General features: G+C 42.8%; 2 protein-coding genes across 4 annotated transcripts; one reads left to right on the top strand and one right to left on the bottom strand.

The window, feature by feature from the left end:
• Positions 1–21894: 21894 nt before the first annotated feature.
• Positions 21895–27604, top strand: LOC136499669 (BTB/POZ and MATH domain-containing protein 2-like; the record flags this gene model as incomplete). Its single annotated transcript, XM_066495240.1, has 2 exons — positions 21895–21912; positions 26930–27604. Coding segments are annotated over 2 exons (693 nt in total), but the record flags the coding sequence as incomplete, so codon positions are not given.
• A 3668-nt stretch (positions 27605–31272) lies between these two features.
• Positions 31273–36525, bottom strand: LOC136501078 (BTB/POZ and MATH domain-containing protein 2-like). Of its 3 annotated transcripts, none has more exons than XR_010770163.1 (3): positions 36396–36525; positions 35089–36290; positions 31273–32104 (listed from the first exon to the last, which is right to left on the bottom strand). XR_010770163.1 is itself a non-coding variant. In XM_066496570.1 (2 exons), exon 2 carries the CDS (start codon positions 36278–36280, stop codon positions 35183–35185), a length of 1098 nt encoding a protein of 365 aa, XP_066352667.1. In that variant the 5' UTR covers positions 36281–36290; positions 36396–36525; the 3' UTR covers positions 32143–35182. The 3 variants fall into 3 exon arrangements, 1 of the variants encoding a protein (XP_066352667.1); XR_010770162.1 differs by lacking the exon at positions 31273–32104 and adding an exon at positions 32143–32579; XM_066496570.1 differs by lacking the exon at positions 31273–32104 and having other exon boundaries at positions 32143–36290.
• Positions 36526–72089: the final 35564 nt, after the last annotated feature.

Genomic DNA, 72089 nt, shown 5'->3' with positions numbered 1-72089 from the left:
TAAAATCCAGTTGCATAATTATTACTCAAGTTAGAGTTTAAACCATGAAATTCTAGTATTAGTGACATGATAAACATTGTCACTAACATGTAGATCTTGTTGTAATGAACCCAACGTAACTTGAACGGGTCAATTCAGGGATAAAACGTAGAAGATATTAATTGAACAAGATTTCATTTATTAAAATAATAGATTAAATCTAACCTCGAATTTTAAAACTTGAAAACCTACTTAATAGTATTATGAACATGTAGATTATGAAATTACGAACCTACCACAAGTTGAACGGATCAAATCAGAGTTAAAACGGAGAAGTTATGGCCTAAAGAAAATAGTGGCAAAACTGTAATTAACTGAAAACATATTTTTGAAGTCAATCGAGCAAAATACGCTTTTAAAAGAAGAAGACGTATTCTATCTAATACGTAATGGACCGCGGGCGCAAATAACTGAAAACCGAAGGGCTCTTTAGTAAGATGGCCATGCAAAGGGGTACCGGGGATTCTGGACTACTGGATCGGAGATGGACGGCTCGGATAAGATCGAGAAAGGAGAGGGAGGAGGCTGTCAGCCTAAACAGTAGCCGGCGTGGTGGCGCGCCATAGCCAGCGACGGAGCTCGGTGGCAAAACTTGAAAACGGCCTTAGGGGCCACGGTTTTCGACGGAGAAGACACGGGAGAAGAGAGGAGGTGGAGGCGAGCTCACCTAGGGGGATTTCGGCAGCGCAGAGCAAGTGGAGGTGTCCTGGTGGCGTCGAGCTTTACACGGTGGATCTGAGGCTGCAGACCTAGAGCACAGGGCGGCGCTAGAGCTCGGTTCTAGGGTTTGGCGATGGCGGCACGAGCTTAGGCTCGGTATTTATGGGCTGGAGTGGCTTGGGGCTCACACCATCGGGTGGGACGTGGACGGGGTGGACACGGACGCGACCGAAGAGCACGCGTCGCGTATGACTGGAGGTAGGGGGCGATGCTAACAGGTGGGCCTAGACGATCGGCGACAGAGGAAGGGGAGGCGCGCTGGCGGCTGCTGCTGTGTGGCTGGGCCATGGATTGGGCCGCTCAGGCTGAAAGGGAGGGAGAGTTGGTTGGGCCGGCGCGCTGGGCCGAGAGCGACGACGCAGTGCTAGGCTACGGAAGGGAGGGGGAAGTGTGGGCCTGCACAGGAAGAGCTGAAGAAGAGGAGGAGAGAGCGGGCCACAGGAGAGAAGCAAGCCAGGCCTAAGGGGAGAAGGACGGCGTGTGTTTTTTGCATTTCTTTTTTCAAATCCTTTTCTATTTTCTATTTCAAAACCAATTTCAATTAGGTATCAAATCAAGTTCAATTATTATTTCCAATATACTTCTCAATTCAAAGAAGAATGAGAAATTTTGGTAAGTTTTCAAAAATAAATTTTCACAACTTTTTAAATGCTCTTATTTTTCTGTTTTTCTTTTCTTTTATTTCAGAGCCATTTTTAATTTCTTTCCAAAAGCAATTCAAATCATTTTTTTGAATTTTTAAATCAAAACCACTCCACCAAATAAATCAAATGCATCAGCATGTATGCACATCCATGTTGCTAGCTTATGATGAATTTTAATTTAATGAAAAAAATTATTTTCCTATATTTCATGAGCACAAAATTTAGAAATAAATCATTTTTAACCTTTTTTAAAGGAGACGAATTTTGGGGTTTTACAACTTTCTTTCGTAAGAGATAGTCTCATTTAGTAACCTTTAGTAGCGGCCAGTACTCTAGTCAAATCGACTTTGTCTTTACAAGGAGGGATAAACGAACATGCGTGCACTGTAAGACGATACTCGGAGATTGTGTGGTCGCTCAACACAGGCTATTGGTGGCTTACTTCCGCTTTCTGGTGCAAGCTCATAGGAACAAACAAGCTAGGATTGCTAGAACAAAGTGATGGAAATTAGAAGGGGAGACATCAAAGGTCTTTAAGGAAAAGGTCATTGAAGAGGGCCCTTGAAAGGATGAAGGCGATGCAAACAACATGTGGGAGAAGATAGCAACATGCGTTCAGAAGGTTGCTTCAGAGGTGTTTGGAGTGACCAAAGGGAGCGGATGCGACTCGAAAGACACTTGGTGGTGGAATGAAGATGTGCAAAAGTCTATTAAGAAAAAGGAGTACTATAAGCGCTTGTATCATGACAGGTGTGCAGACAGTATAGAAAAGTACAAGGTGGCAAAGAAGACTGCAAAATGAGCGGTGAGTGAGCAAAGGAGTGGGCCTATAAGGATCTTTACCAACATTTGAATAGGAAGGAAGGAGAGAAGGACATTTATAGAATGGCTAGGGCTCGCGATAGGAAGACAATGGACTTCAACCAAGTCAAGTGCATAAAGGATGAGAGGGAGCAGCTCTTGGTGAAGGAGGATGAGATCAGATAGTAGATGACAAGAGTATTTTGATAAATTGTTCAATGGTGAGAATGAGAACACCACCGTTCAGCTGGACGACTCGTTTGATGACACTAATAGGCACTTTGTGCGGAGGATTCAAGAATCGGAGGTCAGAGAAGCCTTGAAAAGGATGAAAGGGGGCAAAGCGATGGACCCTGATGGTATCCCAGTCAAGGTGTGGAGATGTCTCAGGAATATAGCTATACAATGTTTAACCAAGATGTTCAACAATATCTTTCGATTGAACAAGATGCCTGAGGAGTGGAGAAGAAGCATATTGGTACCAATCTACAAGAACAAGGGAGATATCCAAAGATATACTAATTATCGAGGAATTAAGTTGATGAGCCACACTATGAAGTTATGGGAGAGAGTCATCGAGCAGCGCCTATGAGGAATGACGCAGACATCAACAAACCAATTTGGTTTCATGCTCGGAAGGTCAACCACAGAAGCAATCTTCTTAATAAGACAAGTTTATGGAGTGGTTTATAGAGCAAAAGGACCTCCACATGTTTTTCATTGACTTGGAGAAGGCTTATGACAAGAAACCAAGAAATGTTATGTGATGGGCTTTGGACAAACATAAAATCCCATCAAAGTATGTGACCCTCATCAAGGACATGTACAACAATGTTGTGACTAGTGTTTGAACAAACGATGGTAACATAGATTACTTTCCGTTTAAAATTAGACTTTATCTAGGGTCAGCCTTAAGCCCGTATCTCTTTGCCTTGGTAATGGATGAGGTTACCAGGAACATACAAGGGGATATCCCTTGGTGTATGTTGTTCGCTGATGATGTATTGTTAGTGGATGAAAGCCAGGCGGGAGTAAATAGAAAACTAGAGTTATGACTCAAACCCTTGAGTCTAATGGTTTTAGATTGAACAGAACTAAAACTGAATACATGAGATGCGACTTTAGCGGAGCTGCACAGGAGGAGGGAGATGTGAGCTTGGAAGGTCAAGTAGTGCCTAAGAAGGATAACTTTCGGTATCAGGGATCGATGCTACAGAGGGATGGAGATATTGATGCGGACGTTAGCCATAGAATCAAAGCAGGGTGGATCAAGTGGCAACAAGCTTCTGGTATTCTTTGTGACAAGAGGGTACCACAAAAGCTAAAAGGCAAGTTTTATAGAACGGCGATTAGACCGGCTATGTTTTATGGAGCAGAATGTTGGCCTACAAAGATTCGACATGTTCAACAACTGAGTGTTGCAGAAATGCGTATGTTGCGATGAATTTGTGGTCACACAAGAATGGACCGTGTTCGAAACGATGATATACGTGATCGCTTAGGGGTAGCACTAATTAAATAAAAGCTTGTCCAACATCGGTTGAGGTGGTTTGGCCATGTCCAAAGGAGACCTCCAGAGACACCAGTGCATTGTGGAGTCCTAAGTCAAGCTAATAATATAAGGAGAGGTAGAGGAAGACCGAAATTGACATGGGGGAGACAATAAAAAGATATTTAAAAGCTTGGGATATACCTAGAGATCTATGTTTGAATATGAGTGCTTGGAAAGCAGCTATTGAAGTGCCTGAACCGTGACTTGGGCTCTTGGTGGGTTTCAACTCTAGCCTATCCCAACTTGCTTGGGACTGAAAGACTATGTTGTTGTTGTTGTTGTATACATGTTTGTATCCTGAACTAATTGTTGGGTTTTATAGACTAGAACTAGTTGTTAACCCCTGATAGTTGGGTTCTATGGACTAGTTAGATGGCCCCTGATAGTTGCCATACTGTATTTCGTTGTTCATCGACTCGCAGTGATCCGGATCGTCTATATTTCGTAGGGGTTCCTGGGGCTGGAACTCTTGTATGAATTATGATATTGAATATATATGAGCTGGTAGCATCTTTGCCTATTATTGTTTTAGGTAATGAATAAAACCAAACATAGACTTTTGTTTGGGCATATTTTCTGCTCTTTTCTAGTTCTGTGGATATGCACTGAACATTGTCAAAATATTACACTGGGTGATTGAAGAACATGCTTCAATGATTATTGATCTTGTTCATTACTTGATATATTCTGCTCTTTTCCAGGAGTGTTATAATCTTTTATGACACCATTCTTCACTTCCCAGAATTCAGAAGTCAGGTTTTGAAGTCTGACACCATTCTTCACTTCCCAGATTGTCCAAGTTCTAGAGTTCATTGGGGAGGAAGAAAACCTGCATCTTCCCACACCTCTAATTTTACCGTTATGTTAATCTTTACCTCCTGCCAACACTGACTACTGTCATATTCTTTTTTTTCTTTGGCTTTCAGAAGCACCGAGCATTGCTATATTTGTGGATGCTCTTATAGCTCAATATCATCATGGTTTTGGTACTGAACTACTGATATAATGACACTATTTCCTGAACATCTCTTTTGATGCATCGCACATGGAGTTCTATATGTAATAATTTTGGTCTATAGTTTTTATTTGTTTTAAAAAAGGGACTAAACTTGGAACTATGTGGCTTTATGTTAAGAAGAAACTAGGCACCCAAATTGAGTCCTATGAAAAGCTCAGCAATCAGTGATACGCTTAGCTCTTTTAATCCTGATGCCTTTTCACTGATTGTTCCTACTAACTGAATGTGCATGTGTGTGTGTGTGACCTTCTAACTGAATTGGGTTTATGCAGTCTGATGCTGCCTCTGACAGGGATGCATTCAGAGAGAGTGAGAACCACATACTGTTAGATGCACACCTGCCAATTGAAAATCATATAGGTACTTTATATGAAGTATCTAAAGCAGGTATCATAGGTGGTAAAATCCTGATGCCTTTTCACTGATTGTTCCTACTACGTTCGATTTTCTTTTGCTCCGTTCTTTTCCTCCATGAATTTTTCTGGTTTATCTGGTTGCACCTTCCTTTGGGATGCAGAGACAAAATAGCTTAATTTCTTCAGGATGAAAACTTAACTGCTTGGTGAGAGATCAGAGAATTGATGATCTCATTATCATTAACTGCTTGGTGAGAGACCAGAGAAAACAACTGCTTGGTGGAGCACATGCACAAGAGGGATTGTCTCCATTGTTTCCTAAACCCTTCAATTCAAGTGGTGCACAAGCACAAGGTGCATTCTGTCCATTTTTTCTGAAGCTGTACACAAGCACAGGCAGAAGTTAGCTTCACTCAAATATTGACAATAATATGCTCATATAGCTATTTCACATATGTTGAGATAATATTTCATTTTTAAAAGAACTTACTTCTTCATTTAACTTACAGGGACCGATGACCAATGACCTTCTATCTAGATTTTGGTGATATTGTTATGAAGAGTTATTAGTATTTTGAAGTATCAGAACTGTATGCAACATAGTAGATGTTCCCAGGTGGATATAGATGTTCATGTTTCTTTTGCCACAAATCAATTATCTGGTGCTAGATGCTATGCTCCCAGGTGGAAAAAATCACTTTTTTTTGCTAGTTTGCAAGTATCTTGGAAGCCAAAACTCTAGTTCCGTACATATACTTTAGCTTTCTTTTGCTGTGTTGCAAATGAGCATTCTAGTACCATTGGGACATATTCCACCGTTCAGAGTTCTCAAATGGAAACAATCATCACAACGCACTGAAGTATCAAATTCACAATAATTATACTCTCAAATTAGCAAGAATTATCCAATCATCACAAACAAGGTTGAGCCACAATCTCAACTGACATCGAGCCTGTTCGGGAGGCCGTAAACGATCGTGGACTATTTACTGCTGGCTGGTTTGGTGTGAGAGAAAAACACTGGTCCTGGCTGGAAATTTACGATCATTTACGAGCCAGCGAACAGGCTGATCAGTTACACAATTCAACACTACTAGTTGTCTACTGCTAGTCTGAACTTTGGAGTTCGGCTTCTCAATGTATGAGGACAGCTGCGCTGCACGCGGAAGACAACACGGGCATGAGCTCAGGATAGGATGGCGGAAAAGGACGATGGAGGAGAGCACTTTTCCGGTTGCCTGCTCCAGTGCCGAGGGAGGCCGCGAGCAGCAGCAGCCACCGGCCGGCGGCCATCTTCGCGGGCACTGCAACTGTGGCGAGTGCTTGGAACACTCCGTTCCTTTGCAGAGAATGAGGGCAATGGAGGAGACAACTTTCTCAGGGACCTGCTTGCGCTCCAGTGGCAAGGGAGGCCGCGAGCAGGGAGCAGCAGCAGCTAGAGGACGGACGACGAGCAGGGCGCAACGGCGGCGGCGAGTGCCTGGTGCACTCCGTATCTTTTCCGACTTTTGTTTTGCGTTTTCTAAATAGTGGCCGTGTCGAGTATATGGGCCGAGGCAAGAATCGAATGGCTTCCGTGCTTATTTCTGCTGCCCCGTCGGATGCCCAACGAACGTCATCAGGCGTAGGTACATCCCCTGTTGTAGTTCGCAGTACGTTAGACAACCGGGTTCCCTCGCTTATATTAATTTGACTCGATCTTTTTAGAAAGTTTATGCGCAGATCAATTGGATTGAAATTGATTTAAAACCAGTTAATAATCGCCCTGTTCACTTGAGCTTATTCAGAACTATTTTTCAGCCATGGAACAGTGTTTTTCTCTCACAATATTTCAACATAAGCATCAACATAAGCTAATTTTGAGCATCAGCGAACAGGGTGGATATAAGAAGTGAAATATACTTTCAAAACTATTTTGTAGAATAATAGGAATATTCCCTCCCTAGCACGAACATGTTTGGACTCTAAAATCTGTATCCCTGTATACCGTACACCTACCGGCCCCACCAGCCAATCAGGCCAACAGCATAGGAACCAGATGGTGGGGCTTGCTAGCTTTACATGTGTGTGTAGACTTGCTAGCTTTCAGGAAAGAAGCTAACAATACTAGTCTGTACATGTCAACACACGTACATGCTTGCATGGGCCACGCACAAATCGCTTCTTGAAGGCCCATAATTGAGATTAGTGGTCGCTAATGACCAGTACTAATCAGCCCAAATAATGACCGTGGACGTCTACCCTTTGTTTTTCTTAGTTTTTTTCCCCTTTTTTGACAAATTTGTATAAAAAAAAAGGTCGTACCTGGTCGCTGTGGCCGGCATCCAGCTTCGTTTAAAATGCCTGTGAGGCAGAAATCTACAGCTACCGATCCTTTCCTTTTTTATTTATTTTTAATGGAAATAATTTTATCCGCAAGTGTATCACTTGCATAGTGGATTAGGCCATCAAATCAAGTGGTTATTTATTTTATAACCGACAAAACATCACATATTCTCGTGATTACACGGTATTCAATTTATATGCCGGAGCTCATATATACATATGCCTTCCCTTATATATATGCATTTTTAGCGTACTATATATCATTTCACCTATTTCTAGACAGGGACATTCACTTTATTAACTCAGTATAAAGAATTAGAAGGTATTAAAAATAACATAACTTCTTCGTACGAAGTCGGATGACGACAAACTTTATATTAAAATTATAGCTCTCTATGCAATCTACAACTTTGTAGTTAAGAAGATTTTAATTTGAAGCTATTAAGATTCTCAAAATATTATTTTAAGTTCACATATTTTAAATTTTAAATTCTGAATTATTAAACAACCTTAGATGTTGATATGGTATATACCAAAGTTGTAGTTCTCAATAATGTCTACAACTTTGCTGTTAAAAAGATTTTTATTTTATGTTGTTTAGAGTCTCAAATATGTCTTCGAATGCAATAATTTGTTCATAGACCTATGACGAATTTATGACGAAAAATTTTTCGTCGCAGATGAGTGAATGCGGATCCCACAGGTACACGTCGGATGGAGAAAGGATTGTGTGAAGATTTATGACGAAGTGTCATTCGTTACAGATCAAAAATTGTTCGTCACAGATGTGTAATTAGTTCAATGACGAAGCCCTGATCGTCATAGTTCTAAAGAGGATCATCATAGATGAGCAGAAACAGTCGCGCGAGTGATGCATGATGAAACCCTGTGCTATTCTATGACGTTTTTATGTAATGATGTCTGATTTCGTCATAGATAAAGAGGGTTGGAGGATCGTCACCGACGATCTATGACGAAACGAAAATATTTGTCATAAAGAGCGATCTTCTATGATAGTTTCGGATTTGTCATTAAGATTTTCATCATAAAAATGGATATTTCTAGTAGTGATATGTCATTAGAGGCTAGCTTCCGACACAAAATATCAGGCTCGTCTCCCACCATAAGAGGAAACTGCAAAAGTACCTACAATGTTTCTTGACCAAAGAGAGCTATAATCTTATTTTCATCCCACTTTTTACAGTTTGAGAGCCAGGGGTCCGATACTTTGTATGGAATTCGGTATTTAGATTGTTCTAATTTTAAACGGTCATGCATCTATCTCCAAATAGGCCACCACGGTTGGTTCCAAATAGATGTATTGCCTTTAATAAATTGAAAGGTGATATTGTGCTCAAGATGGTGCCTAATGTTTAGCATAAAAGACCAAAAGGTAGATTTTTGACCATAAGAAGCTACAGTCCAGAGATAGGCATACGGGAATTATTTGCTTTAATGATTTTAGCAACAGTAGGATCTGAATTATGGACTAGCCTCTATGTGACTTTGAGATTGCTGAATTTTCTTGTCAGCCATTGCAAAAAAAATTGTATCCCTTGTATGCCACTTTGGACGTGTTCCGTTAGTCTTTTCATGAATAGAGGCACTGAACGAGCGTTGGAACTACATGAAATGACCTTGCTGTCCTAATTAGACTGATGAGTGGGACCCACCAAACATTATCCTTTCACCACGGCACCAAGATAGTCGTATGGTCATTGTTGGTGTTGCTTAGTGTAAGCAGAAGGAATCCATAAGCGCACGGATACACCGTTGTTGCACTTCACCCAGAAGTATTTAGGGTATCGTAATTTTCCAAAGGAGCGAATGTGTAAGTAGTCCCTTAACTAGTTTATCTAACAAGAAAAGAAAAAAGGATAACTTGGGTAGTGAGGTTCTTCTAAGGACTGATATCCTAAGTCGAAGATATCCTTGCCACTATAGAATTGATTCGGGCACTGGGTTGCATCCGGTCTCCAAGAACACAGCGTGTCTTGTTTCTACAAACTTTGTATGTCTGTCAAGATAGTAGAAACGATAACATTTTGACTTGTCTAGATAGCCAATGAAATTGCAACTGACTATCTTAGAGTCTAGCTTCCCAATGTTTGGGTAAAAAACTTTAGTCTCAGCTGGACAGCCCCACACACGTAAGTGGTTAAGTGAGGGTTTCCTTCATGTCCATAACTCATATGGTGTTTTGGGCACCGACTTGCTTGGTACTCGATTGAGAATATGAATGGCAGTTTTTAATGCCTCCATCCATAAACTTATTGGTAAAGTAGAGTAACTTATCATACTTCTCACCATATCCATTAAGGTACGATTGTATCTTTCAGCTACTCCATTCTACTGAGGCTCACTCGGTGTAAAGTACTGGGTAACTATGCCATTTTCCTATAAGAACTTTGCAAAAGGTCCAGAAACTTAGCCATATAGGGTATGTCGACCGTAGTACTCCCCCCCATGGTCGGATCTTACTATCTTAATCTTTAAATTGTGCTGATTTTTTACTTCAGCCTTAAATATCTTAAATTTATTCAATGCTTCTGATCTTTCCTTAATTAGATAAATATAGCCATAATGAGAATAATCATCTGTGAATGTTATAAATTAATCATAACTGTTGATGCGGGACCCACAGGATACCCCGCAAGGGAGAGAGAAGATCTAGTCCAACTAGGATTCTTCCCATGTAATCTTAGTAGTAGAACTATTAAGTAATCCTACTAGGAAATCTCATTGTAAACCGATTAGGACTCTGGCCTCCTGACTATATAAAGGAGGGCATGGCTCCTGAGAGAAGAGGACGACAATTGTACAACACAACATATCACAATCAATCCAACGCAAAGGTTAACGCCGACTGGACGTAAGGCTATTACTCGATCTACGATCGAGGGCCTGAACCAGAATAAATCGACTGTCTCTTGCGTTTACCGTCGAGTTCTGCATACGCCGAAGCCCGAACATACTGCCCCGGGTACCCCCGTGGCAGGCTATCGGTGGTGAAACATCGACAGCTGACGCGCTAGGTAGGGGCTTTCGGCGACTTTGCATCCGAGAGCTCGATGGACCTCGACAACATAATCTTCCCGACGGGATCAACTTTCATCTTCGGCTCATGGATCTGCGAGGCAGACAACAACGGCAAGCTTCAGGGCCATCTCTTCAAAGATCTAGATCATCATAAAGAATTTCCTATTTCAACAACTACGACGGATTAGCTCACCAGAAGATTCGTACAGCTCATAGTATCCGATTCAAATCAGATTTCACGGCCGCGCGTATCCGATTCGAATTCAAGTTCCAAGGCGAAGTTTTATCCGAGTGCTTTCAAGAAACCAAGTTCTTTTTTGGCAAGATTCCAGAGCACAACCCAAAACAACTCAGATTACCCTCAGAGTTCTTTCAAGAAGTCGAGTCCTTTTCCATTTGGGCTCGACAACATGGCAAGATCCTATCAGGGACAGTTCGAAATATCCTTTAATCCAATGTTTGGGATACCACTGACAGGAGCCTAGGAGGGTCTCATGCTAACGATAACATCGCAAGACTGTATCATCCACTGGCCAGGTTCCATTCCTGAAGATAGTGGAACCCAACTAGTCGGCACAACAACAACAGCTATTCTACCTTACCAAGAAGGAGACTCGATCTACGACATCGAGGCATCTACTAAAGTTATCAGTGACTCCGACAGCATGAAAACTAACGCCAATAACAGAACGGCTCACACACGAGAAGTGCTCATGGTTCGATGTCCTCGGTCACCATTAAATCCCTCGGAAGCACCTGATGTCAGGTCATCAGATGAATCAGAATCCAACATATTACCCTTTGCCCAGGGCTACGATGGAGAAACCGAGAGTCAGAAACAAGCTAGAGAAAGAAAAACAAGTTGAAGCAAGGGCGCCAACACCGTGCTAGGCAGCGCAGGGAAGCTTGGATCAGATATGAGTCAGAGTTGGCTGAGTATGACAAAAGAAAATCGCAACGAGAAGTCGAAGGAAGATGCACGGCAAATACGCCTTATGATAAGATTCGAGAAGCATTAGAAGAACTCGGAGCAACTTCACATCCCAGTGAGAAGTATGAACAGCTCCAGGACTTGCTCCGATCGACGATCTCGAGAACGCATGAAGAGAGAGCTCGATCAAGACTACCCGCCAGATCAACAACCCACCGGCAAGAAGATCAAAATCAAAGGAAATCTGCTTTCGAAAGACTTGGGCCGGGTGGAAGCCATGATGGAGGAAGTAGGAAGGAACATAATCAAGGCCACCGATTTGAACAACCAAGGAAGACCAGGAGTAGGGTGCCTACCTAGACAACCTCGCAAGATTATTCCCACCAAAACGATAGTTGGCCAGAAGAAGGTGCCAAATCCGAATTCAAAGAAACCAGGACACACGACAGATTCCCCTGTTTCGCGAACAGGCTTGCATTGGTACGATTACCTCACAAATTCAAACCGTCTAACTACGCCAAGTATGATGGCAAAACTGAACCAAGGCAATGGCTCAGAATATATTCACAATCAATTGAACTAGCCAGAGGAGACGATGATATCAAAACCTTGTTCTTTCCCATGGCACTGGAAGCCATGCCCCTCCAATGGTTCGACAAACTGAATCCAGGATCTATCAAAAATTGGGAGGATTTGCAAAGAGCTTTTTGTGAGAATTTCGCAGGAATCATTACACACCTAATCACTCATGCAGAACTAAAAGGACTCAAGCAAAAGGGAGGTGAAAGTCTCAGAAATTACTATCGACGATTCGGCGAACTATGAGCTCAAGTGCATGACATAACCGAACGAGAAGTAATTGAAGCTTTCTCTCACGGAATCATGGCTAGGTGGCAATTTCAAGACTTCTGCAAAGAAAATCTGAGAAACAATGAAGAATTTAGATGAATAGTAGAAAAGATGATTACTGCAGAAGAAAAAACACGAGAGAGGTTCCCGGACAGAAGCAACCAGGACAACTCGGACAAGCAAAATCACCGAAATAGCAGACATCAAGAAAGAAAACGTAGACCAGACAATACTATGGCAATGGCCGACAAATCAAAGAAGTTTTCCAAACCCAGAAGATATGATGACATTGAAAACATACGTTGCCCATTGCACCCTAATAGGAGGCACACCATCGGAAATTGCTACACTTTCAATGATCGATACACAAGAAAAAATAGTAAAGAAAACACCAAAGAGGACAATCAGAAAAGAGATGAAGACAACCACGAGGACAAAGAATTTCAAAAACCTAGGGGAATGGTAGCAGTGATCTTCTTAGGGGCTCTGGATTGCAGAAGCAAACATCAAGAAAAACTAGCACTACGGACCATTATGATAGCAGAACCAGCTACACCAAGATATCTCAATTGGTCACAGTATCCTATCCAATTTACCAGAGAAGACCAATGGACTAGCGTGGGAAACGCAGACCATTATCCACTGGTTCTAGATCCAACTATTGCTGGTATGACCGTCACCAAAGTACTAATCGATGGGGGAGCTGGACTCAACATCATCTTTTCAGAAACTCTAAGGAAAATGGGACTACAACTCGCCGGGATGATCACGCCAACAAGCACACCTTTTTATGGAATAGTACCCGGCAAAGCAGCCATGCCACTCGGACAAATTACTTTACCCGTTACTTTTGGAACTCCTTCAAACTACCGAACAGAGTTTATCAAATTTGAGGTCGCTGACTTCGATTCGTCATATCATGTAATCCTCGGACGTCCAGCACTGGCCAAATTCATGGCAATACCACATTATCCGTACTTATTGCTTAAGATGCCAGGACCCAACGGTATCCTTTCTCTTCAAAGCGATTTGAAGCGTGCTTTTGACTACGACGTTCAGGCGATCCAAATTGCAGCTAAAGCACAAGCCGACAATAGAAGAAAAGAAATAGCCGCAATCGCTGCAGAGACAAGCCAAGAAGAATGAAGAATTAGAAATACCGGCTAAAAAGCCCAGCATCATCGTACCACTAAAAGAAGCCGACGTCAAGCAAATCGACTTAGGCACAGGTGATACCTCCAAGACAGCAACCATCAGTGCTCACCTCTCGGCAAAATAGGAACTCGCGCTCACCAACTTTCTTTGGGACAACAACGATATCTTCGCCTAGAAGCCGGCCGACATGCCAGGAGTCCCAAGGGAGTTGGCTGAGCACAGAATTGATGTTAATGAAAGCTCCAAGCCTGTAAAGCAACGGCTACAATGATTCTCACCCGACAAAAAGGCAGCAATTAAAAAGGAAATAACAAAACTGATGGCAGCTGGATTCATTAGGGAAATCCTTCATCCAGACTGGCTAGCAAACCCGGTCCTTGTGCAGAAGAAAAACACGGACGAGTGGCGCATGTGCATCGACTACACAGATCTCAACAAACATTGCCCAAAAGATCCGTTCGGACTACCACGCATTGACCAGATAGTTGACTCAACAGCAGGATCTGCATTATTATCTTTTCTCGATTGCTATTCAGGGTATCACCAGATCGCACTAAAAGAACAAGACCAGAGCAAGACATCTTTCATCACCCCGTTTGGTGCCTACTGCTACAAGACCATATCGTTTGGACTAAAGAACGCTGGCACCATGTACCAAAGAGCTATCCAAACTTGCCTTGGGAATCAAATCGGTGAAAATGTGGAGGCATACGTGGACGATGTAGTGGTGAAGACAAAAAACCTAGACACTCTGATTGAAGATTTAAAGCAAACCTTCAAAAACTTGAAGAGATGGAGATGGAAATTGAACCCAAACAAATGTGTATTTGGAGTTCCCTCAGGACAACTACTTGGATTTTTGGTCAGTCAGCGCGGGATTGAAGCCAGCACCAAGCAAATTCGAGCTATAATAGAAATGGGCCCACCTAGAAGTATCAAAGATGTGCAGAAACTAACAGGATGCATGGTGGCCCTCAACCGTTTCATATCAAGACTCGGTGAAAAGGGGCTACCTTTCTTTAAACTACTAAAGAAGACAAACAAGTTCGAGTGGACAATAGAGGCCGACGAAGCTTTCAAAAAACTTAAAGAATACCTCACCTCGTCGCCTGTCCTGACACCTCCAAAGAAAGACAAAGATATGATGCTATATATTGCGGCGACTTCTACCGTAATCAGCACAGCAATAGTCATAGAAAGAGAAGAACAAGGGCGCATGTATAAAGTGCAACGTCCCGTATACTACATCAGCGAAGTACTGTTAGAATCCAAAATCCGGTACCCGCATGTACAAAAACTACTCTACGCTCTACTCATCACCTCACGCAAGCTTCGCCACTATTTCAAAAGCCACAAGATTACCGTGGTGATAGATTTTCCACTTGGAGACATCCTACACAATAAAGATGCCACGGGGAACATATCCAAGTGGGCAGTTGAAATTGGAGGTCTTAACATCGATTTCACCCCGCGGAAAGCAATCAAATCACAAGCCCTCGCCGATTTTGTGGCCGAATGGACAGAGATTCAACAGTCTTTATCAGATACAATCCTTGACCACTGGAAGATGTACTTTGATGGATCACTCAAACTAGGTGGGGCCGGTGCAGGCGTTCTCCTCATTTCTCCAGAAGGAAAACAACTCAAGTACGTCCTTCAGATATTATGGCAAGCTATAAATAACGAAGCAGAATATGAAGCCCTCATCCACGGGTTACGAGTGGCAATTACTCTCGGAATAAAGAGATTACTCGTATACGGCGATTCAGCAGTAGTCATCAACCAAGTCAACAAAGATTGGGATTCCACCAAAGAAAACATGAGTGCTTACTGTGCTAAAATACGGAAGCTTGAAAAACATTTTCAAGGATTAGAAATTCTACACGTCCTGCGTGATTCCAACATTGCAGCAGACGTCCTCACCAAGCTCGGATCAGATAGAGCGAAGGTTCCACCCGGCGTATTCATAGAAGAGCTATCAGTTCCCTCTATCAAACAACACGGTGAAACAACCCATGAAATTCAGACTAAAGGCATTCAGATCTTGGTAATCAACACTTCATGGAGCCAAGTTTTCATCAACTACATCAAAGAAAATAAATTGCCAGCAGATAAAGCAGAAGCCACCCAAGTTGTCCGCAGAAGCAAAAACTACGTGCTAGTAGGAGATAGACTTTACAAAAGAGCAGCATCATAAGGAGTACTCCTAAAATGTGTCTCATTTGAAGAAGGAAAAGATATCCTAGATGAAATACACTCAGGTTGCTGTGGAAATCATGCTGCTTCAAGAACACTAGTTGGCAAAGCATTTCGCACCGGATTCTACTGGCCAACCGCTTTGAAAGACGCAGAAGAGCTTGTCAAAAAATGCAAAGGTTGCCAACTGTTTGCAAGACAAGCCCATGTACCAGCTCATAATCTTATCTGCATCCCACCCGCTTGGCCTTTTTCCTGCTGGGGGCTGGATCAAGTAGGACCCCTGAAGAAAGCAAAAGGCGGCTTTGAGTACATCTTTGTAGCAATCGACAAGTTCACCAAGTGGATTGAATACAAACCACTCGCGAAATACAGCGCAACCAAAGCAGTCGAGTTCATCCAAGACATTATGCACCGCTTCGGCATGCCCAATCGAATCATCACAGATCTAGGCTCCCCCTTCATAGCTACAGAATTCAAGAGCTGGGCACAAGACTGTGGTTTCAGTATAGACTATGCGTCTGTTGCACATCCAGAAGCCAACGGACAAGTAGAAAGGGCTAATGGACTCATACTAGCCGGATTAAAACCAAGGTTATACAAAGAACTAGTGGACTATGGGTCCAAATGGATTGAAGAATTACCGAAAGTAGTATGGGGGCTATGAACTCAAATAAGCAGAGCAACAGGCTACTCACCCTTCTTCCTAGTTTATGGGTCAGAGGCCGTACTGCCCGCCGACTTGATCTAGACATCACCAAAGATAGAACAATACGATGAGGGAGAAGCAGAACACACAAGAAGATTAGAACTCGACAGCTCAGAAGAAGTCAGAGTAAACGCTACCCTCCAATCAGCCAGATACCTACAAGGTTTAAGATGGCACTACAACAAGAGTACCCATCCTCGATCACTACAAGTCGGAGACTTAGTGCTAAGAAGGATACAAAAGACTGACGGACGACATAAGCTACTCAGTCCATGGGAAGGTCCGTTCATTGTCACAAAAGTCACCGGACCAGGCACATACAAGTTAATAACCGAAGATGGAAAAGAAGTCAGCAATACATGGCACATCAGCCAGCTAAGAAGATTTTACACATAAAAACAACTCAAGAAAAAATAGATATGCAAGCCACAAGGGACCAACGTTCACAATCGACGAAGGACAATATTCTTCAACAACATATGTATTAGTTTATATTCATGATCAATAAAGATGATATTCATCCACGGCATGTCTTGTCATGACTTCCAACGAGTTGTTTTCACGAAACAAAAAGCAAAATGGCTGAAAACATGCCTGAGCATCCCGGCCAAGAGCAAAATAGCTGAAAAGACGCTTGAGCCCGTCGATGAGGGTAGCTAAAAGCTAACACCCGAAACAAAAAGCAAAATGGCTGAAAACATGCCTGAGCATCCTGGCTGAGAGCAAAATAGCTGAAAAGACGCTTGAGCCCGCCGATGAGGGTAGCTAAAAGCTAACACCCGAAACAAAAAGCAAAATGGCTGAAAACATGCCTGAGCATCCCGGCCGAGAGCAAAATAGCTGAAAAGACGCTTGAGCCCGCCGATGAGGGTAGCTAAAAGCTAACACCCGAAACAAAAAGCAAAATGGCTGAAAACATGCCTGAGCATCCCGGCCGAGAGCAAAATAGCTGAAAAGACGCTTGAGCCCGCCGATGAGGGTAGCCAAAAGCTAACACCCGAAACAAAAAGCAAAATGGCTGAAAACATGCCTGAGCATCCCGGCCAAGAGCAAAATAGCTGAAAAAAACGCTTGAGCACACCGATGAGGGTAGCTAAAAGCTAAAACTAGTCGACCAAAATTGCACTTCAAAAGACCCTCCAGCTCTTCGTTCCAAAAAGCAAGAGGCTCGGGGGCTACATCCAGATAGGAATACTTTTTCCTCAGAAAAGCACAAGCGCCACTCAAAAAGCATTCGGATGCCGAAGTTCGTCAAGGCAACATTCTATGCCGAGTCATTTTTACATAGCGTGGATGAAAGGTTATCAACACAAAGATTTACATCTAACAAGTCATAGCATGGACAAAGCACTCGACGGATCACAAAAGAGGAAGAAAAGAAAAGTACTCGACAAATCGAGGGGTCTCGTCAGGATAACGCACAGAGTTGTTTTGCAGAGCAGAGATAAAAACAGGACAAAGTACTCAGCAAATCAAGTAACTTTGACCGCACCCAGGCAAAGAATACATCAACAAAAATAAAGAATCTTCATTTAAAGAGGAGTGTAATATTACAAGGGGATGCTCAATCGGATCAGGCATTGTCATCAGAAAGGGAAATGTCAATATTTAGACTGTCTACAACCCTACTGGCTAAACCTTCGACCTCAGGCTCCATCCTCTCAATGGCGTCAAGGTATTCTTGGCTTTCAGCTTCCTCTGCTATCTTGGATAGAGGCGCCTCTGGAGCAAGGACCCGGACCTGGGCCAGCACATTCTTGGTACATACTTGAGCACACTTCTTCGTGAACTCTTGGAAACGAGTCGCAATCCGGGGAATGAACTGCGCCCAAGATTGCCCATCATCCGCTGGAGTCCGGAGAACATCGGCTACTGAATGAAAAGATTTCCATAAAATGTTCCAATTTTCAGTAGCCGTCGCCAGCTTCTCGAACAAGCTTTCAATAGTTTTTTGGGCCTGCACAAGATCTCTGTCAGCTCCGCACCTAATCAGCTTAGCAAGGGCGAGTTCTTCCTCAGCATGAGTAATTACCTCCTCAGCCTTATTATGACTGGAGCGGACAAGAGCCTTCATTTCATCAATACTCTCTGAGAGCTTCTGCTTCTCAACTCGGAGAACTAGACAAGACACCCAAGAACAAGTCAGCGGAAAAAGAAGTCAAAATACAAGAAGAAACAGGCAGAACCTGCGGCACCTTTGCATTCATTCTTTGCAAACTCCACCGCGGCATCTCTCTGTTTCTCCGTCTCCACTACCCAGGCACGAAGGGTCTTCTCCTCCTTTCGGTGCATTTGACGCTCTGTCTCCAACTCAGCCCGGAGAAGGTCGAGATCGGCTTTCAGAGCGTCCACCTCAGAAGACAACTTTCTCTCATTTTCATATGAGAAAAAGAAGCCAGAATGATCACGAGAGAAAGACTGAGCGAAAAGAGGCAAAGAGAAATAAGGCGTAAGGACAGAAGAAAAACAAGCACGCAAAAAAGAGTGGCAGTAAAACCTACCTGGAGCTTTTCACCAAAAGAAGTCGCGAGGGTCGACAAGCTCCCCCAGGCTGTGGTCAGCTCCGATAACCGATGGGTGGCATCGAACTGTTGCACCATGTCACCGGAAAAAGAGGGACCACCGGAAGCAAGAGAAGGGGAAGGAGAGGCCGGCTGGGGCGAAGAAGGAGCGACCAAAGCAACCTCCAGAGAAGTCGGAGCCAAACCCTTAGAAGGACCCGGCACGACGGCCACAGTCACCTCCGGAACGGCCAAATCCGCAACTTCGCCAGGTAGCTTCGAAGCCCCCGCAGCAACTTCATCAACAGAATGTTGTGAGTCATGAGGCTCAAAACTCGTTGGCACGGCGGGAGGCAGAGAAGAAGTCGATGAAGAAACGAGAGAAGACAAAACACTGAAAAGTGATAAAAGGAAGCACCGATAAGAACCAGAAGAAGGAAGATAGAAGCCAAAAAGATAAAAGCCAGAATTTACTCACCCGACCACTTTCTTCTTTGCGAAGCCAAAAGAAGGCCTCGCAGGGGGAACCATGACAGCAAAAACGTCCCTGCCACCCGGCGACGGGAGCGGGATAGCCGACAATGGAGCTGGGAAGAAGCCGGGGCTAGAGCCGTGGAAGAACTCCGCACTAGAGGAGCGGTAGAGCTCGGGACAGAGGCTACCAAAGAACTCAACACCGGAGCTTCAGAAGAAGTCGGCGTGGGAGCCTTAGAAGAACTCACACCCGACCTCTGATTACTTCAAAAAGTTCAAGACTAAAAGTCAAGACAAAGAAGAGAAATTCAATGCAACAGGAATATGAAAAACAACTCACCGCCGCATGATGAGGGGTACTTCATCATCCTCTTCTCCCTCAGCCAAGGAAACCAGAGCACCTGCTGAAAAAAGGATAAAAAGTACTCGGTTCAAGAGAGAAACAGGAAAATAAAGGAACAAAGAGTATTAAATGTGCTCACCTAAGAGCATGCTAGCAACAACTGGAGTACCTGAGGGAGTACTTGGTTTGCGAGGCTTCTTGGAGACAGGCAGGCCAGATGAAGACCCATCCGTTCGCCCCCTCTTCGGGACACTGCAAGGACCGTGAGGGACTAGACGAGGAACATATTCTTCATATACATCAACAAATCCGGAAGAAACCCCAGGAAGGGCTATAGAGGTTTGGGACTTACTAATTGCAGAAGTTCTAGCTAGACGATCCCCAGTCTCCGCCATGGTAGGGAGAACATCAAGGGGGATCGGGTCGACAAAGTTCCGCCCAAGCTCCTGCGAAAAAGGATAAAACACCAAGACAAAGAAAAGCTAAGCAGGAATGGATGCAGAAATAGTACATAAAGTACTCAAACAAAAAGATAGACAACTCACAGCTGGGGGCGGGTTGTTGGCTAAAAACTCGGGGACAGCAGGAGGAATGACGCTCACTCCTTTCAGCATCTTCTGGAGACGCTCGAGTACCTCCTCACCGGTCAGCTCAAGAGCTGGGACCATGCGTGAGGGATCCTCGGCCCCAGAATACTCAAAGCCAAGATGCTCCCGCTCTTTCAAAGGCTGAACCCGGCGACGAAGAAAGCTCAAGACAATTCCAAAGCCGGTCAAACCCTGCTGCTTCAGCATGCTAATTCTATCAAGGAGTGGCTAGATCACTTGAATCTCAGTAGGTGACTCAAGCTTCTTGTCCCATCGGTCATTCACCATAGGACCAGATCTAGAGTGGACGACGAGGGAAGGGATCAAATTGGCAGCGTAAAACCACTTGGCACGCTAATCTTTTACAGAATCAACCAGGTCATAGTCAAAAAACTTAATCTTGAGACCCTGGCAAAACTGAATCCCGCAACCACCAAGAACGCTGGTTTATTCACGGCGGGGTTGAAGTTTCAGACGAAAGAAAAAGCGAAAAAGAGATAGAGAAGGAGGGATCCCAAGGAAAGCTTCACAAAGATGAATGAAAACAGAAAGATGGAGAACGGCATTGGGGGTTAGATGGTTCAGACTAACCCCGAAATAACCAAGAAACTGATGAAGGAAGGCGAAAGCAGGAAGGCAAAGTCCGGCGCGGACAAAGGAAACGAAGAGGACAATCTCACTAGGACCCGGAGCTGGAACCCGATGCTCGCCCGGAACTCTCCATTCAGCGATGACTTTGCTTTGGATCAAGTCGTCGCTAACGAGCTCGCGCAGCTGGTCTTCACTTGTTGTTGGAGCCAGCCAAACCTTCTGAGCAGCCCTCATGGCCACGAACTCCTAGTTTTCGATCAAAGAAAGGGATGACTCCTCGTCCACGAAGGTCGCCTGAGACTTGCTTGCGGTTTTCTTCTTTCCCATGAATTGGCGGAAGCAAAGAAGGCAATAGGGAAGAGGAAGCTAGGATGATGGTGCTCGGGTGACAGCGACGATGACGGCGGTAGATTTATGAAAGTTAGGGTTTAAAGGCAAGAGCTATGCAGCAAGGGAAAGGAAGATAAAAGGTCTTTAAATAGATTTTTCAGTAATAAAAACGGCCCACAAGGCCCGTTAAAACACAGTGTGAGAACGCAACGGTCCATTTACCGACGTAGCTAAAACGACGGAGGGCACGAATCCACACAACGGTACAAACCAACGGGTAGATTTCAGACTTATCCGTCCAGCACCACGGCAGAGTTATCAGATCGCTACAAGAACAACTCGTCAAACCAAGAAAAAAAAGGGGCTACCTCGCAAGGAACAAAGGAACCTGGTTATTTAAGAAAGAACTTGGTAATCTCATGAACGACAGGGATCATAGTAGAAAAGTAAAAGACAACTCAGAAGACAAGATTTGTTACATTACAAGCGACTTCAAAAATAGAAGATTACAAATCTTACAAGACCCAATGAACTCGGCAACACGAAAAGCAAAGTAGCAAAGAGGAACACGAACACGGCTAGGCTCTGGAATGACTATGTGTCCCAAATTGCTACTCGGAAAGACAAACCGCCATCAGCTACACCGTTTTCTTCAAAGGACGGACGCAGTGCATCTAAGGTGGAAATCGGCAGCACGGCAGGGCAACATGGAGCAGAGAAGGCCGGTGGGCATCTGTCTACCCAAGACCGATGTGATGCTGGATATGGCGTTGATCTACACCGGACAGTCTCAAGACAGGCAACAAGAATCAACCCAGAACTACCGGATGAAGGAACGAAGCCCACATCACAAGACTTCCTCCAACTACCACCACGTACATCCTGGCACAATGCTGTCGCGGGATTAGCCTACCTCTAATCCCTATTACAAGACTTCCTCCAGCTACGACAAGACACATAGGAACTACAAAATATGCCCAGGGGCTGCTCTACTTCACAAACTACCATGTTCATAACCGCGAAGGTTTCAACAGAATGTCCAATGGATGAAAACAAGCACTCCGAGATAGTATTTATAGACCAAAGGAGCGGCGCACATGGACTAGGAGTACCAACAAAATAAGCCTAACAAAGGACACAGTGAAAAAACAGGACTCAATAATGGATGACTCAGGCGAGAGGAAATAGTACTCGAAGACAGGCATATTCGGAAGAATATACCAGCACAGTACAACCCATGAACAAAAGACATTTACACTCAACCACCACCATACAACTACATCTGACAACAGCAGACTATCAAAGAATACGCCAAGACCTCGCATCCGAGTTCTTCCTGAACAAAACAACACGGATATACGCTCGGGGGCTCGGCCAACATCATAGCTTAATCAACACTAAGCTAGGGAGCTCGGCCTTCATTTCAACTACTCCCGGAGGCTCGGAACCAAAGACAAAGGACCAAGAATACAAGAAACTCAAGACTACAATGACGACGACACATCAAGACTCTTCATCTGACTTCTTTTCTAAAGAGAAGAACTCGGAGAAAGCACGGGGCTACGGGATACATAGCCCTAGAATTTTTTGAAGACAAGAATCTGGACCCTCCAACTTTTACAAGCAAAAGCAAGAGGCTCAGGGGCTACACTCAGTGAGTGCACTTTTTCTTCGAAAAAGCGCACGTCACCAAAAGACTTCCTCAACGCAGACCACTTCAAGACATTACGACAAAAAGAACCCAGAACGAGCCATATTCGAGTTCTTTTTGATAAAACTTCAACGAACAATCAGAGCAACTTCATGACAAGATCCTCCAGCTCCTTGTTCCAAATAGCAAGAGGCTCGGGGGCTACAACCAGATGGATGTACTTTTTCTTTAAAAAGCACTCACCACTCGAAGATCCCAAGAAGCGCTACAAGGTTTCACTCCAGAAAGCACTCGGATGACAGTTTGTTCCTACTCAACAAGACTTGAAGGAGCAAAGCGAGACTTTCAGAGCTCAACCATGAAGTGCTCGAGGGCTTGTCGATGCGAGACCCACAGGATACCCCACAAGGGAGAGAGAAGATCTAGTCCAACTAGGATTCTTCCCATGTAATCTTAGTAGTAGAACTATTAAGTAATCCTACTAGGAAATCTCATTGTAAACCGATTAGGACTCTGGCCTCCTGACTATATAAAGGAGGGCAGGGCTCCTGAGAGAAGAGGATGACAATTGTACAACACAACATATCACAATCAATCCAACGCAAAGACTAACGCCGACTGGACGTAAGGCTATTACTCGATCTACGATCGAGGGCCTGAACCAGGATAAATCGACTGTCTCTTGCGTTTACCGTCAAGTTCTGCATACGCCGAAGCCCGAACATACTGCCCCGGGTACCCCCATGGCAGGCTATCGGTGGTGAAACATCGACAATAACCATCCACACTTTTCACAGAAAAAGGACCACATATATCTGTGTGAATTATTTCCAAAATTTCTGCACTTTATTTGGCGTCTTTCTTTATTTTCTTAACATACTTTCCTTTAATGCAATCAATACATTGTTCTAAATCTAAAAATTCTAATGACGGAAGAATTGATTTCTTAATCAATCGTTCTATTCTGCTTCTCAAAATATGGCCTAAACGACAGTGCCATAATTTTGATGATACATCATGAACTCTCTTCCGCTTATTTTTGCATTCATAGACGAGGAGGCATTCTCATTCTCAGTGTTCAGCATTCACATTCTCAAAAAGTGATAACAAATAAAGCTCGTCTTGTCGGAAGGCAAGACCAACACACTTATGACTAAATATTATCTTACATTTGCCATTACCAAAATGGCAATCAAATCCATCATCATCTAAACATGAAACACTTATTAAGTTTCTACGCAAAGAGGGTACATAAAGGACATCTATAAGCTTAAGTACAAAGCCATCATTTAATTCTAATGGGAGTTCTCCAATGGCTTCAACTTCAGCTTGGACTCCATTTGCCAGCTTAATGTGTCTTTCTCCTCTTTATAGGGTCCTCCTCGTATGGAATCCCTATAATAAATTTACAACATGAATAGTTGCACCTGAATCAACCCACCAAATAGATTTTGCATAACTTAAATACAAGGACTCATCTACGGATGTAATAATGTCATCACCTTTTCTCATCAGGTGCTTCAGGAAATCTAGACAATCCTTCTGATAGTGTCCAATCTTCTTGCACCATTTGCAGATGTCCTTGTCCACTTGAATATAGTTGGATTTCTAATGGTGATCTTTCTGAAAGGCCTTTCCTTGTGACTTAGAGGAGGAGCTATTGTTCCACTGAGGTTTCCTTTGTGGTTTGTCTTTCTTGTTGTAAAAGTTCTTCCTTTTGTTTTCCTTCACATGGTTAGCTGAGTCACCATGTGAGCTCTTAAGCCTCTCCTCTTCTTGCACGCATATTGCAATGAGCTTCTCAATGTCACACTTATCTGGCTGTAAGTTGTAGTTCACAACAAAAGTCTCATACTCTTTGGGCAAAGAAGCAAAAATCAAATGAATTAGGAACTCATTCTTGAGCCCCAAGTCCATTGGCTTGAGCTTAGATGTCATGTTGCTTATCTTCAATATGTGCTCTCTAATCCCTCCACCAGAGTATTTCTCATTGACAAACTTCTTAATTAGAGTGCTTGCATAAACCTTTGAAGAGCCAGTAAACTGACTCTCCACCTTCTTGAGATACTCAGTGGCAGTGGTACGTTCTGGGATAGATCCCCTTATTGGGTTCTCAATGGAGCCATTAATCACCATCAAATACTTGTGGTTTGAACTATCCCACTTTGCACGATCAAGATCGTACTTCATTCTCACTTCTACATAGTCACACTGCCAAGTAGCGAAAGCTGCATCGGTCTCATTTTCTGCCCTCACCGGGTCCACAGGTTCAGTGGGACACGGAGAGATAAGTGCTAGATCATTGTCAGAGAGCGCAAGTGCTATCTCAAGCTTCTCTCACCATGTGTTATAATTGCTCCCATTGAGAGGAAGAATGGACGAGATAAATGTCATTGGGTTGTATCCTGAAAACAACGTCAGAGAAAATGAGAAATATTTGACGTGTAATTGCATGCCGTAATTTAATGTTGGTCAAAATTAAAACATACAATGTGCTTCCACAATAACTTTATATCACCGTTGGACAGAAATAGAACTAATATATAAAACTTATAAATAAAATTTATAATATTGCTATCATCAACTTTGGTCAGAAAAATAGTAATATCATAAATACAACATTCTTCTACATTAATTCTATATCACTGTTGGACAGAAATAGAACTAATGCATGAAATTCATAAATAAACTTATAGTATTGTTATCATCGACATTGGTCAGAAAAATAACAATACTATAATTTAACTTAAACAAATATGACTGCTCCTCTAATAAAATTTTCCGTTGGATCCAATTCAATTAGAGGATAAACGTAATCATAACAGCAGAAACATGAAAAAATAATCTTAAAAATAATATTATCAGAAGCATTTCTATGGACTTAACTACTCTGAACAAATTCTCCCATTGGTTCAAATTTGAAAATAATAAAACTAAAACGAAACTTCTGTTCATTTTGGCCTGCTAGTGAAAAGCGGAACGCGGCCCACTCGTGCGCGTTGTGCTCCCCACGCCTAGGCCGCAACCTGGGCCTAGGCTAGGATTTACTTCTCCTGCCTAGGCCAAAAAGTGGCTCGGCCGATCCTGGCTGTTCAGCGGGATCGAACGGTTGTCCGTCCTCTTTGGTGGAACAAAAACCGCGGCTACGGCTGCTCTCTTTAACCCAAGTTCATTCTCTCCTCTCCCTCCGTGTTTCTCACTAATACAGCAAGCCGCCGGCGATGCCAGATGACGGGACGAGTGCACGGCGGAAGATGGTGGCGCCGCCGTGGTACCTCTCGCTGGCGCACGCGTGAAGCAAGAGCCGCGCGTGGCGCCATCGAGTGGCACTGTGGTGGTGCCCTTTGCCCGAGCCTGAGGTGTAGACCGTCAAGGCCGTGCGGTGGCGATACCTCGTAGGCTTGGGTTGACTTCGGCGTCCAGGCGACATCTGGTGGTGACGATGGGGCAAGCGGAGCCTATGTAGGAACCCCTTCCTTTCCTGCCCCTTCTTCTAGGGTTAGGGTTAGGGTTAGAACTCGATGCATCTCGATTTGTTTCAATCGATTCACCTCCTTCTGATTTCTTCCCCGATCTAGATCTACACGCTAGTGTAGGCGACTGATACCAATGTTAAAAATCCTAGGATGCTCCTAGGTGTAGATCAGTGGATGTACATGCTTCTATTTGGGACATAATACATAGATCCGTCCTAGAACATGAACTAAAGAGAGGATAGAGGATGAGAGAGGGGATGTGTTACAGACCATCAGTGGGCTTCGCGGAGGAGCTGGCCATGGTGTCGGTGAAGAAGGCATTGTCGAGTTGGGGTCGATGGAGAGGGGTGACGCAGTCCAGTGACGACGGCATCCAGGCGGCGGAGAGTCGAGGAGGACGGCGGCGGCGCTTCCCACCACTGTTGCGCTCCCATAGATCGGATTAGAGTTCTGTCGGTGGAGTACTATGGCAACCGGTGAACCTCGTACCGTGAATCACCGGCCCCACCTCTTTATATAGCGCAGTGCGACGGGGGCCCACCAACCATGTAGGGTTGGGCACCCCCGATAAGGGTACGGGATCAAGGCCCAAGTTGGCCGTTGGGCCAATCTTGGTGGAGAGATCAACCTTACAACCTCCAGGAGGAATCATCCTCTTTCCTTGTCGATGATAGCATCATGACCGAATGTGAAGTTACCCTCATGGGAGAACCGCAGCTGTCTGAAACCTGGGTGGAATCTGAAATCGAGGTGCCACCGTGTGACATGATGGCACATTTTGGCAAGCTATTGGAGCAGAAGAAGGGAGCAGATGTCTCGTTCATTGTTGGCGGTGACTTCTTTGAGGCGCACAAGATTGTCCTCGCGGCGCGGTCACCTGTCTTCATGGCTGAGTTCTATGGCCGAATGCGCTCTGTGACCGTCGAAGACATGCAACCTGATGTTTTCAGGGCGCTGCTGCACTTCATCTACACAGATTCGTTACCTGACATGGATGATCTTGACAGAGATGAATACAGTGAGATGATCCGGCATTTGCATGTGGCCTCTGATAGATATGCCATGGAAAGGCTGAAGTTGATATGCCAAAGTATCCTTAGCAAAAATCTTGACGTGGAGACGGTGGCAACTACATTGGCTTTAGCTGATCAGCAGAATTGTAACGGGCTCAAAGCTGCTTGCGTCGAATTTATCAGCTCTTCAAAGGATGTGAGTGCTTTAGCAGCAACCCAATTAGGATACTCAAGTCTCAAAAGAAGCTGCCCTTCTGTCTTGGTAGATTTATATGAGAAAACCAGTAAGCTTTTTAAAACTTAGATTAGACAAGTTGCTCATCTTGAACTGACTTTGGCTAGTTAATTAATTTTTGTCAGTAGGTCATATGAGGGACTTAATTTATAGCTACCTGTTTTGGAAGAGCAGCTCTCTAACTTTCAGTCAGTGGGTGGTTAGTTTAGTTGTTAGGTTGAGATGATCTGCCACTTCTGTGTTCCTTTTTTTTATCTTGTTGGACCTGGTACTCTGTCTGACACCAACATCTCCTGAGTTACACTATTTATATATACCTTCGAAGTCCTGGGGTCGATGAAACCCCCATAACAAGTCCAATCAAGGGCTATGCAGAATGTTTGAAGCAACTTCTGCCACCGGACGTCCTCAGCTCACTTGTGCACGCACACAGGACGTGCTTTTTGGGACCTTGTGGCAGGGATCTCTTTGCCTCTTTGTTAGACTTTTCCCAGTTGCAATTGTTTGTTTGGGTTGTTTGAGTTGTGCTTTGAAGGTGTTGTGCTGCGTGTTTCCCAGAGGTCCCAATCCTTTCTTGGAGTTGTTCTAGGTGGTTTATGTTGGTTTAGTAGTTGTTACAGGTTGTTGTCGTCGTTATGTTGTTTGTCCAGTCTGGACTTATTCCTCTTTTTAATATAATCGGCAGCTCTTCAGCCTGATTCGTTTCAAAATATTAATTATAATAAGTCTAGGTTTGAAGGCTAGCACAAAACTTCTTAAGAACTAAATTGGAACAAAGAAGCATAGATAGCAATGGACTCTTACGCCATCAATCATAATGTGAAGTGTTATCTATATTATTGTAATGCTATTTTAGTGTTAATGTTAACTATGTTACCGTTAAAATGTATAGATACATGAACAGTCTGGCAGATCACATAATTATTCAGTAGCTGTATCAGGAGAACACATCTACAAACTAAATTGTTAGTTTCCTCAGGATTCATGTCTGGGGAAGTATCTAGTAAATTTATGGAGTTCTAATATATTTATTGACCACACATATGGAATTTTGTGGTGTTCCAGCATGTTGGCGATACTTTGTTCAGCCTGTTTCAGCTTCTCATCCCGAGATCCTAAAAATATGCTTGTTTAAACTGCAGCTCCAAAAGAGTGTCACTAAATTTCTACAGATTTATACTTGTTGGAATATATGGAAATAATTTACAAGGCAGATCCTCAAAAAAAAATTATCTCAAGTTAGGTTGCTTTTCTTATATATATAATAGGGGAGGAACTATAGGATGTCACCTTTTTCTAGGTATATTTCATTTGTCTCCCTATTTCTTGTCAATATAAAGCCAGGCCGAGTTGTTCGCTAGCTCTTTGCAAGAGGAAAAAGAAAGTTAAGATGAGCGTAGCAATTGCTGTTTTTAAGATTTTCTTCACTCTATGTTTGACGTGTTTTGGATAATCTCAACCATAACAGAGGAACGCCGTTTTTTTATTAGCGCCCATGAAATTTGTATAAATCTTAGCCATGAAGCTTCTGATATGACTATGGCAAATAATCCTTCCCTACATGATGTCAACCAAGGCTTCTTTCCCGAAACAACCGAAAACTAGGGTTAAGTTATGGAGTAATGAAATATTGCTCAATTTTTTTTAGTAACCAAAAATATCTTCCCGAAACCATTGAGTTTTCCTAGTGGCTAAAAAGTACTGGGAGCATCAAAGAAAGATTTCTCCAACATTTTTCAAAAAATCACTCCTAAAAGATAGAAGGTAATTTTACATCAGGAATCCCGAACTATTTCTAAATCACCCGACCACTTTTATATTTTCTTTCTCTCTTGTACATTTATATCCGAAACCCTGTTTTACTTCTTACCATGTGTTTGGTTTGGGGACAAAGTGGGTTGGGTTGGGTCCGACTCGGTTTCTTGGGATGAGATGAACCCATCTCATATTTGGTTAAGGGGTGGCTTGAACCTAGTTTTTTGTTTCGTTGTAAGGTTGAGAGGGATGAAATGGATGCCTTGACAACGTTAAGTAGCCATTAGTGAGGTTCACCTGTCATCCTCTTTATTCTCCTTAGTCCCCTTATCTTCTTCCTCTGCTCGCCCGTACCCTAGCTCGAGTTCGTGCATAAGCCATGGCCGCCACCTCCCCACCCCGCCCCAGCGGCCAACGTCATCTTGCGTAGGCGCCATCGCGCCGCCCTGCACCGCGTTGGCGACCCGTGCCGGCCCCACCGCATTGTCCTACACCATCCATGGCCCGGCCCCGGCGGGCCTCTGCTCGCCAACGACTGCGCTGTGAGACGGAGAACGAGGCCGCATTGCGAGACGAAGACGTCTTCCAACTAGGTCAGCACGGTCCGCTTGATTTGGAGGGACGAGACCCACCTGCATCTAGGAGCATATTCCCTACTGGGTTAGACCTAGTTTCACCCAACCCGCAAACCAAACAGCCGGCTCTCTGGGTCGAACCGCCTGGATATCACAGTCCAACTCCCAATCCAAACACAAGGTTATTCTTTCCCACATCCTGCCACCTTAGATTGGAGCGGTTGATACGCGTGCATATTTATCTGCACAACGAGGTTGATTTTTGAGTGCCGAAGATTGGGAGGTGGGATTGGAAGTTGTTGGAGATGCATTTTTTTTTAATCTTGCCAAAAATCATGGATGAGAGATTATTTCGGGAACTCTTTGATATGCTCTCAATGTTTACGGATGTGAAAGAACAACTTTTATTTATAAATTGTGAACTTCCTTTACACAATTATACCTATACTATAGACCATATGCTGAAAAACGTCAGGTAGCTTGACTTGACTACACCCTGGAAAATGAGAAAGCTGGTCATATACATGTCATGTTTCTTGGATTATTTACAGGTGGTATTCAGCTCTTATTTTTACAACGTTAGCCGCAGCCTATAAAGGTGAATCCATAGAAGGTCATCATGGAATTAACTAGTTTACTAAATCGTTTATATGGGTGCAGCATAGCACGTGAGTGGGACCGCATGTACGTTAGTCAACTATTCTCTTGGCTCTAAACTACAATGGTGTTTATTATTATTGGCTTGCATACTGGATTAGTTACTGTAACCAGTGCGTCGATGGAATTGTAAAGCTAGACTTGAAGAGAACGTCCGAGGTTCATAGTGTTTTATTGTTTTTTCAAGCTGTTCCAAGTGCTAAAAACACCATGTTTTTTTTGACACATTTAAGAATCTTAAAAATCATGTTTTCTAAGACAGGGGGGGGGGGGGGGGGGGGGGGGGGGGGGGGGGGGGGGGGGGGGTCTATTTCATAAGTAACAGAGAATGGACAATGTTATGGTTTTAATTGATTTTATTTGGCTCCACCTACGTGTACACACACGTGGCTTTATTTCGAAACCGTCCCCAGAAATAGATAGGTCTCTAAGTGCAATTTTCTTAACGAAACCATCCCTAAAAATGGATTTTCAAGAGCGGCTCGTTAGCTACAGTGCTCCCTGCCACGGTTACAGACGGTTTCTTATGTGCGTCTATTAAAAATGAGTCATTTATAAAATTTATTTTTGTACTAGCGTTCTTAACCCTGCAGCTGCTTTATTTCAGCCAAGCTTCCCCGGCCAATCTACAACCACAAGCATGCTGTTTTTTCCTTAATAGATTGCCAGGATCAGCTGCAATCAGCAATATATTTTAGCAAATATTTATGAAACAAATCCATATTTGAAAAACATATTGTTGCACAACATGTTGAAGCAGCTCAGACATGCTACCAACCTGATATCTGAGCAACTAGAGAGCAACTGCAACAAGGTCACCGACCACACGGCTGATAAATCAAACTATTTAGCAGAAAAACAAACCACCAAGATTCCAAGAAGCCTCTCTGGCACATCAAGGACGACCAACGGAATTACGAACACTTAATCAAACGGACAACTCCCAGCAATTGTTGAGGCAACTCTTCAGGTAGACAATAACAGAGCGGTTTGCGAGCAGAGCAAGTGATACAACAATGCCACATGACGGACTCCTAAACCATCAACAAACCCACCAACGTTGTGTTTCTTCCAAGTGTTCTTTTGGCCTTGCTTGCCAGCCTGCTACTTTTATGTAGGCTGGCGTTAGTGCTAACCAAAACAGGTGTTGTGCAATCTTCTACAGAGATAGGTTCAACTGTCAAGGGTGTCAACGGGGTTGTCAGATGCGTGATGAATTGATCAATATTAAGGACCCTAGAGATCTTAATTGATGGTGGTGGGGGCATTGCTGATGGGGTCGACTGATCGGCTCCTAGGACAGAGTTAAGTGTCTCCTCTGTAGCGTCCCCTCCTGAGCTCGGTGGAATATCTCAGGTCCATCACATTCATTCGATCAGCCTCCTCAACCATCACAATTTCCACCTTAGGTGAGGAACACTCAGCGTCCACTACACCCTCTAGAGTAGTAGTCTAGAATCCTCCAATATCATTTCTCTAGTTTGGCCTGTTCGGTTGCTGGCTTTGGCAGCGCTGCAACTGCAAATAGTCACTGTAGCTAGTGTTTAGTGTCTTGCACCATCGACAGCGGCAGCAGCTGCTGCTGCAAAACCAAGCAGCCAAACTGTTATATATAATAACATCGGATAACCTTTTTTTCTGTCAAAACGTAGCATAAACATGGGTACTCACATACATTCAACCTTATGAATATAGGCAAGTAAACTCTACTCTTATAAGCACCTATGACAGATTGTACCGACAAATTTTAAAATTGATGAGACATTAGATGTACCTTTATCAATAAAACACATCGAAATAGTAGCACCATTAAATCCTGAAATAAATCTTGGACACCATAAACACCTAATCAACTGAGCTACTTTCAATTCACACAACTTCAAACAATGACACCTAATTAATGATCATAGAAACTATCCCAGTTTCTGGGTTGGGACTTGCGAAGAGAGGCTGGCCCAACAAAAAAAAACACAGCCCAACTAATATGTAGATATCATGATAGTGTCATTGATTCCCCAATGACTGGAGAAAAAAAACCCTGCATGGTCCATAAGAGCCTGAAGAAAACAGAAAATCAGCATAGCATCATTTTGGTCCACGAAAGCAATCATATATGACAAACTACCATTACATTTAGGATCAATCTAGAGGAAGTGTTCGGCAAATGCTTAACGCCACTTTTCGCGTGGGTTCAACAAACGAACCCATGCTAGATGACAGCAAGAGTACAAGCAGAAAAGATGCTATTCAATAAACAGAGGAATTGCTGATAGTGTGGCAGTTTATTACACAGAACAGACTACTTGCACACGATACGTGTGCTTGACCCAACTAGCAAAACTTTTGCTGGCTTTTTTTTGCAATATTACTGCACTAATAAAAATGAAGTTGGGAGTCATGAGAGTTTCTCTTTCAAATGTTTGTCATAAATTTGTCTACATAAGGAAAATTAGCTAGGAATTCAGAACTGCAGATCAAAACCTCGATCCCCCCAAAATGAAGCATTTCATCATAAACCCGTAGCTCCTATGTGTTTCAATATATAGCTTCTCAATTTTACTATATGGAAATTGGTAGCATAAGTTTTGGTATATGACTCAAACGAGTATGAACTCAGAGATTCATGAGAATCAACAGAAAACTGAACATGTGCTATGCGCCACACGTAAGGAACGCGATAGACTTTTGGAGTGCACTCTACATTGGTATGGACAATTGGACATTGCTTCCAGCTGAATATAGAAAAGACTTCTCCAATTATCTGGTCAATGAGTAGTCATACGAAAAGGAAGGGCTTTCATGAAAACGCTCTACAGCTTATAAATATCTGAGAATGCAATCTACCTGCCAGCTGAGGTAGTCAAAACAAGATGCTTCATGTTTACCACCATAGAATCTACAGGTTATACTGACGTAATTGCATCAACAGTTCTGGAATTCTAAAGAAACCCTGTTATTCTTTGACCTTTTCAGGTCATACGACAATGAGCAGGTATGGGCCCTTTCTTTGTGCTCAACCGAAGGGAACGAATAGTCAGACAAACATGCAAGATTTTCATCAAGATGCTTTCTAAAGCTTATTTGGATGTGAATTTAAAGCTCAGAAATTATCAACATATTTTGGCATGCTTTCACTTCATTCAGAGGGAAAGGCAACGTACCAATATTGACCTCTTTACTTTTTATTTGTATGAGAAGTACCTGAAGACACTTACCTTTAAACATGGTATTCACTATTGGTTGGCACCATTGGAGAGAAACGGTATTCAGCGTTGACTAAAGGAACTAAGGTAATGGAGATTGGAGAGCAGATTTAAATTACAAATATGTGTAGCTTTGAAGCTTAGTACATTATTTATTCAGGCTTATATTTATATTTTCCACATACTACAACAATTTTTAAGAGTTATATGGTGTGCTCATTAGTATAAGAGATGCGTTTGGTTGAGGTCATTGTTCTGCTATATACAAAGGGTGCAAATGTATGCTTAGATATATGAGCGTGTGGGTCTGTTTTTGTAAGGATTCTTGCCCCTTTTTCTTCTTAATATAAAGATATGCATCTCTCTTGCGTGTTCGATAATAAAAAAGTATAAGAAATACATAACTGCTATCCAGAATTACACTCAGTAGCTCACAATACAATAACAGAAAAATGCCGACTTTATCACAAAAACAACAGTAAAATAAGCATAGAAAAGCATATAACTTTCTGTTCCTTGACACAGGTGTAGAGCAATAAACGGTTTGCTTTTGGAGTTAGATTCCATATACCATTTAATTGGAATTTAACTGGTACAGTACAACACCCAAATTTCAGTAACTTTTTCAGGCCCAATTATGAATTAGCTACAAACAAAATTATCCCAGAAAAATCAAAATACTGCAATGCTGTGGTTGACTATTCAAAACAACTCATTTCTCCAATTGTGTATTCATGTTCTATAATATAAAACTGCGGTTCATAAAAAGTTTCGAAAACAATGGCCATGTTATGTCATGGCTCACCGTCATCAGTACCGGAGGAGTGAGACTGAGGCATGCCATAAAGGGCTGTGGTGATGTGGCTCAATTTCTGCCCTGTTGTGCCATTCCGACATCAGACAGTGAGGGTGCGAAACCACCTCTATGCTCACAAAGTAAAAGGGCGTACCCAGTGCAGAGAGCTCCCGCTCTGTGCGGGTTCTGGGGAAGGGTGTCAGTGGCAAACCTTACCCTCGCCTGTGCAATGCGAGGAGACCGCGACTCGAACCCGAGACCTTCCGGTCACAGGCAGTAAGACTCTACCGCTTGCACCAGGCCCACCCTTCTATCTCTATGCTCACAAAGTATTTTCCAAAAATGATAAGTAGATATGCTTGCAGCACCAAGCATTATCTACAACATTACATATGAAGATATTCTGTTTTGAATTAACCCAACTGATACTAGTTCCCTCAATGACATGCTACTGTCATGTGCTGTTTCATTACAAAAGGTGTTAGGGTAGTGTCACACATTGAGGCTGAACTATATGCGCATATAATATTTTGATAAAAGGTACAGAAATTTAAGTACTAAACTTACCAGCCATTGGCCCGAGTTAGAATGATCTTCTCTAGGAAAACCAGCATGCTATTCAGATAAATTAGGAACTAAGCTACATATTCATAGACATACTTCACTTGGGTTGGCAACCTGTCTTGCGATACTTGCTTCTCTTCTCCAGTGCATCTACTAGGATCGAAGGGCAAGTTCTTTTGAGAGTTGCATAACCCTCTGTTTCCACCAGAGCATCAATCTCATCTGAAGAGGCCATAAACTCGATGCAAACTTCTTTAAGACGGTTGCAGTTATGCTGATCAGCTAAAGCCAGTGTAGTGGCCACGTTCTCCATGTCAAGATACTCGACAAGAATGCTTGCACACAACAACTTCAACCTATCCATAGCATATCTATCTGCAGCAACAAGTAAAAGCTTGACAATCTCACAATATTCATCATCATTATCAAGATCATCCCATTCAAATGACAGTTCATCAGTACAGATAAATTTCAGCAGGGCCTTGAAAACATCAGGCTGCATGTCGTCTACAGTTATCTTCTGGGCTCTACTCTCCTTCATCTGTCCATACAGCTGCGCCTTAAAGACAGGGGACCGTGTGGCAAGCACGATCTTGTGTGCAGGGAAAGTCTCACCTCCAACACAGAATGTGACATCTGCTCCTTCCTTCTCCAACAGTAATTTTCCAAAATGTTCTGGTAAGTCCGAGTCCGGCACTTCTATCTCAAAGTCCCCTGTGGTTTCCACCCACGATTCCTTGATAACCGTGACAGTACACTCAATCTTCAGGCAATCGTCCACGATGTAGCCAGCTGACTTACACTCCAGCTTATTTTTTCTTGGTATGACGATCTTTGGGATGAAGCAATTTCCATTGCAAGAATTGAACACTCTAACGGTGGTTTCGCGACACACAGTTTCTGGCAACCCTGTAGTCTGGTTAACCAAACTCAGGTCATAGGACGCCCGCACCTCAGCGTTCTTGCTCACGAGCACAAGCGAGACGACCACAGAATCTTTGGTAGCCTCGGTAGGTCCGTCCGGGTAGAAGAGGATGGCCCAATCGTAGCCGCCGACGGTGAAGATGCCCGACCGGATGGAGTTGCCGACGCCTCTGCCCTTCTTGAGCGTGTACCCGATAATCTTGAACAAATGCGTGCCCGTCTCCTCTTCCGTGGTGTGACTCGACTCCGTCCTCTTGGGTTCGGAGCCCATCCTTCTCTCCCTGCAGATTACAAGATCCAAAAAAAAAAAGAAAATCGTTGGGAAAGGGGTTTCCTTGAAAAAGAGTCACCTTTCTTTGTGGCAAGAGCAGGCGGCGGCGGCAAACCTGGGTGGAGGTCTGGAGGATGGGGGAGGAAGCGAGCAGCAGCAGGCGGAGGCGGCGACGAGGGAGGAGGATGGCGAGGAGCCGCTCCTGGGAAAAGGGAAGTTTGCTTCGTGGAACGTGAGCGGCGAGGACTGAGTAGTGTCTGGGCGTGATCGCCAGGCTGTGTCTATAGATGGGCCAAATGGGCCGTTCGGCACCGGTCCGCTGAGGCACGGCACGTCTGACCTTCAGGCACGGGCATGGGCCTTCAAACCTGGGGCCCGTCCATCGGAACGGCGAGTACGGCATGTTCCTACAGGCTCAAGCCCAAGCGTTGGTTGAGCGATGGCTTGGGGGGGGGGGGGGGGGGGGGGGGACTTTTTATTTTTAATTAATTTTTAACTTTTATTTTAAAATAGTCTCACTTATTTTTTGTTTTTATTTTATAATCATTTTGGTCGCCTCAATACGTCTGGCGCGACAAAATCACGTTGTCATGCCATATGTGTTGACGTGGCAAAGCAAAATCTGACACGGTAAACAGTGATTTTCACATGGGAAATCTTGGCGTGCTATTGTGCGTTGGCGCGGCAGTAGTGTTTTGTCACGCCAACAGGAATGGTGTTACACGACTCAATCTTAGAAAAATCATATATTTTTCATACGATGTCAGTGAAGATGAGCTTTATAAAAGTTGTATCTCGACGAGATCTACAACTTTGTAGTTTTGAGTTCTTTCATTTAAGGCTGCTAAGATGCTTAAAAATAATAATAAAGTTTTAGCAACATAATAATCATGTACAATCGTTTGTCGTCATAGAAAAGTAATGTCTTTATTGTATGGTGTCAAAGGAATACATTGGACTAGCATTTTGTTTGGTTTGAGAATGAGAACCAATTTGTAAGTTAACTAGACAATCAAATAGTAACTGCTCGTATCTCCATTATCAAAAAACTGAGTTTATTATTTGTTTCTTGCTACAGAAACTAACATTAATCACAGGCACCCAGGACTAATCTGCTGTGCCACTTCACTCATGATACCTAAGACACTAATGGTTGTTGTAATCTTTTAAGTATCATAAGCAATATGCTGATTCATAAACATTTTAGTTATTCTTTAATTATGCTTCCTTGATAATGAAGTGTTAGTTGTAACTAAACCAAATGAAACTTTGAGGAATGGATCCTTGTAGTTCGTAAACAATTACAATCATAAGACAGTAAGGAATGGGTCTGGGATGGCCCTTCATAAAAATATCATAATTGAGCCTGAAGAGTAAATATTAGAGTTCAGGAATTTTGTTCTTTATTTAAACTGCTACCTTTCTAGTTTAAACTACACTAAGGTTGACTCTGATTTTAGTTTGATTGCCTTGAATCCACATAATCAAATGGTTGGTTGCTTGTCACCTGTTCTAACGTTATTTGAATTAATCTAGTTTTTAGAATGTTTGTGTGAAGAAGGGACCGGTCTTAATGTACCAGAAGTTATAAAGAGTCGCTCAAATTGATTGGCAGATTGATTGTGCTAGGCAATATATTTGACACTCTTTATACTGTCAGAACTCATGAAGTTACTGGGAATATTAGGTTGAATTGCGATATGCCTGAAGCGAGCCAAACAGGGCCAAAATCTTACAGCGTAAATGCATGTAGCTAGCACTGTTTCACTCAACATTTTCAATTTATACGTTATGTCCAACCCATGGAAGTGGGAGCACAAATAGGCGAGAGTGATTTTTGTTTGCTTGTATTGACATGTTCAGTTATTTGTTTTGTTTGCGGGTCAGCTCATAGCTGTCCACTTGGTTCTGAGTTGAACTAAAGCGTTAGATGGTCACCAACAATAGAAGCAGCAAAGAGAATTTTACACAAACCTTTGCTTCCATTTGGTTTTTCTCTTTTTTTTTTTGTCTCCAGTTCATTGTAAATATGTTTGTCTGCCTTTTCTTGGAATTCGCACCTCTTTAATGGTTTAATGAAGAAAATTGCCTGCTATATCGTGTGCTGTTTGAAAAATAAGTTACTAAGACCTTTAATTTCCGAGGCTGATGAAGTATATTCAAAATTGAAGGCATGCTCCTTAGGTACATGGAAGTGTGTTCTATAAACAGGGATGATCAGTAGGCCTACAAGAAACTAGACTATTTATCCGCTGTTTGGGAAATGGGAGGGATCAGGCTCGTAAGGTTCTTTTGTTGGAAATGAATTTGGAAAGCTAGGGTTTCTTGCACTGTTTTTTTTAAGAATTAGCATGGTTTTTAAGACGGCAAGGCGAACCGTGGCAAGCCACTCATTCGAGTCGCCTAGGCGAGGCAAGGCGACGCCATATGATTATTAAAAACTTCAAAGCAGGAGCATGGAGAAGGGAAAAAAAGGAAAATGAAAAAAAAAAGAAGGACAATGAAAAAAAAGGCCTAGTCCAGCAGACAGCCCATAAAAGCCCTCCACAACTATCCTGAACTATCTAGGGCTGACCCTGCTCCTCAACAGGTGCCTCTTCTTCCTCCCGATACTGCCTCTCCAACCTACAGGTGCCTCTTCTCCCTCCCGATCCTGTTCTCCATGTCCACTGCTTGAGCCGCCCCCTTCCAGATCTTCCACACTGCTGCTACCGCCCCCTTCTAGATCTCCCCTCCCCTTCCTCACTGCTGTCGCTGCTCCCCTTCTAGATCCCTATGTGAGATCCCCTGCTGCTGCCCTTCAAGAGCTAGAGCCGAAGGGGATGGAAGCAGAAATGGGTCGTTAACCTTGCCTGGCCCTCCTCCCGTTCTTCATCTCTCTCCTCCCTCCCTTGCTCTCTCATTTTGCTGATTTTTGGTCGTGGTGTCCAGGACGTCTAGGTTTTTTCAGCGCCTGGATGCCTAGGCGACGACTTAAAAACCATACGAATTAGGCAAGAGAGTTGTCAACTATATTAAAAAGAAGAAAACCCAGACGAACAATACCTCTAAAAGGGCCTGACAACAGGAAAATAATAAAGAACAGCTCCTTGCACTGTTGGCATGATGGCATCCCTCAACGGTTGTTGCCTTGTTGGACAGCAGATGACTTGTTCTGTATAGTTGTATATTTTGTTCACAAGATCAGAAATGTTGGAATACTTGATGGAAGGCTGTGTTTAGTGGGAAAAAAATCTTGTACCAGGTCCTAAGGTTGATATGTTGAGTTTGTGGAGCATTTCGAGATGCAGGTGTGATCACCTTGTCTAGAGGACTACAAATCCAAGAAATTGTTGGTTGATGTTAGTTGATTAGGTGGCTTGAGTAGCACTTCTTAGGTTATGGATTCGACTCCTCATAGGAGCGAATTTTTAGGTCAGGGTTAAAAAAATCTATTCGTGTGTCCCATACTAAAGCACAGGTTTAAAGTCTGACTCTAATTGTGGTCGTTCTCACATGGGCTACAGGTTTGAACTCATCTTGGGGTTGTCTTACATCTCTCGTAGGAACTCATCTTGGGGTTGTCTTACATCTCTCGTAGGTCAAGGTTTTTTAGGTGCAATCCTTTCTTTGTAACTCAGATCTGTCATGGACTTGTATGACTTCGAGAACTGTTTTTTCCCTGTCTTTATTTATGCAGGATGTGTAATCTTTTGCATATACTGAACACACAAGTTGCATTGTTCATATCAGTTTTGATGTTAAGAAACCAAAAAAGGAAAAACGGAACAAGTTTTTTCAAGAAACCTCACACTGTCCTTGAATTTAAGTTTTTTTACCGGGTTTCATATATTGTTAAAAATATGTTGCTATGACGACATCCGATGAAAGCTTCTCATATCGCATTGCATACCTGGATTCTAGATTCTTGTTTAGCAGTCTGACCATACTACAACTATAACATAAAATATATATCCTATAGATCAATTTTGAATACTCTTATGATAACCACTATGACAGAACCTTGGATTAGAGACGTGGGTAAACGAAAAAGCGCATCACTTATATTACGTCTCTGACATGAACACATTAGAGACGTGTGAAGTGTAGAGAATTATGGCAACTTTTTATGCAAAATTTCCTTGCAGTGGATTAGCATGTAGATTAAGGTCCTATTTAGATTCATTGGTCTAAAGATTGGTTGGCTAAGGGGGTGTTTGGGACTGCTTCATAAACTCTGCTCCACGAACTCTACCGTGGAGCAGCTCCATAAAAAACTAGAGTTCATGGAGTACCTCTTTAGGTGCTCTCACAACTTCACCATTTTTTCTCAAACTGAGTGCGTGGAAACCATTTGGCTAAAAAACATGGAGCGGAGCAGTCCCAAACGCCCCCTAAAGTTGAGGAATTTTACATCACTTTAGCTCACTTGTGTGGTCTAAAGTTTTAGTGAGTGAAAGCATCTAGGCCCCTAGTAGGGTTTCGGTGATTAATGACAATACAAGATTACTATGACTAACATGTGTTTTACAGAGGCAATTAAATTAGGCCATGGTAATGGAGATCGATTGGGCAATCAAGGTGGTCATGCCCCCTACGATGGAAATCGTTTCGGTTTTCAAAGGATGGACGACAAGGTTAAGGATGGACTAGTTCTAAGTGTCGACTGGAGTTGAAGAGACACTTAGAGTAGTTTAGGACTTTGTTTTTCCTTTGGCCGTACTATTAAGGGGGGTATGGATGGGTAGCTTGACCTAGGTGAGTCTAGTGAGTTAGGTGTGGTGCACACTTGTTAAAACTAGCACTAGGTAGCTCCAAAACAGCCCTTAGATCTAATGGAGCAAACTTCATTCACATATGATCGAGAGTTGGAAGTGAACGGAGGGTCAAATACTGACCGGACACTGGTTCCGGGTTGACCGGACGCTGGCGCAGAGTCCGATCATTTCATTTGACCAAGGTGATTGCGTTTGGCGTGACCGGACGCTGAGGTGAAGTGACCGGACGCTGAGAACCTACGTCCGGTCGACTCCAGTAAGATTCCAGAGAGGGAAAATCATGACCGGATGCGTCCAGTCAGTGTTGACCAGACGCTGGACATCGTCCGATCACACTGTAAATACTAGAGTTCGGGGTGTACTGACTGGAGCATCCGGTCAACATGATCGGAGCGTTCGGTCACCCCGCAGAGGCACATAACGGTTCGTTTTTTAGCCCATGTTATAAATACTCACTCCACTCGTGTGTGGGGGTACTTTTGCTCATTCCAACAGCTGAGAAACACGTTTGAGAGTGCCAAGAAGAGCAAGGTCCTAGTGAGGTGATTGAGATTTGAGAATCTCAAAGAGATCCCTCATTAGTGAGATCTAGAGTAGCAAAGTGTGCATCCACCCATCTCATTAGGCTTGTCGTGGTCAAGTGAGAGTTCATGCTTATTACTCTTGGTGATCGCCATCACCTAGATGGCTTGGTGGTGATTGGGAGCTTGGTGATCATCCGAAGAGCTTGTGGATGACCCAACTCAAGTTGTGAGCGGTTGTGGGTGATTCACCGCGATGGAGTATCGAAGAATCAACCCATAGAGAGCACTTGATCTTTGCGTGGATCAAGGGGGAGCTACACCCTTGCGTGGGTGCTCTAACGAGGACTAGTGGGGAGTGGCGACTCTCCGATACCTCAGCAAAATATCGCCGTGTTTTCTCTCCTCTCTATTTACTTTGAGCATTTACTTTGAGCAATTCAATTCTTGTTCTTACATTCATAGAATTGCCATACTAGAGTAGAATTGGAACTTAGGTTGCAAGTCTTTTGTGCGTTAGTTCAATAGAAACACTTTCTAGGCACAAGGGGTTAATTGGGCTAACCGTAGGACTTAATTATTGAAAGAAATTTAGAATTAGCCCAATTCACCCCCCTCTTGGGCATCTTGATCCTTTCAATTGGTATCAGAGCCTCGTGCTCATATATTTAGGCTTAACTGCCTAGTGAAAGATGTCTCACGGGGATGGTCCTCCTCCTATCTTTGAGGGGGACGATTTTCCTTATTGGAAAATTCATATGGAGGCGTACTTAGAAGCTCTAGATGTTGGAATACTTAGAGCCGCCTCGCAAGGCTTCCCAAAACCTAAGGATCTCACACACCCACAAGGCGATGAGGTGAATTACAAAAAATAGAATACAAAGGCTCGCAACACCATCTTTAGAGGCCTTTGCAAAGATGTGTTCAATCGGGTGAGGAACCACAAAGACGCCCATGCACTATGGTCGGACGTTTGTGCGCTCCATGAGGGAACAAAGAGTGAGCATGAGGAACGCTATCATCTTGTCATGAAAAAGCTCAACTCTTTTGAAATGCTTCCTAAAGAATGTGCTAATGAGATGTATTCACATTTGAATGTTCTTGTAGAGGAAGTTAATGGGCTTGGACTCACTCAAATGCAACCATCCGATGTTGTAAGAAAGATCTTGAGTGTCCTCCCCATTGACAAATATAGGCATATTGTGACTGTGCTACATCAAGGTGATCTTTCCACCGCTACACCGACACAAATCTTGGGAAAGATCAATGCTCATGAGATGTACATGCACATCACACCTCAAGATGGCTCATCCTCTACAAAGAAGAAAGAAAAAACTTAGCATTCAAAGCTAGCCAAGAGAAGGGCAAAGCAAGGCTTGAGTATGAGAGCTCAAGTGATGATGAAGTAGATGATGAAAGCCTTGCTCTCATGGTGAAGAAAACTGCCAAGATGCTAAAGAAGCTTAATAAGAGTGGCATCAAGTTTGATGGCAAGAAGAAGAAGTTCTTCATAAGCTCTAGAAGGAAGCCAATCTCTGAGATGGATTGCTACAATTATGGAGAACTTGGTCATCTAGCTCACCAATGCACAAAGCCCAAGAAAGACAAGTTCAAGAACAAGAACAAGGGCAAGAAAGATGACTCAAGCAATGAAGATGAAGATGAGAAGAAAAAGAACAAGCCATATAAGAAGAGAGATGGCAAGAAGAAGGACTTCCACAAGAAGAAGAAGAGTGGAAAGGCTTACATCGTCGATGATTGGCTCACGGACATTGATTCATCTAGTGGATCATCCGATGATGATAGTGACGATGAGAAGGTGGCCGCTATTGCTATTGATTCTTCATCATCTTCACCGCCACCACCACCATCATCCTCTACACACCTATGCCTTATGGCCAAAGGTGAATGAAAGGTATCACATGATGATGATAGTAGTGGTGATGATCATGCTCATAATGATGGTAGTGATAGTGATAGCGATGATGATGAATATGAATCACCTTCTTATGATGATCTTGCTAAATTGCTAAAGAAATACACTAAGATCATTATAAAGACTAGAGCTAAAAATGAAAAGCTTGAGATTAAGAATGATTCTCCCTTAGCTAAATGTGACTTAGCCAAAAAGTCTAGTGTTGAGCTTAGAGAAGCAAATGAAGTTATGTCATCCAAACTCAATGAGCTCAAATCTTCTAAGAAAGAGCTTAAAGATAAACATGATAAACTTGAGTGGGTGCACAAAGAGCTCATCACTAGCCACAACAAGCTAAAAGAAGAATATACCACTCATAAGATTAATCATGATAATCTTGTTATTGCTCAAGAATTTCTATCCAATGAGCCACATAATGCTACTAACCATGTTGTTAAGATTGATATAGCTACATCATGTGATGACTTGATCATTGAGAGTATTGAGAAAGGTTCTAGTAGCAAGGGCAAGCAAGTTGTTGAGGCTGATGATTATGATGAGTTTGTCAAGCTCAAGAGTGACAATGCAAAGCTCAAGAAAGATCTTGAAGAAATCAAAAGCCACAACACCATTGTGCTAGAAACTCTTGATCATGATGGTGACTTGATCCTTGAGAATGAGAAGCTCAAAGAAGAAAACAAGAAGCTCAAGGAAGAGAAGAACAATGATGCTCGTAAGAAAGAGAACAAGAAGCTCAAGTTGGAGAAAGAGCATCTCAAGATTGGATTGAGCAAGTTCACTAAAGGCAAGTATCTTCAAAGTGAGCTCCTAATGAACACCGTCATAAAGATGGATAGAAGTGGCATTGGGTACATGGCAAATCAAGAGAAGAAGAAGGCTCAAGCTCAACAACAACAATCAAAGCCAAAGCCAAAGCCAAAGAGATGCTTTGAGTGTGGACAAGAAGGTCACTTTGCTCATGAGTGCCAAACTCCACCACCACAACCCTTGCCCAAGCATGCTAGACCCTTTGCCTTCAATACTTACTACATGCTTAGAAAGGATTCTAGTGGAAAGATGAAAGTGATGTTCTTAGGACCTCCCAATAAGAATAGGCCTAAGAAAATTTAGATTGCAAAGTCACTTGTTGAGAAGGTGAAGGGCCCTCAACAAGTTTGGGTTCCTAAATCTTGATCTCTTGTGTGTAGGTGAACTACAAGACCAGTAGAAGTCATTGGGTTATTGATAGTGGTTGCACACAACATATGACCGGTGATCCTCGTATGTTCACCTCACTAGATGAAGAAGTAGATGGATAAGAAAGAATCACATTTGGGGATAATTCAAAGGGCAAGGTCAAAGGATTGGGCAAAGTGGCAATATCAAATGATCATTCAATCTCAAATGTGCTATATGTTGCTTCATTGAGCTTCAACTTGCTATCCGTTGGACAATTGTGTGATCTTGGATTTCAATGCTTGTTTACCGAGAAGGAAGTTGTTGTATCTAAGAAGGATGATGATCAAGTGATATTCAAAGGATTTAGATACAACAACCTATATCAGTGGACTTCACCTCCAAAGATGCAAACTTGAAGACTTACCTATTCATCAAAACAACACTTGGGTGGCTATAGCATAGAAGACTTGCTCATGTTGGGATGAGCTCACTCAAGAAGCTAATAATGAATGATTTGGTGAGAGGGTTGAAAGATGTGCAGTTTGAGAAGGACAAGCTTTGTAGTGCATGTCAAGCCGGCAAGCAAGTTGCAAATACTCATCCAACCAAAGCTTTCATGTCAACCACAAGAGTGCTAGAACTCCTTCACATGGATTTATTTGGACCAAAAACATACAAGAATTTGGGAGGAAATCTTTATTGTCTTGTGATTGTTGATGACTACTCAAGGTATACATGGGTATTCTTTCTTCATGACAAATCTAAAGTTGCATCTTGCTTCAAGAAGTTTGCCAAGAGAGCCCAAAATGAATTTGAAGTAAAGCTCAAGAAGATTAGAAGTGACAACGGCAAAGAATTTGACAACACAAACATAGAAGCCTATTGTGATGAAGTTGGAATCAAACATGAAGTCTCCGCAATATATACTCCTCAACAAAATGGTGTAGTTAAGAGGAAGAACCAGACATTGATCACTCTTGCAAGAACAATGCTTGATGAGTATAATACCCCCAAAGCTCTATAGGTGGAAGCTATCAACACCGCATGCTATGCACCCAACCACCTATTCCTTCAAAAGTTCCTTGGCAAGACACCTTATGAGTTGCTCAATGGCAAGAAGCCAGACGTCTCCTTCTTTAGGGTGTTTGGTTGCAAATGCTACATCTACAAGAAGCGGCAACACCTAGGGAAGTTCCAAAGACGTTGTGATATTGGTTTTCTTATTGGTTACTCATCAAACTTCAAAGCATATAGAGTATTTAATCATGCCACGGGCTTGGTTGAAGAAACATATGATGTGGAATTTGATGAATCTAACGGCTCCCAAGGAGCACATGAGAATCTTGATGATGTAGGTGATGAACCATTGAGGGAGGCCATGAAGAACATTCTAGTTGGAGACATCAAGCCTAAAGATGATGAAGATGATATACAAGTGATTGATCCACCCTCTTCATCAAATGTGCCACGAGATGGTGAAAAAGATGGGAGAGTAGAAAATAAAGACACTCATGTCTCCCATGAGCAAATGGTGGTACAAGCACAAGATGTTGATGCTCCACAACCTCCTTCTCAAGTGGTCAATAGAAGAAATACACATCTACTACAAGATCATCCACAAAATCTCATCATAGGGAGTCCATCAAAGGGTGTAATGACTCGCTCACAAAAACTTGCTTCATTTATTGCTCATCACTCTTTTGTCTCTTGCTTTGAGCCTACTAAGGTAGAAGAAGCTCTTCAAGATCTGGATTGGATAAATGCCATGCATGAAGAGTTGAACAACTTCACCCACAATGAAGTTTGGACTCTTGAAGAGCGGCCAAAAGGTGCAAGAGTCATTGGAACAAAGTGGGTGTTCCAAAACAAGCAAGATGATTAAGGTGTTGTTGTGAGGAACAAGGCAAGACTAGTTGCAAAGGGGTTCTCTCAAGTTGAAGGTTTAGATTTTGGAGAGACCTTTGCACCGATTGCAAGACTAGAAGCTATTCGTATCCTCCTTGCATATGCATCACATCATGAAATGAAACTATATCAAATGGATGTGAAAAGTACATTTTTAAATGGCTTTATTAATGAACTAGTCTATGTTGATTAACCTCCTGGGTTTGAAGACCCTAGATATCCTAATCATGTTTATAGGTTGTCCAAGGCATTATATGGGCTTAAGCAAGCCCTAAGAGCTTGGTATGAGCGCCTTCGGGACTTCCTCATTGAGAAGGGCTTCACTATTGGGAAGGTCGACACCACACTATTCACCAAGAAGCTTGATGGGGATATCTTCATTTGTCAAGTGTATGTTGATGATATCATCTTTGGGTCATAAAACTAAGATTCTTGCAAAGAATTTGGTGAATTGATGTCGAAGGAGTTCGAGATGTCAATGATTGGAGAGCTTACATTCTTTCTTGGTTTTCAAGTCAAGCAAATGAGAGAAGGGATCTTCATCTCTCAAGAGAAATATACAAAAGATCTTCTCAAGAGATTCAAAATGGATGAATGTAAGTCAATCAAGACACCAATGCCAACAAATGGACATCTCGACCTAGATGAGGGAGGTAACAAGGTTGATCAAACTCTCTACCGTTCTATGATTGGTAGCTTGTTATATTTAACCACATCTAGGCCCGACATCATGTTTAGTGTGTGTATGTGTGCTAGATTTCAAGCTAATCCTAAGAAAACTCATTTAATTGCCGTAAAAAGAATCCTTAGGTATCTTAAGCACACACTAAGCATTGGCCTTTGGTATCCTAAAGGAGCTATATTTGAATTAGTTGTCTATTCCGATTCGAATTATGCCAGATGCAAAGTTGATAGAAAAAGCACATTCGGAGAGTGCCATTTACTTGGTAGATCACTTGTGTATTGGTTCTCCAAGAAACAAAATAGTCTGGCTTTGTCCACCGCCGAAGCGGAATACATTGCCGTGGGTGCTTGTTGTGCACAAATACTTTATATGAAACAAACTTTGCTAGACTATGGTGTAGTTCTAGAAAAAGTACATCTTTTGTGCGACAATAAAAGTGCGGTAAAACTTGCAAATATCCGGTTTAACACTCTCGCACCAAGCACATAGATATCCGCCATCACTTTCTTAGAGATCATGTTGCTAAAAATGATATATCTTTAGAAGGTGTAAGGACCAAGGATCAATTGACGGATATCTTCACTAAACCGCTAGATGAGGCTACATTTTGTAGATTACGGAATGAGCTTAATGTTCTTGATTTTAGCAACTTTACTAAAAGATGAGCTTGTGTTGTCCCTTGCATTGTAAAATACAACATGTTTAAATCTTTGGTAATGCATATAGGGCTTGTCTAACATGGTTAAGATAACCGCTGAAAAGCGAGTGAAGAAGCTTAACCTTGGATCAAACTTGACAAGCAACTAAATTTACTTTCAAGTATTGCATATGCATGAATGTTGTTTTGTTGTTTATCTTAATTTGCCCTCTTATTTGCCTATTTTCTTAAAAAGAATTATAGCCTAAGGCAAAATATTTTGAAAAAACATGAGGGTTTGAGAGAGGTCACTCACATTAGTCCCAATTGGTATTTATTTGGATCTTATTTGAGTTGGGACTTGATTGGGAACAGGCAGCTCGAACAACTTTGAAGATTTGCTGGAAAAGGAGTGACCGAACGCTGCACCGGACTCTGATGTCCAACGTTCGGTCAGTTCACAGGAGGTGAACAGCTACCGAGTAGGAGTGACCGGATGCTGAAATAGTGTTTTTCCAGCGTCCGATCAGAAGGAGCTTCAGTGTCCAATCGATAATGAAGACGTCAAGGCTAGGTGACCGGACTCTGGCTGCGTTTGGTCGGTGTCCACCGGATGCGTCCGGTCATGATTCCAGAGGTTTTGGACCTTACTAGAATCGACCGGACGCTGGGTGGTAGCGTTCGGTCTCTACCACCGGAGCATCCGGTCAGTAGAAAACGTGCGGCATCAGGTTTCTTTCTCCGTTTCCTTTTCTGACTCGGGGGGTACCTTATTTAATCAAAGCACCAGTGTTTTGACCTAATCTATCCACCGACATCGCCGCCGCACCCTCATCATCCCGAGCCGCCGCATCATGCCCGCCGGATTTGCCACCGCAGCTCCTACCCGCGCTCGCCTCTATTTGCGCCGCCGTGCCATAGCCCCTGCAGCGCCCGCGCCACCGCACCAGCGCTGTCCCAAGCCTGTGCACCGCCACATCACCCGTGTGCCTCCTTGTTGCGCCACCAGCATCGTCGTGCCCTAGCAGCAACGCCGTCCACGCCCAGCGCCGGCAAGGCTTTTCCCTAGCACCGCCACAACTCGCCCGCGCACCAACAGCATCTCCAGCAGAGCCACCACTGAGCTCCACCGCCACAGCACTGCCTGTGCATTTGCCCTAGCCACCGAGCACTAGCACTACATTATCTCGGTCGCCAATTTTTGTTGAGCCGCGAACCCTAACCCTAGCCGATTCGGTGGTTCCCCGCGTGTCGCCTCTCTTCTCCTCGGATCACCAATTCGTCAGGTAGCAAGCCAGACGTTTCAATTTCATATCTAAATTGCTTGCTTCCTAGGGTTTCATATCTATTAGATATATTATATTTATTTGTATATCCTATCTATTCCATCATGCAGCTAGTCGGTGCCGTTGAGGTGTTAGTGGCAGTTGTCAGTTAACTTAGAGCCAAGCTCGCGAGTATGGATCGAGGCCAAGCCTCGGAAGCGACAGATTGACAGTTGATCTTTGTTAGTGGCAGTTTTTCTTTAGATTATCAGATGGCTCACACGAAGAATGTTGGTGGTGGTCCCGGTGATGAGGATCGGAGGCCCCCGCCTCACCAGCCTGTAGATCCTAAAGGCAAGGCGACAAAGAAGCTAGCAACCAGGAATCACAAATATCTAGATGCTGAGACAACGAGAGCAGCTGCAGTTGCAGAGGCTACAGACCATGCTGAGAGAGGAGGTGCTCATAGTGAAGTTGTTATTGCAGATCCGCTTCCACCAGGAGCGATGGAGGGAATCGAGCGTGTTGAGCGCCTTCATGGTGGTCCACCTGGGACTTTCATGATTGCAGGACAGCGTCATGCTATTAATGAGGTTCAGCCTCAAGGGGAGTCACAGCAGCAGGCACCACCAGCAGAGCAGACTCAGGAGGGTCAAGAGGGACAGTAGGTAGAGGAGACAGAGCAGGCACCCTAGCCACAGCTTCGTCGCTCTGGTCATACCCGTGCTCCAGTCATGCCAAGGGTAGATACACAGCGGAGGAGTTCTCGTCCACTGCCCAGACCACAAGGTCTACCTCTAGTGACACATCTAGACTTGAGGGCCGCCACGGCCAAGTAGGCTCGGTAGCTAAGATTTGTGGACTTTGAGGTGTGGTTCCCACCGAGGAGAGATGACAGAGCATCTGAGGGTTTCTACATGCCTCTACCGAAAGATTTCTACAATGCTTATCTCAATAGTGGGACAGTTTTTAGATCTTAGAGGGTATGCCACATTGATTCTATAGTTGCAGCAGCTAGAGAGCACATTCGCCCCTACCTTGCATATCTATCGGGGCTGATAGATTTGATTGGACGGACTGGATTATATGTTTCATCTTGGGTCCGTCAGTTCTATGCTTCTCTCTTTATTGACCCACACCATAACTTTATTCACTTTGCATTCAGAGGCAGAAATTACCGACTGACGAGCACTAGGGTCAGGGAGATACTTAGACTTTAGGAGCAGCCTATCAGACTTCATGAGGTTTGCTATGGATAGACAGCGCCTCCTAGAAGCCCACATGGTGGTAATGTGCCCCCTACTGACTTAGTTCGCCACTGCTTCACCGAGCCCTTCGGCAAAGGGTCGCGTAGGAACCCCAGTGATCTTACTCCTACTGCTCATGTACTTGAGGCTATCATGAGGAGGACATTGCTACCGAGGATAGGGTATCGCGAGGGCTTGACTCGTATACAGTTGTGGCTTATCAACTCTCTGATGCAGCAGACAGTTTTTGATATTTGGGATCTTATTCTATCAGAGATGGAGGACACTATAGCTGAGGGCTTCAGAGGTCATAGGTAGCTACCCTATGCTTACTGGATCACATTCCTTATCCACAGAGCAGTCACAGTGAGGCCGCTAGAGATGCTTGTTGAGTACAGTGGTGCCACTACAGAGTTCCCTGCCTATAACATGACTCAGATGATCAGGCATAGTACACCTACAGCACCTAGTTAGCCGTGCCAACGTCCTAAGGTGCCAGAGACTATAGCCCTGTAGGATGATATCATCAGGGGTATTGCAGCTACTAAGGAGGAGCAGCTTGAGCAGTAGGAGAGAGTGGTTGTGAGTGACCCCAGTGACAATTCTGATGATGACTACCAGCCCGTCCCTCGAATGCCTCCTCAGCGACATGATCATGAGGCTGGCAACTCTAGTTCAGCGCCACCTACCCCATAGATAGACCCCGCTCTCCTTGCTATACTTGAGTGGATGAGGCAGGACCAGGCATGCTAGGCTTAGGAGACAGCTGCTACATTTGCACAGTTCCAGACTCAGCAGGATGAGTTCCAGCAGCATCAGCAGGCGATCCAGCAGCAGCAGTTGGCTATTCAGCAGTAGACATAGGCTCTACAGCAGTAGCAGTAGGCCATGCATCAGCAATAGATCCTTATGCAGCAGCAGCTTCTTGGATTTATGCAGCATGTAGTGACAGCTATTGGGGCTCCACCGCCACAGCCTTCTCCCTAGCTTGGTCAGCATGCCACCACTTTGATGACTCTAGCATTACAGCCTAGTGGGCTTCAGAGTCAGGGACAGCCACTAGCATAGTTTGCTTCACCTACAGAGCATGTGTCCTAGTGGTTTGCTATGTTAGTGCTAGCCCCGCAGTTCACACCGTTTCGTACGGGCTTCACACCAGCTGAGACGTCCTCGCTGCTAGTACCAGAGACCTCAGTGTCTAGGAGCCTTGGTGCTTCCTTTAGTGAGTTGATAGGGCATCCTACACCACCAGACCTACATGTCCTTGTACCTAGGGATGAAAACGGATCGGATACGAACGGATATCACTCATATTATATTTGTTTTCATATTTTTGTTCGGATTCGAATTCGGACACGGATAGCGTTCGGATACATATATGAATACGGATTGACTCGGTTACGGATACGAATAATGAGTATTGAATATGGTATAAATTAGATTCGGAGAAGGTCGGATACAAATATCTATTCGGATATTGAGTAAAAGCAGCATATATATATAGAGTAAAAGCATATATATATATATATCATACATGCACAAACCATTACACCACTCTATGAGTCCATAATCCATCTAGATTAAGCCAAAAGACTAAAGAGTAAAGCAACAAATAAGATAAAGATACATATACATCAAACATCATACAAGCACCAATCTTCGCGGCATGAGTAGAAATAACTAAGCTCATGGCTTCATGGGTCTCATGGAGTCATGGTCATGGATTCAAGATCTACAATCCTTATATAGGCTATTTTTTCATTTGAGAAAGTTTGAACAAAATATAGTTTAAATTTCACAAGTGTGTGACATAGTTTTATAAAGTCTATATGAGATTTAAGAATTTGTGACTAGTGTTTGATAAAACTTTCTTAAATGGGAAAATTAGCTATATAACAATTGTAGATCTTGCTGAGATGATCAAACTTGGTATTCAGAGTTTTTTAATCTAAGGTCATTTAGTGTCTCATTTGAGCAAGTTTGACCAAGTCAAATTTGGTCAAATGAAAAAACAACACTTTGACTCTAGTATTATAAACTCTAAATGACTTCAAATTGAAACATTTTGAATACCAAGTTTGTTCAACTCATCAAGATTTACAATTGTTTTTTTGGTCAACTTTCCATTTGAGATAGTTTGGACGGTTCAAATTTGTGATTTTTAAATTTCGACGCCTACAAACTAGTTTTCGGAACCCTAGATTGTCTCAAATTGAAAAGTTTTGAATACCAAGTTTGTTCAGCTCATCAAGATCTACAATCCTTATATAGGCCATTTTTTCATTTGAGAAAGTTTGAACAAAATATAGTTCAAATTTCACAAGTGTATGACATGGTTTCAGAAAGTCTATATGAGATTCAAGAATTTGTAACTAGTGTTTGATAAAACTTTCTCAAATGGGAAAATGAGCTATGTAACAATTGTAGATCTTGCTGAGATGATCAAACTTGGTATTCAGAGTTTTTTCATCTGAGGTCATTTAGTGTCTCATTTGAGCAAGTTTGACCAAGTCAAATTTGGTCAAATGAAAAAACAACACTTTGACTCTAGTATTATGAACTCTAAATTACTTCAAATTAAAAAGTTTTGAATACCAAGTTTGTTCAACTCCTCAAGATCTACAATTGTTGTTTTGGTCAACTTTCCATTTGAGATAGTTTGGACGGTTCAAATTTATGATTTTTAAATTTTGATGCCTACAAACTAGTTTTCGGAACCCTAGATTGTCTCAAATTGAAAAGTTTTGAATACCAAGTTTGTTCAGCTCATCAAGATCTACAATCCTTATATAGGTCATTTTTGCATTTAAGAAAGTTTAAATAAAATATAGTTCAAATTTCACAAGTGTGTGACATAGTTTTAGAAAGTCTATATGAGATTCAAGAATTTATGACTAGTGTTTGATAAAACTTTCTGAAATAACAAAATGAGCTATGTAACAATTGTAGATCTTGCTGAGATGATCAAACTTGGTATTCAGAGTTTTTTCATCTGAGGTCATTTAGTGTCTCATTTGAGCAAGTTTGACCAAGTCAAATTTGGTCAAATGAAAAAATAACACTTTGACTCTAGTATTATGAACTCTAAATGACTTCAAATTGGAAAGTTTTGAATATCATGTTTATTAAACTCATCAAGATCTACAATTGTTATTTTGGTCAACTTTCCATTTGAGATAGTTTGGATGGTTCAAATTTGTGATTTTTAAATTTTGACGCCTACAAACTAGTTTTTGGAACCCTAGATTATCTCAAATTGAAAAGTTTTGAATACCAAGTTTGTTCAGCTCATCAAGATCTACAATCCTTATATAGGCCATTTTTTCATTTGAGAAAGTTTGAACAAAATGTACTTTAAATTTCATAAGTGTGTGACATGGTTTTAGAAAGTCTATATGAGATTCAAGAATTTGTGACTAGTGTTTGATAAAACTTTCTCAAATGACAAAATGAGCTATGTAACAATTATAAATCTTGCTGAGATGATCAAACTTCATATTCAGAGTTTTTTCATCTGAGGTCATTTAGTATCTCATTTGAGCAAGTTTGACCAAGTCAAATTTGGTCAAATAAAAAAATAACACTTTGACTCTAGTATTATGAACTCTAAATGGCTTCAAATGGAAAAGTTTTGAATACCAAGTTTGTTCAACTCCTCAAGCTCTACAATTGTTGTTTTGGTCAACTTTCCATTTGAGATAGTTTGGATGGTTCAAATTTGTGATTTTTAAATTTCAACGCCTACAAACTAGTTTTCGGAACCCTAGATTGTCTCAAATTGAAAAGTTTTGAATACCAAGTTTGTTCAGCTCATCAAGATCTACAATCCTTATATAGGCCATTTTTTCATTTGAGAAAGTTTGAAAAATATCCGGATAATATCCGTTTTAATAATATCCGGATATATCCGATACTTATCCGGATTATCCGATATCCGCTGGATATCGATGATATTACATTCGTATTTGATATCCACCTAAGATATCCATTTTATTATCCGTATCCGAAAAAAAATTACGGATATCCAAGTAACTATCCAGATAAGTGTTTATATTTGTTCGGTCGAACGGACGGTCGAATAAATATCTGTACCGTTTTCATCCATACTTGTACCTACCACCATTGCTCTAATGACAGGCATGACAGAGACGCTCCCTTCCTCAGTGGCATCATCAGAGCCAGCTGCTTCAGTCGTACCAGCACATCCTTCAGCAGCTCCAGTCCCTGATCTGACCTAGACTGCTTCAGCATCACTTCTAGCTTTAGAGGGTTAGACAACTCAGAGCTCAGGGTCAGATGATGATGGCACTCAGTTCTAGCTCGCTCCTCGTACCTCAGCGCCCGGCTCATCTACTGTAGCCCCACCGACCGACCCTTAGATTTTGGTATTTGACGCCAAAGGGGGAGAGGGTTCGAGTATGTTAGCCTTAGGGGGTGCGATATATTTAGGGGGAGCTTAGTTATTATATTAGCTTATCTATTACATTTGGAGTTTTTATGTGTGATACACTATTATGCATTCGATGTGTGTTTACTCTTATGCATTAAAATTATATTTATGTGATAGTGATATCTATGTGATCATGATATATGACATGTGTGCTCTCTACTTTGAATTATTTGTATGTCATATCACTTGTGCTATGCTCATTTGTCTTTGCTTCCGCGTCTTACTCCGATGCAAATGAGCTTTATTACTTGTACTCATGCTTATTTCGTATCTTTTGAGTACATCATGATGGCTTGGGTCATATAAGCTTGCTTAACCCTTTTGTTCTTATTGACAAAAGCTTATATGATCCGAGCATGTTAAAAACCTCAACTCTTTCAATACTCGAGGTGGTATTGTCATCAATCACCAAAAAGGGGGAGATTGAAAGCATCTAGGCTCCTAGTAGGGTTTCGGTGATTAATGACAATACAAGATTACTATGACTAACGTGTGTTTTGCAGAGGTAATTAAGTTAGGTCATGGTAATGGAGATCGATTGGGCAATCAAGGTGGTCATGCCCCTATGATGGAAATTGTTTCGGTTTTCAAAGGATGGACAACAAGGTTAAGGATGGACTAATTCTAAGTATCGATTGGAGTTGAAGAGACACTATGATGGAAAACTAGCACTAGGTAGCTTCAAAATAGCCTTTAGATCTAATGGAGCAAACTTCATTCACAGATGATCGAGAGTTGGAAGTGAATGGAGGGTCAAATACTGACCGGACGCTAGTTTTGGGTTGATCGGATGCTGGCGCAGAGTCCAGTCAGTTCATTTGACCAAGGTGATTGCGTCTGGCTCGACCGGACACTAAGAGGTGAAGTGACCGGACGCTGAGAACCTGCGTCCGGTCGACTCTAGTAAGGTTCCAGAGAGGGAAAACTATCAACATGACCAGAGCGTCCGGTCACCCCGTAGAGGCACATAACGGTTTGTTCTTCAGCCCATGTTATAAATACTCTATCCACTCGTGTGTGGAGGTACTTTTGCTCATTCCAACAGCTGAGAAACACGTTTGAGAGTGCCAAGAAGAGCAAGATTCTAGTGAGGTGATTGAGATTTGAGAATCCCAAAGAGAGCCCTCATTAGTGAGATCAAGAGTAGCAAAGTGTGCATCCACCCATCTTATTAGGCTTGTCGTGGTCAAGTGAGAGTTCGTGCTTGTTACTCTTGGTGATCACCATCACCTAGATGGCTTGGTAGTGATTGGGAGCTTGGTGATCATCCGGAGAGCTTATCGATGACCCAACTCAAGTTGTGAGCGGTTGTGGGTGATTCACCGCGACGGAGTGTCGAAGAATCAACCCATAGAGAGCACTTGATCCTTGCACGGATCAAGGGGAAGCTACACCCTTGCACGGGTGCTCCAATGAGGACTAGTGGGGAGTGGCGACTCTCCGATACCTCGGCAAAACATCGCTACGTTTCCTCTCCTCTCTATTTACTTTGAGCATTTACTTTGAGCAATTCAATTCTTGTTCTTACATTCATAGAATTGCCATGCTAGAGTAGGATTGGAACTTAGGTTGCAAGTCTTTTGTGCATTAGTTCAATAAAAACACTTTCTAGGCACAAGGGGTTACTGTAGGACTTAATTATTGAAAGAAATTTAGAATTAGCCCAATTCACCCCCCCCCCTCTTGGGCATCTTGATCCTTTCAGTGAGGTTAGCTAAACTTTAGACATCACTTTAGACCTCATGTTTCTCAAAAACTTAAGTGGTTGTCTCTGTCACCCCTCACCTATAAAACTAGTTATTCTACCTCTTAAACTATTGAGAATCGTTTAAATAACCCCCTTAGCATATTAAAAAGTCTACATAATCCCTAACATATCAAGAGTTGACTACATAATCCCCTCAGCTATAAGACATTATATTGTAGGCCTTAAAGTATCTAGTAATGTTCAAATGACCCAACAGATGGTCTTGTAGGGCCCTTTGGACAATGTATCATGCCACACTAGCCTAAGTACCCATGCTTGCATGCATGCTCTATTGTTGCCTCTGTAATACCCTAGGCATTAAGCATCTATTTGGCATTAGCATTGCTTGAGCACAAGCATCATTGATCATTCATGAGCATGAGCATCTCAAATTTTATCTCTATGATTGCTTATATCACATGTGTTTGTTACTAAATGCTTTACATATGCTAGGATTTATATGTGACCAATATATAAAATATTTGTGGGGCCCTAGGAGTACATTAAACATGTTTAAAATGTCACATGGAACAAATTTGGTATTCATGACTTGGACCCATTTGGCCTCTAAGTCAAGGTTACAGTGTAAGCTATCATTTTCAAGTTGCATGTTTGACCTATGTTAAACTATAGCATAGATTGTTTGCATGGCAGTGCACCCTTAAGCAAAGTTGCAGTACTTGACTAGAGTAACAACTTTTATTTTTGGGTCAAGACCTAATTGGGTGCATAGCATGCTAAAAGGATCAAGATGCCCAATAGGGGGTGAAGTGGGCTAAGTGTAGGGTTTAATTATTGCAAAGAATTTTAGAATTAGACCAATTCACCCCCCCCCCCTCTTAGGCATCTTGATCCTTTCAAAGTGGATGATGTTGCTCTCTTTATGAGGAGGTATCACAAGGGGCTAAAGAAGCAAGGCTAGAAGTTAGTGAAGAGAAGCTTCCCAAACAAGAAAAAGAGGACATGCTACAATTATGGAAGCACCGATCACTTCATTGCCAAGTGTCCATATGAGATCAAGGACAACAAACACAAGAAGGACAAGAAAGAGGAGAAGGCCGACCATAGAAAGAGTAAGAAGTACATGGGAGAGGCTCACATTGGGTATGAATGGGACTCAACTAAAGAAAGCTCATGTGAAGAAGATGAGAAAGTTGCAACCATTGTTATCTATGAGCCATCTTCTTCACCAAGACTCTTCACCAATATGTCCGATGATGACTACTACTCCCCTCATGTTTGTCTCATGGCAAAGGGTGAGAAGGTAAAATCTAAATCCAAGGCCACAGCTCCTCCACCTCCACCTCCTAGTGATATCTCTAGTAGTGATCTTAGTGATAGCTCTAGTGATGATGACTCTAGTGATGAAAAAATAAACATGATAACTAAAAGTTTAGATAGAAAGACTAAATTATTCATCACTAAGCTAATAAAGGACTTAGAGAGTGTCTAAGTTGAGCTAGAATCTAGAGAGGAAACTCTTATCCAATAAGAGGATCTCTACATTGCTAGCAAGGAAGCTCTTGCATTAGAGAGAAGTGAGGTGGAATCCTTGTGCAAGGCCTTAGCCAAAGAACAAGGGGACCATGCTATCACAAAGAAAGAAAATATTGCTCTCAAGAAAAAGTATTGTGACTTAGATGAAAAGCACAAAGAACTTGAGCTGCAATATAACATTCTTTGAGATAGCAACTCACATCCCTCTAAAGCAAAGGATGCCTCTACTACCTCCACTAGTCAAGGTAGTGGAAAATGTTATAATATTGATTTGAATGTTTATTCCACTAACCTTGCAAACATGGAGGCAATGAGAAAAGAAATTGCTAGACTCAATGAGATCATTGGCAAGGGCTGCTTAAGTGGTAAGGCTCAAGTAAGTGACAAGAAGACAAATAATTCAAAAGTGCCTCAATTCAAGCAAGGGAGACACCCCTCAATCAAGCATAGGCTTGGGCACACTGCAAGAGCCAAGACAAATGGAAGAAAGATCATAAATGGCTATGAGTGTGTCAAGTTTGAGAGGAAGGAAAGAGTTGGTACAGATCAGCCTGCACAGACAGCAGTGAAGGCCGGCTATGCCACTCCCCGCAAAAATGGGAAGGCTACCAACTCTGCTCCTGATCAAACTAAACCCAAGAAGAAGGTGTCCCAGCAGAAACAGGTTCAGCAGAAGCCAAAGGAATCAGTGTGGGGCACTATGAATAAGTATGCCTATCAACCAAAGACTTTGCACCTTGACAAAGCTTGACTTCATGTTTTGTTTTGAGGAACAACAACAGTGGAAAAGTGGTTGCCAAATATGTTGGAAAGAAAGCCAACACATATAGGAACACTTCTATTTGGGTTCCTAAATTTCTTGTGACTAACATGCAAAGCCCCAAGTCAAATTGGGGGCCTAAATCAAGCAACTAAATCTGTTTTGCAGGCATACTCCCCCGGTGGATCAAGTTGGGTGCTTGATAGTGGATGTACAAATCATATGACCAGAGAAAGGAGTATGTTCTCATCATATTCTCCGATGATGCACTCAAATGAAAATATTGTCTTTGGTGACAATTCAAAGGGGGTGTGATTGGTCTCAATAAAGTTGCTATAACCCTTGAGCATTCAATTACAAATGTATTACATGTTAATTCATTGAGTTACAATTTGTTGTCCGTTTCTCAATTGTGTGAGATGGGCTACAATTGTGTCTTTTTGGATAAGGGTGTGGAAGTCTTTAGAAGAGAGGATTCCGCTATTGTCTTTACGGGTCAATTAAAGAACAAGCTTTACTTAGTTAATTTCAACAAAAGTAAAGCTAAGTTTGAGACTTGTTTAGTGGCAAAATCTAGCATGGGTTGGCTTTGGCATTGTCGACTAGCCCATGTTTAGATGAGGAACTTGGCCAAACTTCTAAAAGATGAACACATCCTTGGGCTAATAAATGTTCACTTTGAGAAAGATAGGATATGTAGCGCATGTCAAGCTAGAAAGAAAGTTGGCGTACCTCACCCACCAAAGAGCATCATGACCACGACGCAACCATTAGAGCTCATACACATGGATCTCTTTGTACTGGTCTTCTACCTAAGTATCGGGGGTAACAAATATGGTCTTGTTATTGTTGATGATTATTCCTGTTTTACTTGGGTATTTTTCTTGTTTGATAAGTGTCAAGTTAGAGACAAAGTGAAGACTTTTGTTAGAAGAGTTCAAAAGGAGTTCGATCTCCCCATCAAGAAAATGAGAAGCGACAGTGGAACCGAATTCAAGACCACCCAAGTTGAGGAGTTTCTTGATGAAGAGGGCATCAAACATGAGTTTTCAACTCCATACACCCCTCAACAAAATGGTGTAGTAGAGAGAAAGAATCGCACAATAATTGACATGGCAAGGATAATGCTAGATGAGTACAAGACGCCGGACCTCTTTCGGTGCGAAGCACTCAACATCGTTTGCCATGCCATCAACCGCCTCTACCTACACAAGAAGTTGAAGAAAACTTCATATGAGCTTCTAACCAGTAACAAACCAAAGGTGTCCTACTTTAGAGTGTTTGGGTGCAAGTGTTTCATACTTAATAAGAAACCCAAAACCTCTAAGTTTGCACCTAAAGTTGATAAAGGTTTTCTTCTTGGTTATGGATCAAATGAGCATGCCTATCGTGTTTTCAACAAAACCTCCGGGAGTGTTGAAATAGTGGTAGACATAACATTTAATGAATCTAATGGCTCTCAAATGGAGCAAGTTGATTTAAGTGTTGTAGGAAAGGAGGATCCACCATGTGAAGCAATAAAGCAATTGGCTATTAGTGATATTAGACCACAAGAAGATGAAGTCACTGAAGTGGTGGTTCCTCAAGCTGTTGATGAACAAAGTTTTGCTGACATACCTGATGCTAAGAGGGAGCCGGCCCCTATTGCAAATCAGCAGAGCGGCAGTGCCGCACATAAGAGCGGCAGTGCCCCACTCCCTCTGACAGCAGCAACAAGTCCTACTCTGATTCAAGGATAGAACCTACAACCTATATTCGAGCAAGAAGATAATGAAGATCCAAAAGATGGACAAGAGGCCATTGATTCTCCAAGGCTAAGGCAAACAATACAACGAGATCATCCCGTTGGCAATATCCTTGGGAGTCTTCGAAAGGGGGTAACAACTCATTCACATTTAGCAAACTTTTGCTAATATTACTCGTTTGTTTCCTCTTTGGAACCTCTTAAGGTTGAGCAAGCACTTGGAGACCTAGATTGGGTGATGGCCATGCAAGAAGAGCTCAATAACTTTGAAAGAAACCAAGTGTGGACCTTGGTGGAGAGACCCAACACCAATATTATTGGCACTAAGTGGGTCTTCTGCAACAAGCAAGATGAGAATGGCATGGTGACAAGAAACAAGGCAAGATTGGTTGCTCAAGGTTTCACTCAAGTAGAGGGCTTGACTTTGAGGAAACATATGCACCGATGGCAAGACTTGAAGCAATCTGAATGCTTCTAGCCTATGCCGCTCATCACAATTTCAAGCTATATCAAATGGATGTGAAGAGTGCATTCCTCAACGGCCCCATTCAAGAACTTGTCTATGTTGAGCAACCACTGGGTTTTGAAGATCCCAAGTTCCCCAACCATGTCTACAAACTCCAAAAGGCGCTCTATAGGCTTAAGCAAGCATCAAGAGCATGGTATGAATGCCTTAAGGAATTCTTGCTTAAACAAGGCTTTGAAATAGGCAAAGCTGACCCTACCCTTTTCACTCACAAAGTTGGGAAAGATATATTTGTGTGCCAAATATATGTCGATGACATAATATTTAGTAGTACTAATCATTCTTTTTGTGAGGAATTTAGTAGGATCATGACCAAGAGATTTGAGATGTCCATTGAAAGCATCTAGGCCCCTAGTTGGGTTTCGGTGATTAATGACAATACGAGATTACTGTGACTAATGTGTGTTTTGCAGATGAAATTAAGTTAGGTCATGGTAATGGCAATTGATTGGGCAATCATGGTTGTCATGCCCCTACGATGGAAATCGTTTTGGTTTTCAAAGGATGGACGACAAGGTTAAGGATGGACTAGTTCTAAGTGTCATTTGGTGTTGAAGAGACACTTAGAGTAGTTTAGGACTTTGTTTTTCCTTTGGCCATACTATTAAGGGGGTATGAATGGGTAGCTTGACCTAGGTGAGTCTAGTGGGTTAGGTGTGGTGCACACTTGTCAAATCTAGCTCTAGGTAGCTCCTAAAAATCCCTTAGATCAATTGGAGCAAAGTTCATTCATATATGATTGCGAGTTGGAAGTGAATGGAGGGTCAAATGTTGACCGTACGCTGGTTCCGGTGTGACCGAACGCTGGTGCATAGTTCGGTCAGTTCATTTGATCAAGGTGAAGTCGTCTAGATGCGACCGGACGCTGAGAGGTGAGTGATCAGACGCTGGGCGCCAGAGTCCGATCAGTGCTGACCGGACGCTGGTCAGGTTCTGGCTACTGACCAGACGCTAAGCAGCAAAGTGATCGGACACTGGGTGCCAAAGTCCGATCAATATCATTAAGGTTCTAGAGGGCAATTTTCATGACTGGATGCTGGCTAGTGTCTGGTCACAACTTACACTGCTGAGTGGCGGGTGAACTGATCGGAGCGTCCGGTCACCTTGACCGAAGTGTCCGGGCACCCCGTAGAGGCACATAACGGTTTGTTTTGAATGAGGGGTTATAAATACATCCTCTATTCACTCAACGGATCACTTTTGCTCATTCTAACAGCTGAGAAACACCCTTGAGAGTGCCAAGAAGAGCAAGGTCCTAGTGAGGTGATTGAGATTTGAGAATCCAAGAGAGAAGCCTCATTACTGAAAGAAAGAGTAGCAAAGTGTGCATCCACCCTTCTCATTCGGCTTGTCGTGGTCAAGTGAGAGTTCATGCTTGTTACTCTTGGTGATCGCCATCACCTAGACGACTTAGTGGTGATTGAGAGCTTGGTGATCATTCAGCGGAGCTTGTGGATGACCCAACTCAAGTTGTGAGCGGTTGTGGGTGATTCACCATGACGAAGTGTCGAAGAATCAACCCATACATAGCACTTGATCCTTGCACGGATCAAGGGGGAGCTACACCCTTGCGCAGGTGCTTCAACGAGGACTAGTGGGGAGTGGCGACTCTTCAATACCTTGGCAAAACATCACCACGTTCCTTCTTCTCTATTTACTTTAAGCATTTACTTTGAGCAATTCAATTCTTGTCTTTACATTCATAGAATTGCCATGCTAGAGTAGGAGTGGAATATAGGTTGCTAAACTTTTGTGCGGTAGAACAATAGAAATACTTTCTAGGCACAGGGGGTGAAGTGGGCTAATCATAGGGTTTAATTATTACAAAGAATTTTAGAATTAGCCCAATTCACCCCCCCCCTCTTGGGCATCTTGATCCTTTTAATTGGTATCGGAGCCTTGTGCTCACGTTTTTAGGCTTAACCGCCTAGAGAAAGATATCTCACGGGGATGGACCTCCTCCTATCTTTGAGGGGGATGATTTTCCTTATTGGAAAATCCACATGGAGGCATATTTAGAAGCTCTAGATGTTGGAATACTTAGAGCCGCCTCACAAGGATTCCCAAAACCTCGGGATCCCACGCACCTTCAACGCGATGAAGTGAACTATGAGAAATGGAATGCAAAGGCTTGAAACACCATCTTTAGAGGCCTTTGTAAAGATGTGTTTAACCGGGTGAGGAACCACAAAGACGCCCATGCACTATGGTCGGATATTTGTGCGCTCCATGAGGGAACAAAGAGCGAGCGCGAGGAACGCTATCATCTTGTCATGAAAAAGCTAAATTCATTTGAGATGCTTCCTAAAGAGAGTGCTTATGAAATGTACTCACGCTTGAATATTCTTGTAGAGGAAGTCAATGGGCTTGGACTTACTCAAATGCAACCATCCGATGTTCTAAGAAAAATCTTGAGTGTCCTCCCCATTGATAAATATGGGCATATTGTGACCGTGCTTCATCAAGGTGATCTTTCCACTGCTACACCAACACAAATCTTGGGAAAGATCAATGCTCATGAGATGTACATGCGCATCACACCACAAGATGGCTCATCCTCTACCAAGAAGAAAGACAAAGACTTAGCATTTAAAGCTAGCCAAGAGAAGGGCAAAGCAAGAATTGAGTATGAGAGCTCAAGTGATGATGAAGTTGATGATGCTAGTCTTGCTCTCATGGTGAGAAGAACCGCCAAGATGCTAAAGAAGCTAAACAAGAGTGGCATCAAGTTCGATGGCAAGAAAAAGAAGTTCTTCACTAGCTCTAGAAGGAAGCCAATCTCGGAGATGGATTGCTACAATTGTGGAGAACTTGGTCATCTAGCACATCAATGCTCAAAGCCCAAGAAAGTCAAGTACAAGAATAAGAATAAGGGCAAGAAAGATGACTCAAGTGATGAAGATGAAAAGAAGAAAAACAATCCATACAAGAAGAAAGATGTCAAGAAGGACTTCCACAAGAAAAAGAAGAATGGCAAGGCATACATCGTCGGTGATTGGCTCACGAACTTTGATTCATCAAGTTGCTCATCCGATGATGATAGTGATAATGAGAAGGTTGCCGCCATTTTGATTGACTCTTCATCATCTTCACCGACACCACCTCCATCATCCTCTACACACCTATGCCTTATGGCCAAAGGTGAACACAAGGTATCAAATGATGATGATAGTAGTGGTGATGATCATGCTAACAATAATGATAGTGATAGTGATAGTGATGATGATGAATATGAATCACCTTCTTATGATGATCTTGTTAAATTGCTAAATCAATACACTAAGATCATTAGAAAGACTAGAGCTAAGAATGACAAGCTAGAAGCTAAGAATGATTCTCTTTTAGCTAAATGTGACATAGCCAAAAAGGCTAGTGTTGAGCTTAGAGAAGCAAATGTTGCTATGTCTTCCAAACTCAAGGAGCTTAAATCCTCTAAGAAAGAGCTTAAAAATAAACATGGTAAACTTGAGAGGATACACAATGAGCTCATCACTAGCCATAATATGCTAAAAGAAGAATACACATCTCTCAAGATCAATCATGACAATCTTGTTATTGCTCAAGAATTTTTATCCAATGAGCCATATGATGCTACTAACAATGTTGTTAAGATTGATATAGCTACATCATGTGATGATTTAATTGTTGAGAGCATTGAGCAAGGATCTAGTTGCAAAGGCAAACAAGTGGTTGAAACCGACAACTATGATGAGTATGTCAAGCTCAAGCATGATAATGAGAAGCTCAAGAAAGATCTTGAAGAGCTCAAAACCACCAACACCATAGTGCTAGAAACTCTTGATCATGATGGTGATTTGATTCTTAAGAATGAGGAGCTCAAGGAAGAAAACAAGAAGCTCAAGGAAGAGAAAAACAATGATGCACTCAAGGAAGAGAACAAGAAGCTCAAGTTAGAGAAAGAGCATCTCAAGATTGGATTGAGCAAGTTGACTAGAGGCAAGCATCTTCAAAGTGAGCTACTAATGAATACCATCATGAAGATGGATAGAAGTGGAATTGGATATTTGACAAATCAAGAGAAGAAGGCTCAAGCTCAACAACAACAACACAAATTAAAGCTAAAGCCAAAGAGATGCTTTGAGTGTGGACAAGAAGGCCACTTTGCCCATGAGTGTCAAACTCCACCACCACAACCCTTGCCCAAGCATGCTGGACCCTTTGCTTTCAATGCTCATTATATGCTTAGAAAGGATTCTAGTGGAAAGATGAAAGTTATGTTCTTAGGACCTTCCAACAAGAATAGGTCTAAGAAAATTTGGGTAGCAAAGTCACTTGTTGAGAAGGTAAAGGGCCCTCAAAAGTTTGGGTTCCTAAAGCTTGATCTCTTATGTGTAGGTGAACTACAAGACCGGTGGAAGACATTGGGTAATTGATAGTGGTTGCACACAACATATGACCAGTGATCCTCGTATGTTCACCTCACTAGATGAAGAAGTAGATAGACAAGAAAGAATCACATTTGGAGATAATTCAAAGGTCAAGGTTAAAGGATTGGGCAAAGTGGCAATATCAAATGATCATTCAATCTTAAATGTGATATATGTTGCTTCATTGAGCTTCAACTTGCTATCCGTTGGACAATTGTGTGATCTTGGATTTCAATGCTTGTTTACCAAGAAGGAAGTTGTTGTATCTAAGAAGGATGATGATCAAGTGATATTCAAAGGATTTAGATACAATAACCTATATCTAGTGGATTTACCTCCGAAGATGCTAACTTGAAGACATGCCTATTCACCAAAACAACACTTGGGTGGCTATGGCATAGAAGACTTGCTCATGTTGGGATGAGCTCACTTAAGAAGCTAATGAAGAATGATTTGCTGAGAGGGTTGAAGGATGTGAAGTTTGAGAACGACAAGCTTTGTAGTGCATGTCAAGCCGGCAAGCAAGTTGTAAATACTCATCCAACAAAAGCTTTCATGTCAACCACAAGAGTGCTAGAACTCCTTCACATGGACTTATTTGGACCAACAATATACAAGAGTTTGGGAGGAAATCTTTATTGTCTTGTGATTGTTGATGACTATTCAAGATACACATGGGTATTCTTCCTTCATGACAAATCTGAAGTTGCATCATGCTTCAAGAAGTTTGCCAAGAGAGCACAAAATGAGTTTGAAGTGAAGCTCAAAAAGATTAGAAGTGACAATGGGAAAGAATTTGACAACACAAACATTGAAGCCTATTGTGATGAAGTTGGGATCAAGCATGAGGTCTCCGCAACATATACTCCTCAACAAAATGGTGTAGTTGAGAGAAAGAACCGGGCATTGATCACTCTTGCAAGAACAATGCTAGATGAGTATAACACCCCCGAAGCTCTATGGGTGGAAGCTATTAACACCGCATGTTATGCATCCAACTGTCTATTCCTTCAAAAGTTTCTTAGCAAGACACCTTATGAGTTGCTCAATGGGAGGAAGCCGGACATCTCCTTCTTTAGGGTGTTTGGTTGCAAATGCTACATCTACAAGAAGAGGCAACACCTAGGGAAGTTTCAAAGACATTGTGATATTGGTTTTCTTGTTGGTTACTCATCAAAGTCCAAAGCATATAGAGTATTTAATCATGCCACCGGCTTGGTTGAAGAAACATATAATGTGGAATTTGATTAATCTAACGGCTCCTAAGGAGCACAAAAGAATCTTGATGATGTAGGTGATGAACCATTGAGGGAGGCTATGAAGAACATTCCGGTTGGAGACATCAAGCCTCAAGATGATAAAGATGATGTACAAGTGATCAATCCACCTTCTTCATCAAATGTGCCACAAGATGGTGAAAAAGATGGGAGAGGAGAAAATGAAGATACTCATGTCTCCCATGAGCAAATGGTGACACAAGCAGAAGATGTTGATGCTCCACAACCTCCCCCTCAAGTGGTTGATAGAAGAAATTCACCTATACTACAAGCTCATCCACAAGATCTCATCATAGGGAGTCCATCAAAGGGAGTAATGACTCATTCTCAAAAGCTTGCTTCGTTTATTGAACATCACTCTTTTGTCTCTTGTTTTGAGCCTACCAAGGTAGAAGAAGCTCTTCAAGATCCAGATTGAATAAATGTCATGCATGAAGAGTTGAACAACTTCACTCGCAATGAAGTTTGGACTCTTGAAGAGCGACCAAAAGGTGCAAGAGTCATTGGAACAAAGTGGGTGTTCCGTAACAAGCAAGATGATCAAGGCATTGTTGTGAGGAACAAGGCAAGACTAGTTGCAAAGGGGTTCTCTCAAGTTGAAGGATTGGATTTTGGAGAGACCTTTGCACCGGTTGCAAGACTAGAAGCCATTCGTATCCTCCTTGCATATGCATCACATCATCAAATGAAACTATATCAAATGGATGTGAAAAGTGCATTTTAAATGGCTTTATTAATGAACTAGTCTATGTTGATCAACCTCCCGGGTTTGAAGACCCTAGATATCCTAATCATGTTTATAGGTTGTCCAAGGCGTTATATGGGCTTAAGTATGCCCCAAGAGCTTGGTATGAGCGCCTTCAGGACTTCCTCATTGAGAAGGGCTTCACCATTGGGAAGGTCTACACCACACTATTCACCAAGAAGCTTGATGGACTTATCTTCATTTGTCAAGTGTATATTGATGATATCATCTTTGGATCATCAAATAAAGATTCTTACAAAGAGTTTGGTGAATTGATGTCGAAGGAGTTTGAGATGTTAATGATTGGAGAGCTTACATTCTTTCTTAGTTTTCAAGTCAAGCAAATGAGAGAAGGGATTTTCATCTCTCAAGAGAAGTACACCAAGGATCTTCTCAAGAGGTTCAAAATGGATGAATGTAAGCCAATCAAGACATCAATGCCAACTAATGGACATCTCGACCTAGATGAGGGAGGTAACATGGTTGATCAAACTCTCTACCACTCTATGATTGGTAGCTTGTTATATTTAACCGCACCTAGGCCCGACATCATGTTTAGTGTGTGTATGTGTGCTAGATTTCAAGCTAATCCTAAGGAAACACATTTAAGTGCTGTTAAAAGAATACTTAGGTATCTTAAGCACACACCAAGCATTGGCCTTTGGTATCCTAAAGGAGCTATATTTGAATTAGTTGGCTATTCTGATTCGGATTATGCCGGTTGCAAAGTTGATAGAAAAAGCATATTTGGAGGGTGCCATTTGCTTAGTAGATCACTTGTGTCTTGGTCCTCTAAGAAGCAAAATAGTGTGGCTTTGTCCACCACCGAAGCGGAATACATTGTCGCGGGTGCTTGTTGTGCACAAATACTTTATATGAAATAAACTTTGCTAGACTATGGTGTAGTTCTAGAAAAAGTACCTCTTTTGTGTGACAATGAAAATGCGGTAGAACTTGCTAATAATCTGGTTTAACACTCTCGCACCAAGCACATAGATATCCGCCATCACTTTCTTAGAGACCATGTTGCAAAGAATGATATATCATTAAAAGATGTAAGGACCGAGGATCAATTAGCGGATATCTTCACTAAACCGCTAGATGAGGCAACTTTTTGTCGATTACGGAATGAGCTCAATGTGGTTGATTTTAGCAACTTCACTAGAAAATGAGCTTGTGTTGTCCCTTGCATTGCATTGTAATATACTACATATTTACTTTATGGTAATGCACTTAGGGCTTGTCTAACATGGTTAAGATAACCGCTGGAAAGCGTGTGAAGAAGCTTAACCTTGGATCAAACTTGACAAGCAACTAGATTTACTTTCAAGTACTGCATTGCATTTGCATGAATGTTGTTTTGTTATTTCTCTTCAAATCACCCTTTTATTGCCTATTTTCTTAAAAAGAATTATAGCCTAAGGTAAAATATTTTGAAAAATTTGAGGGTTTGAGAGAGGTCACTCATATCAGTCCCAATTGGTGTTTATTTGAGTCTTATTGAAGTTGGGACTTGATTGGGAACAGGCAGCATGAAGGAACTTTGAAGATTTGCTAGAAAAGAGTGACCGGACGCTGCACCAGACTCTGAAGTCCAGCGTCCGGTCAGTTCATAGGAGGTGAACCGATGCTGCGATGGAGTGACTGGACTCTGCTATTCAGCGTCCAGTCAGATGGCGTTCCTGCGTTCGGTCGAGCAAAGACGATGGAGACAGGTTGGACCGGACTCTGGCTACGGCCAGTCAGTTGTGATCGGACGCGTCCAGTTGTGACTCGAGGGGTTTTGGACCTCTCTGGAGTCAACCAGACTCTAGATGGCAGCGTCCGGTCGTTGCCACCGGAGCATCCAGTCAGTAGAAAATGTGCGGATTCTGAAATCTTTCTTGTTTCCATTTCTCTTACGTCACGGGGGCCACCATATAACCTAGATTGAGCCGCATGCCATGACCTAATCCGCCCGTACCTATGCCGACATCGCTGTTTTCCCCAGCCACCGCACCGTGTGCCCTAGCCTTGCTCCACCACTCGCCGCACCGACCTCGACCCGCGCCCATGCCCGATGACTATGCCCACACGCCACCATGCTGCTCCCCACGTAGCCATGCTGCACAGCCCCACGCCGCCGCACCCTACCTATGCCATTGTGCCCGTGCCACCTCACCCACTCTGCTCTAGTGCTGCCATCGCCCCACCGAGCTCGTGTCCTAGCCCCACCGGCATCGCAGCGCTTCCTTCAGACTCGCTGAAACCCTAGCTGCAATCCACGTCGCATTGAGCTGATTGGCCGTCTCTGGAACCCTAACCCTAGGATTCCCGGTGGCTCCCCGCGTGTCGTTCCTCTACTTTTTGGATCACCGGTTCGTCAGGTAGCAAGCCCTCGATTCTAATTTCGTATCTATTACTTGCTATTTAGGCTTTCGTATCTCTAGATATATTGTAATTATTCATATATCTGATCTATTCTAACATGCAGCGAGTCGGTGTTTCTGAGGTCACTTTGGCAGTTGTCAGTCAACTCAGGGTCAAGCTCGCGAGTAAGGATCAAGGCTAAGCCTCGGAAGTGATAGTTGGCAGTTGATTCTTATCTGTGCAGTTGTTCTTTTTAGCTCCATCAGATGGTTCATGTCAAGAATGTCGGAGGTGGTCCTGGTGATGAGGATCTGAGGCCCTCGCCTCGCCTGCCTTCTAAGGCAAAAGGCAAGGCGACAAAGAAGCTTGCAACGAAGAAGCGCAAGTATGCAAATGCTGACACATAGAGAGCAGCAGCAGTTGCAACCGCCGTAGATCGTGCTGAGAGAGGAGGTGCTAGGAGTGTTGTTGTCATTGTAGATCAGCTTTCACCAGCACAGAGGGCAGCTATTGAGCAGGTTGAGCGCCGTCATGGTGGTCCAGCTGGGACTATCATGCTTGAGGGATGGCGAGTTGTCTTGGAGGAGACTCAGCCTTAGGAGGAGCCATAGCAGCAGACTGAGTAGGCTTAGGAGGGAGAGCATGCACCATAGCTTCACCCCTCTAGTCATACCTATACCCAGGTTACAGCGAGGGCAGAGACATAGCGGAGGGGTTCTCATCCACCACCTAGACCACAGGGTCCGCCTCCAATGACTCACTTGGATTTGAGGGCCGCCACGGCCAAGCAGGTGCAGCAGCTCAGGTTTGTTTAGTTTGAGGACTAGTTCCCGCCTAGGAGGGATGATCGTGCTTCAGAGGGCTTCTACACACCATTGTAAGAAGATTTTTATAATACATATCTTAACAGTGGGGTAGCATTTAGGTCTCAGAGAGTGTGCAACATTGAGTCCATTATAGCAGCAGCTGGAGAGCAGATTCGCCCTTACCTATCTTACTTGCCAGGGTTGATAGACTTACTCGAACGAATAGGCAAATATGTTCCATAATGGGTCCGTCAGTTCTATGCTATACTTTGGATTGACCCGCAACATAGATTCATTCACTTTGCATTCAGAGGCAGAGACTATAGGCTGATGAGCTTTAGGGTCAAGGAGATTCTCAGGCTTCAGGAGTAGCCTGTCCGGCTACATGAGGTTTGCTATGGACAGACAGCACCTCCCAGACGCCCTCATGGCGGTATGGTACCTCCTACTAATTTAGTCCACCATTGCTTCACAGAGCCATTCGGTGAAGGGTCGAGCAAGACACCCAGTGACCTCACTCCTATAGCTAGAGTGCTTGATGCTATCATGAGGAGGACCCTGCTTCCAAGGATGGGATATCGTGAGGGGTTGACTTGCATTCAGTTATGGCTACTGAATGCCCTGATGCAGCAGACTGTCTTTGATATTTGGGATCTCTTACTATCAGAGATGGAGGATACTATTATAGAGGGGTTTAGAGGTCATCGACAGTTTTCCTATGCTCACTGGATTATGTTCTTGATTCACCGAGCAGTTACAGTGAGGCCACCTGAGATGCTAACAGAGTACAGTGGTGGTACTACAGAGTTTCCTACCTATAACATAACTCAGATTATCCGCCACAGTGCAGTGAGGACACCTAGCCAGCTGTGTCATCATTTAGAGGTGTCAGAGACTGTAGCCCAGCAGGATGAGACCATCAGGGGTATAGCAGCTATAGAGGAGGAGCAGCTTGATGCTCAATAGGAGGGGATGGTCGAGAGCGACCCTAGTGATAGCTCAGATGATGACTACTAGGCTATCCCTCAGATGCCTCCACGATGACATGACCATGAGGCCGGTAGCTCTAGTACAGCTCCACCTACACCATAGATAGACCCCGCTCTACTTGCTATACTTGAGCAGATGAGGTAGGATCAGGCTCGCCAGGCCTAGGAGACCGCTGCTACATTTGCAAAGTTTCAGACCAGGCAGGATGAGTTTCAGCGACAGCAGCAGGCGATCCAGCAGCAGCAGTAGGCTATACAGCAGCAGCAGCAGGCCATGCATCAATAGTAGCTTCTCATGCAGTAGTAGTTACTCGGATTTATGTAGCATGTAGTTACTGCTATTGGGGCTCCACCGCCACAGCCTTTACCCTAGATCGGCCAGCATGCCACCACTTCTATGACTCCAACTTTATATCCCAG

This window comes from Miscanthus floridulus, chromosome 13 (assembly GCF_019320115.1).
Source record: "Miscanthus floridulus cultivar M001 chromosome 13, ASM1932011v1, whole genome shotgun sequence".
Lineage (NCBI taxonomy): Eukaryota > Viridiplantae > Streptophyta > Magnoliopsida > Poales > Poaceae > Miscanthus > Miscanthus floridulus.
Note: the sequence above shows the minus strand (reverse complement) of the source record. Positions and strands in the feature narration are given on the sequence as shown.

What these genes read in the sequence shown, in the direction of transcription:
- LOC136501078 (XM_066496570.1), bottom strand. Translation starts at nt 36,280, where the DNA reads ATGGGCTCCGAACCCAAGAGGACGGAGTCGAGTCACACCACGGAAGAG.